Source organism: Armigeres subalbatus, chromosome 1, assembly GCF_024139115.2.
Source record: "Armigeres subalbatus isolate Guangzhou_Male chromosome 1, GZ_Asu_2, whole genome shotgun sequence".
NCBI lineage: Eukaryota > Metazoa > Arthropoda > Insecta > Diptera > Culicidae > Armigeres > Armigeres subalbatus.
Window position 1 is genome coordinate 300504844 of NC_085139.1, and position 72089 is coordinate 300576932.

A 72089-nucleotide genomic window follows, 5' to 3' on the forward strand; every position below is an offset into this window, starting at 1 on the left:
CGTACATGTTCATGATAGAATTAGAGGCGAAAGTATAGAATTGATAGTTCCGTTAGGATACGGCAGGCATGAAGAATGTTTTTATAGAAGTCGATTTGAAAGCGAGCGGAGGGCAATATTTGTGATGGCACATATCACACGACCTTCCTTCTGCCAAGCTCCCGTATGAGGGGGGAGGGAAGAATATCAGTGTGAAAGCTGATATATCTCCACTATAGATAGTAGAATCTATAGATGAGCGAAAGCATGGCTGAGTCAATTTTTTTACCCGTGCACACGCGCATATGACGTCACAGCCCTTAACGTTTCCATTGAAATCGTGACGTCATGCTCGTTTGGAGACACGTTTGACAGTTCGTTTGGAGACAGAGGATTTATCTTCGCTCATCTATATATTCCACTATCTATAATCTCCACTGGCAAAGGAAGGTGGTTTGATTTGCTCATATGCCCAAGATTTTTTTATATACAGGTTATCAGACTTGTAAATATCCCCAACTCAGCCATCTTGGATTTTTGTATGGAATGTATGCTCGTTTGTTTACACTTTGCACTGAAAATGTATGTTTTCCCCCCGCGCTGATTATTCCCATCTACTGACGAAGTCGGATAACCTGTACGTAAAAAATCTAGCATATGCCATCGCGTGCGGAAGGATTTGCTATCGACGAGTACTGTCTCCAAATTTCTAATATGACATCAGCATCTAGTCGAATAGGATTTTTATTGCACAGTTCTGTTTTCTCATTGCGACCGTCTCGTCGCAACCAACTTGGCTGCCTCGGAGAGCACAAAGCAGAGAAAGGCACTGCTGCTGTACCGTAGACCAATAACAGCTGAATTGATGGATGCCTCCACCAAGGGTAGTACACTGAATTAATGATTTTGTGTGTGTTACTTCTACGTGAAGTTAAACGATTTACAATGATATGGAAATGCTAATATCATCTTCCAAACTTGGACGTACATGTTCATTAGACCTCTTCATGTTTTCAAAAAGTATCAAAAATTCAACCGGTCAGCCCAGAATCACAATTCTTATGCTAAAATAAGTCTCCTGTCAAATTTTCAGCTAATTTGGATAAAATTTCGAGGTGGCTCAAGTCGATTTAGTGTTTTTGGGCTATTTTCAATTTTGGAAAAAATCTAACAAGAGATATAAACGTCGAAAACTATCGCAACAACCTCTATACGGAAGCTTTGGGTGTGCTTTACAAGTCTTGTGAACATTGCGATTCGTTCCGTTCACGTTTTGTCCATGTTAAAGTGATTTTCAAGCATAAAAATACTGTTTCCCCCAAAAGTCGTTGTTCTACAAAATTCTTGAGTTTATGACAAATGATTGCTAATTTATTATATTATCATTCCTATATTTTCCCTGGAAATTTGAGTTAAATTCTTAAAATCAGAAGCTAAACATTTGTCATAAATTTGTTTATTATGCCGCATGATGGGATTAGCTCGTTTTCCCAAAATTGACCCTCATACCGGTACTCGCTAAATCTGCTAACCATTTTTGCATTCGTAAATCATGATGCTAACACGATGATACTTTTATGCCCAGGGAAGTCGAGATAATTTCCAATCCTAAAATTGCCTGGACCGGCACCGGAATCGAACCCAACTACCATCAACTACTATAGAATGCTATTACTTTTGAAATCATGAAGTTTGATATGCCGCATGCCACTTCTCTTCAAAATATATAAAATAATCATTTCCGAAGTATGCGTTCTGGCAGATGGCCGAAAGCTAACACCCATTTTAAAACCGGAATAATTCCGTGGCCAGTCCGAAAAATCCATAGAGCCCCTAAAACTTGATCGAATTCCGCTTCTTTTGGTGAAAGTTGGCGTTTTAGTGATAAAACGGCCTACTTTTCCATACCAATGACATGGGTGCTTTAATGAACAATATGCAACTCAAATGGGTTGCATAATAGTAGTTTATGCAACAAGTTGCAAAAAGATGATTTTTTCAGCACGAGTTCTACGTTTATCCAACGAGGTTTGCCGAGTTGGATAAATACTACGAGTGCTCAAAAAATCGAGTTTTGCAACGAGTTGCACACGCTATTTTATGCAATGACGAAAATTGGACTTAAATTCGATAGATCTGTACCAAAATTGTACAATCCACTCCACATGATCATTCTTGCCAATAAATTATATTGCTGCAGAAAACAATCAGATTCCATGTTATCGTGCCATATTGCATAGTTCGATAAGCCTTGAAGCGATAGATGTACTCGTCGCCTGTGGATATTTTTGATGTCATGTCCATCAAACTATTTCATTTATTACGTGATGCAGAGAATACACTATTTGAACACTAACCCAAGCTAATTCAGTATATTATAGTCATGTAACTACTGTCCTTATGTTGGTTTCCCATTATAGCACCCAAATGAGTGCTATAATGAATTTTATGCAACCCATTTGAGTTGCATAATGTTCATTAAAGTACCCATTTCGTTGGTATGGAAAGATAGGCCGTTTTATCACTCAAAGACGAACTGGTTTAGAATTACGATCAGAAATTGCAAAAAATCCATTATAGCACTCATTTGGGTGCTATAATGTAAAACCAGCATTAGAACAATAGTTACATGACCGCATGTAGCTCAATTGGCTTGGGTGAGTGTACAAATAGTGTATTCTCTGTGGCACGTAATAAATGAAATAATGTTATGGGAATGACATCAAATTCTCCAAAGGCAGGTTTATCTATCGCTTTATGGTCTGTCGAGCACATAATGGGACACGATAACATGGAATCTGTTTTCTGCAGCAACATGATTTTTTGGCAAGATTGATCATGTGAATTTAATGAAATTGTATCATTTTGGTACAGATTTATCATATTTAAGCCCATTTTTCGTCATTGCAAAAAATAGCGTGTGCAACTCGTCGATTTTTCAGCACTCGTAGTATTACAGTTGCACAAACTACTATTATTTTGGTTTTCAAAAGGTGGGTTGGTATAGGAAGGGTTAGAATTCACCATCCGAGTTAGCGATTTTTGGATTTTTTAAATTTGCGGTGACTGGCTGTTGGAATAATATTTCAAGACTTTCAGAGACAAGAAATTCGATTTGAACAATAGTCATGTTCAATCAAAGTTAATTGCCTATTTCCGGGGATTAAACCACCCGACTTGGACGTTAATTTACAATGTTATGAAAACTCATATGTGAATATGTACGTTATGTGGAAGATATTGATTTGGGAAATGTATTAAAGGTAGCCATTTTCTCTTCGATGGGACTCGAACCCATGACCCTAACGCTAGACTGGTGCTTTAACCAACTAAGTTACGAAGGACCTCCGTCGGTCTCCGCAACCTATCGGCTACTGAACGTGATTTGACTATGCGTGATTGGACTATTGCGAGTGATTTGACTATGCGTCCAATTTGGGAATCTCGAGCTCGTTCAGTAGCCGTACATATTCACATATGAGTTTTCATAACAATAGTTATGAATAATATTATTCAAAAATTCAAGATAAATAAACCCAATTGAAAAACGCTCACTTTTATGAACATTAAAATTGCTCCGCCTCGCTTTAAGGACATAGTTGGAAGAGTGCCACGATGGCATTCAATATGGCACCGGACCTTCCACGGTCAACCCCACACCTGCCGCACTCCTCACCCACCAACATTCGAATGCATCGAACAGCATCGAACAAAATTTAATATTCAGATTACTAACCTGTTCACAGTAAATTTATGTACTTCCCGTGATAATTAACGAAATATAGCATAAACCAGCAGTTTCGTTCCAATATAACAGCCGTCCGCGGTTTGGTGGGTTTATCACTGCACTTCACTTCACTCAAAGGGCATTGAAAAAATAAAATTTTTACACACTTCTCCGCACATGAGCAGCCCAAAATGTTGATGGAATGCAAATTAAACTTCACTTTTTGGAATAAGTCACTTGTTTGAAGCAAAAACTTAGAGCATCATTAACGGTCGCGAGCATTTTAATCACCCGCGCAGCGCTTTCATTTTAGTTTCGTCACTCGTTTCCGTATCGGTCACTTTTTTCGGCTCTCAATTTGGTTGCTGTATTCCGTACCGGTGACATTTGACAGTTGACAGTTCATCAAATAGCAGCGCCATCATCGCGCTACCAAATCTGGTCACCTGTCAGTCGCGCTACTGTTATAAGCAGCGCATTTAGTAGCGACCGGTAAAGTGCCAAGTAATGATACTGCGCTGCCAAACGGCTTAAACTCACCACCGGTAATCTTGCTCTTAATATAAACTGCAATTTTTGCCCAAAGAAAACAATTAAAATCTGATCGCGGAGCGAATGTAAACACCGGTACCGATAGCAGCAAACTAATAAACAGGGTGGTTCAAAACTGATTTTGCTCCGTCACGCTCAGTCGATTATGTTTCATATTTTCGGTGTCGTTCGCTGGTTTCGGTCGGTTTGAATAAAGGCTTACTGTGCACAGGTCGTTTCAGATTTGTATGGCAGTTGATATGGCGAGGTTGAATTTTACATTATTCTGATTGTGGCACTCCGTGATTGGGCACTGGCGAGGGGAAGACCATATGACTGGATGAAATTCAAGAGCTTTAACTCCTTAGACAAAGCATATTGAATGAACGTTCCAATAGTTGGTAATCGATTTTAATCGAGGTTGCAAATCTTTAGCATGATAATAAAGCCCCAAATACAATGTCGGCGGAACAGAAACGGAAACGGCAAATTTGACAGTTAGCCCATATATTTTCTGTCAAATTTGCCGTTTCCGTTCCGCTGACATTGTGTTTGTGTAATTGTGTAATTCAACAAAATAGCCAGATTTTTTCTGTGATATCTATCGCACCAGGAGCAGATACTTCATACAAAAAGTGTGACATGGGGGTGAGCGGAGTATAAAATGCTATTTCAACGGATCTTTCCTAAGGTGCGTTCAGTGAAGTCTCTGGAATGTTGCTTTCAGCTATGTGGGTTCTCTTTTCGCCAGCGTTTGGAGGGGAGGCGCTGTAGCCAGTGTAATGAAAGGTTTAGTTTCCCATAATAGTTTTCATACAAACTTAAACCTCCTTGTTCTCAATCAGTTTTTGTTCAAATCGGCTTTTGGAGGACAGTCGGAGCATGGGACGGAATCAAGTGAGCGTGGTGGAGCTGCGTCGTTTTTTGAACCACCCTACTAATATTCTTTGTTTTTTCATAAATACGACACCAATACTACTACAGTATATGACAGTTTTTATTATACCAATACTTTCAAAGCTTTGTTTTGGTACTTAACCCACCTTCACCTTAAATATTTTGAGAAATAATCAATTTTATCTCTAGTGTGTTACAGAATTAGAAATATTTCTCGTAACTCATCTGGTCTATGTTTGTGAAATATTTTTGAGAATGTTATTATATCACTAAGAGCACCTCCACGGGAGTCCTCATCGCTATTCTCATAATAGCGCCCCTTCCCGAGTGCTATTTTAGGATAGCGCCCCATCTTCCCACCGGTGGTTTCTATTTTAGGTATAGCGACTTCATAAACATATTGAGTTCTCACCGGGCGTTGCTAAAAGTATAGTCATCTTCTTTTTCAATGACTCTACATTTCAATTGGAACTGGGCCAGCTCCTCAACTTAGTATTTTATTAGCATTTTCTTGGTTATTAATTGAAAGTTTTTCTATGCCCGCTTTTGCATAGAATCAACTGGAATTATTCCTACGCTTTTGCTCGCAAAGCTTACTGAAGACCCGTCATAGTACTTAAATATATTATATCAAGCTTTTTTTAAATTTATTTTACAGTCATTCCTTCTGGATTTCCTTCCTCCTGGAAATTTACCTCGAAACAACTTCCGAAATAATCCGACGAATTCTCTTGCAAAGTTGTTTGAAACCACAAAAGAGATTATAGGGCAATTCCAATAAAAAAATCCAAAAGATTCTGGAAGAATTCTGGGGGAACTGCTAAAGATTCTTAAAAGAACTCAATGATTGCTGGGGAACTCCCGGAGAAATCTTCCAAAGATCCTAGTTAAATTTCCAAAGCAAATCATATAGGGATTTCATCTCATGGCTCCGATGTTCATCCCATCAAAAACAAAGCAATGGAAAGGTATTTGATTTAATTTTCATTTAAAATGTTGTGTTTTTTCGGCAGTGAGCACGCATGTTTAAAAAAAGAAGCTACGAATTTGGTGCCGTATTCCTTTCTTCGCGATTAGATCAATATATTCCGTGTAGAGTAGAGTGGGGCAAGAGTACGCACTTAGTTTTCAATCGATCATGTGGCCCTTATGAAGCAAGCTTCTGCATATCAAATCAGTGTAGATGATTCATGTACTCTTCCTTTATGTTACCCAGTGGAAAAAATATTGAAATTATTGAGATTCGTTTTAGTAGAACCCTTATTGCAAGACAAGTGAAAAACGCACTCTTCCCGATCAGGAATACATAACAAAATTATAACTCAATTCTATCAATGGTTGTTATTTAAAACAACGTGTGTTATAATTAGATAATTCGATAAAAATGTGTCTTCGGCCAGTTTTATTTCATATCAAAATTATAACAACATTAGTTATGTATATTTACACAAAATAATTGCCTACATTTTTTGATATTGGAAAAAAGCGAAGGTAATCACCTCCAGTATAACTTGAATCAATGTTCGATGTTAATAGCTAGTACAAAGTTAATTGCCTACATTACGGATGGAAATCCGGCGTTGTAGCGTACCACATTTTTATACGTGATGTAGGCAATTACCATGAAAGTAGATTTTTGTACCTCATATTCATATCAACGGTTGTTATAATGTTGAAATGAAGGTAACAACCTCTGATATAATTATGTTACGGCTAGAGGGAATTTTGTTATAATTTTTGTTATTTTAACAACTAACTATTTTTCTGAAATAAATAACTCCCCTTGTTATAAATTTGTTATGCATTCTTGATCGGGTTACCCCACCGGTGGGGTAAAAGTGCGCATCGGGTGGGGTAAGAGTACGCATTTATCCAACCATGTGCTTTAAGTATATATTAACACAAATAAGAGTTAATAACATTTAATTGATGTTTAATGAGCATATATTAGGGAATGTTTAAAGATTACGTAACTCTTAAAGAGGGAGGGGGTCCTAAAAATGTGCACTTTCATACGAAAAACCATTGTTATAATATATACAAAAAACTACAGAGGTAAAAATATATATCAGGTTTCGCGTGGCGTATACAAAGGCATTTTCCTTAAAGAAAGTTCACCAATCACGTAACGTAAAATTTGGCTATTTCATCACCCCTCCCCCCTATTTTACACTATTTGTATGAATCCTCTAAAAATGATATAGATCGTCACACATCTCAAAACCCCTCCCAGCTAAACGTTGCGTAATTTATGAATGTTTCTTTTGATTAAATGTAATTATAATTTAGATGAAATTGTGTTTTCGTACTATGTTTAGGTGAGCAACAAGTCCTAATACAATTTCATTATTTCACTTCAGTGCTTTGTTCGCTAAGTCCTTTCTAACACCGAATTACTTCAACTTATCCTAAAAACTTGTGATAATTTCAAATTCTGTCCTTTTTTCTTAGTTGTGGATCTTTACGCTTTGGAAGAAGTCTTATTTCGGCCAGAGACACGGGTTTGACATCATAACTTGAAGATTCATATGCGTACTCTTGCCCCACCGATTCCTGCGTACTTTTACCCCACAAATTATTCAAGTAATGGTTTTGACTTCTTGGAAAACCAACCGGATTGGTGTTCTGTACCATAAAGTACTCTATACAATAGGTTATCGAAATGGTATAATGTTCACCTGATTGAACGTATATATGGTAATGAAATACTAGTTGCGGAAATCCAATTATTTTTAGCAAAATGACCGAAAAGTAATCTAACTCCATATCTCCCTTGTTGTTTATTCAAATCATTTACAATTACACATGATAATAGTTGGCCAGAATACCTGTCAAACTGATGCAGTGCTGTTAGTTTATCTTTTATTATTACTTCAAAAAATCGAAAACGTACTCTTACCCCACACGCACTCTTGCCCCACTCTACTCTATGGTAGAAAATCGAAAATTTGTTTTCAATAAAATGAAATATCTGCAGTTATCAGACGTCGCAACTCATTTCTGATTAGTGCGCATGATAGTACATCTATGCGTGCATGATGCGCACTACTAATGACATAAATCAAATTGTCGCGACTCGCGTCGCAGCGCGAGTGCTCAATCGCGCGGTCCGGTTTGGTGGCGGCCCGACAATATGTTCAGTTAGATGGAGATTGGAACAGTTCCCTTATGATGAACCACAGAAAAACGAAACTTGCGGGAGATTTTCTGGAGGAGCTCACTGAAGAAGATACTAAATAATTATTAAAAGAACCTTCTGAGTTCTCTTCTGAGGGATTCCTGAAAGACCTCCTCCTTGAATAACTTGCAAAAAAAAAAACAGTAGGATTTCCTTTCACGGAAAATCCATGTGGGCTCTAGCGGGCGCCGGTGTGTATCGAGCCGATCTATTACTGTAGTTACTTCTATTTCCCTTCCTATTTGATTGTATACGTCAAATTGTTCTGAAAAAGAAAAACAGATTTTCTCTCGGATTTTCTGCAATTTTTATCAATACTAAAGTGACGTTTTTTTTTTCTTCTTTATTAAAGAGGCTTTCAGCTCTTGACTGGTTCACCTCTGTAATGTGACGTTTCACAAAATAGCAACACTGTATCCAGTTTTCCGCGAGCGGTAATGGCCGCCAGCTTGCCTGCGGGTCAGTCTCTGATTTGACGTTTTTGGAGGTCAACTGCACCCACCGCTCCGAGCATTCTGACCAATGTTGCATATAAGAAGGTGCTGATTCAGTGAATCCAAGCCTTTTCATATACCACATTGATCAAAATGCTCGAATGGTGGGTGCAGTTGACCTCCAGAAACGTCAAATCAGAGACTAACCCGCAGGCAAGCTGGCGGCCATTACCGCTCGCGGAAAACTGGATAGAAATTTAGCAACCCAGTACGGGGCGCTAAATTTGGAAACTCTCGACTAATTTTGAGTTGCGTTCTTATTTTACATTCCCGTTTAGATACTACCGGTGTAGAAGTGGGTCGCTATATAGATAAGATAAATATACAATAATTAAAAAAAGTAGGGTATCTGTTCCCATATTAATAACAGCCCGTATATTAATCCCAACCGTCGATAGTCCAAATAAAAAATCAATTTATTTACAATTTCTCACATCGTATGTACACAATAATGGATGGAACACATTCTTGAATGTTTGGAATATTATTCAAGATTTTGTTTGAGTAATGTTTTAATTCACAAGAATCAAATTATTAAAAGATAAAATTAGAAAGCACTTTTATTTGCATTTTCCTACCTTTGAACTGATGGTTTGATGCACTGCTCGATTGCTACTAGCAGATTCATCTGTTTTCACGCCGTTGTTTTCCACTCAATTTCAAGCTAAAACTATTCTATCCCTTCAAAATTCACTTCACAGCACATAAAGCACATCACATTTTCACTATGAATATAATTATATTTTAAAAATCAACGCGATTTCCTATAGTTTGATATAGGTTTATTTCGGACAACGTCTAAATTATCCTTGTCCGTATTCCAAACTGTTTACATGGCTGGCAGTATCTGCAAGGGTTGCCGACCAACATTTTTATTTAAAAAATGCTTGAATAAACTTTCATTGTGAAATTCAACTCTTATGTTTGTAAAATAAATTATATCGAAAAGATAAATTATGACAAACACAAAATTTAACTGATAAGATGGAAAACTGCAACAAAAACAGCAATTTTGTAATTATATTTCAACTCAAATACAAAATATTGAAGAATTCGGCATCACTGCAATCATATTGTTACGTATACACACATGTAATAGTGTGCGTATTTTATGTTGGAAACAGTATTATTGATATAGGTACAGGCATAGAATTAACTGTTTTTGAATGTTATTGAAATTGGTGCATGGCGGTAATGATGTTTTTTAGCTAAATACTTCTATAATGTGATGAAAATTTCATTTTTGAAGTTACCAAATTGTTCTCAATTAAAAATTACATGAGCCGAGCATAATTATTCACATGTTTCTTGATTATTGGGTGAGAAATCAGTGCATTTATTTTCATATGCGCATTGCCTTATTGTTATTGATATAGGAACAGATACCCTATATTTATGATATATGATCAGATATGCTAATTTAATTTAAGGGATTCGTTAAATACATGACGCATTTTATTCAAACTCCGTTACGGCTTTTAAAATAAATTCTTAATTTATTGTTTCAGATTGAAGGAGCCATAAAGCCAATTCGAATTGTACCGCACATCATAAATGATTTCTGAATATAATGAGCAAAAGGGAGGAAATCACATGGTTTCGTGTTGGATTGTTGAAAATTCCTTATGCAGCTAACGAATTTGCTGTTTCACGGATTGTGGTAAAGCCCACTACAATGTTCGTCCCCTACGTCAAATCCACTCGCTGTTGCTAGAAATAAGTAGGTTCCACCAGGATTTTCAATTGCAATCAATCAGTCCGTTACTGCCAAGCCTAGAATATATTCAAATCTTTAAAGAAATGATAAACACTTATTTCGTAGACAACTGACCCCAACGGAATCTGGAATAATTCTGGAACCATACTGTGGATAGCCTCGAAACTAGAATCGAAAATTGGGGTCCATCCGGATGGAATGCAACTTGTTGCGAAAGAATCGGTCAAGAAATACGATTTTTACAGCAGTTTAGATTTTTGAAAGCCCTTTAAAACAGACGTTGGGGACTTCTTTCTTCTTCTTATTGGCATTACATCCCCACACTGGGACAGAGCCGCCTCGCAGCTTAGTGTTCATTAAGCACTTCCACAGTTAATAACTGCGAGGTTTCTAAGCCAAGTTACCATTTATGCATTCGTATATCATGAGGCTTACACGATGATACTTTTATATCCAGGGAAGTCGAGACAATTTCCAATCCGAAAATTACTTAGACCGGCACCGGGAATCGAACCCAGCCACCCTCAGCATGGTCTTGCTTTGTAGCCGCGCATCTTACCGCACGGCTAAGGAGGGCCCCTGACGTTGGGGACGGAATGGTTAATCCGTTTGATCCATTGCAAGAATTGTTCTGTTCTTCGCAGTGTTGGAAAAAACTCAAAATCTCCAAATTAAATTCATGAACGATTCAAATCAATCGTGAGTTAAAACGCAGCAAACGCATCAACTCAGCTTCTAAAATTCATGGCTGAGTTGAAACATACATTTCAATCATCATAGGTTGTCTTTTGTTCTCTTTCGTTGAAAACAGTGAATTGGTGTTCGTCGCATAGCAAATATACACTCTTGCGTGTGAAAACAATGGACCAATCAATAAGCAAAAACCGCCGCTATGAAATGAACAGATCGCGCCACCGTAGACATGTTCTGTCAAAAGCACACGAATAGAAATATGCGTATACAGTGCCGCCGTTGTTTTGATGCGGTGAGTGCTAAATGAGTTACCTTGATTGATCCATTATTTTACCCCAAATTGATTTTAAACGCTTTTTGGAGCGATGCGGTTTGGCATTAAAAAACCTAGCAGTCATGCAAACCTTCAAATTCGCAAACGAGTCCGCTCGCGCGGGAGGACTCGATGTGGCTCGATGATTGAGATTGGTGAATAAATCTACGAACATCGATTCATCGCATAGATGAATAAACATTTGAATTAAAATGGCAAGTTTTCTCGCTCTTTATGGCTCAATGATTTGAGAATGAGAAATATTTTACCAACACTGCTCAATGGAGTCTTGTCGAGGTTCCCCATTTATTTTTTATCTTTTTGTGATTTAAAAAAATAATGTTTAAGCCTGGATTTTTTTGAGAAATGGTATGTAAAGTCTAGAATAAAAAATCGTGAATAAGACCTCGAAAAAAAGAGAGATTCCTCTCACATGGAAAGGAAGTGATATTTAGGAAAACTGTAAAACCAAAACTGATTAACATATTTACCGTAATGCATAATTCAGCTGTTGCTTGAACTGTTATCGTCAGTTTGGTCGGATTATTCCTACTTGAAAGTGTCTTTTCTATGTTGTCCGAGTATTCGTATCCAATTCAATGCTTCTTTTCATTTGCTTCCTAGTCGTCCCAGGTACGTCGCCACTGGCGTCTCACATAAGGCGGACTGTAGGACGGACTTCTGCTGTAGCTTCTGCTCGTTATAGTGGAGCCTATCGTAAACTGTGGTCTTTCCGGTTCCGCTTTAACCTCTTCTTCTGCCGCCGATTGTGCTCCCGTTGGTCTATGCAGTACTTCTTTTGCTTCGTCGATATCCTCTTCGTCTTCTTCCTCATCCTCCTCTTCTTCCACCTCTTCCTCGACTTCCTCGACCACAATCTCTTCCACGTCTTCCTCTTCTTCACTTACCTGTTCCATGGACGATTTTGTTGGAGAAGGGGCTTTGATTGTGGATTTCGGGGCATCACTGCAAAGCATTTATGATTTATTAAATGAATCTTCCAACAATTTAAAAAATACCTTTCTTCCTGATCGTCCCAGAACCCTTTGGTAGGAGTGGCAGGTTTGGGTTCTGGATCGGGTGTTGATCGCTTCCACGTATGTCTTGGTGAATAGTCATCATCGCGATCATCAAACGGACTAACAAAATCTTCCTCGGCCTTCTTTTCTTCTTCCTTTTTACCTTCCGCATGGCTGCTAGCAGCACTGCCATTTTCCACAGGTTTCTCCACTCCATTTTGACTAGCTTCATCCTGTCCGTCTTCCTTCGGAGTTGTCAATACCACGGAGGTATCTTTCTTTTCCATTCGATCGAAAACACCCGATCGATCAAGCATCGACTTAATGTTCTGAACCGGTAGGTCGTACAACACAGTCAACAGTGTTCCTGCCACAACTAGCAAGCATACCTCGGTGCGGTTCAAATAGCCGGACCAACTGAAGGTCTCACTGCCTCGGGTCGTTCCCGCGAAGTAGAAGAATACCAAAAACTGGATCAGTGACACCGAGTACGAGATTTTGCTAAGGAAAGTCATGATGCGACAGCTGAGCAAGCGGTTCAGCAAACTGTGTTCATGGGTAACGCAAAAATAGATAACCCAGCAGATGGATAACGCCCAGGAGAGCGGTGCCAATGCAGCGTACTGGGCTGCATCGTTAATGTCGTATTGGAACTCCTTCTCCGAAGTGTTCAAAGGGGATATGAAGCACCATCCAAAGGCGATCATCACCCCGATCCAACCGCTTATTCGGATACCGCGGTCAACCTGCTTGCGGATGTTGCCTTCTCGCAAGAAGTAGCCCAGCCCAAATCCGGCAAGATATGGAGTCGCTCGGTGCAGCGTTTCCGAGAAGCTCAGATTGACCGTACGGTAGATTTGGGTTAGGCGAATCCCGTGGTAGATGTAGGGTGAGAGGCGGTCCTCCGTGGTGGATACGAACCGCATCGCCGTGGAAAGCCCGTGCAGCAGGACAAACGTGGCGATGCCGTAGAACGGGTTCGCTGTCAATATGATCAAGAGGAGTGGTGCCAGAATGGCGAGTTGCATCTCAACGGCCAGCTGGAAGGTATGCGGCGCACACTGGAACAAATGGGACGGTCATGGAAGGTGGTCTGAATCGACCGCGAGATACTTACGCTTTCTTCAACGGGGTACCAATTCTGGATGAACAGGACGTTGTTCCAGAAGTTGTGTTTGCACAAGTTGGCATTTTTGACGACGACATCTCCCCACTGTGGTCCACTGCCCAGGTGTTCCCAAACGACGGAGTAGAAGATCAGCACCGGGATCAGCGGCAAAGTGAGTCTGTGGAATATTTGTTCATATTATAGAACAGTTCCATATTAATTCTGGTTTACTAACCTTAGATAGCGCCCAACAATTCTGCGGAACCAAGCGACCTTCTGTTTCTGTTGGTACTCGCCAACCATGTGGTACGCAGCCAGAAATCCGCTGATTACCAGGTACACGTCGGCGTAGAGCATCAACACTCGCAGAGCTACACTCCATGGAGTGTTGAAGCTTTCGGTGAATTCGTTTCGATTTGTGAACGGTTGGAAGCCCATGGGAATCAAACGGAGGGCACAAAACAGGGCGATCGTGGAAAATGCGCGAAGTCCCGACAGGCATCCTACGACGTCTTTGCCAGCGAGGGTTTCATCCTCGCCGCCAAGCACTTGGCGGAGAGTGCGTTTAATCGAGAAGGACATCAGGGTTTGATGGAGCAGATTGATTTCTTCGTTAGGCGGGGACACGTTGGACTCGTTGTTATTTTCGTTAGCTGTAGTCTGCACGGTAGGTGTCTTCGGATGGGGTTCAATCTTGATGACACCAAAGTCGTTCAGGGATGCTACAACGGTGACTACTACGATGAACGTGTAGAAGCCACTGGAAGATTGTTAAAAATGTCAATGAGAAATTCCGTAAGAGATCGCGACACAAAAACTCACAGTGAAGCAACTAAACGCCAGTTCTCCCTAAACAACGTGGTCCATGAGGCATTTTGACGCACATGGCAGTTACCTTCTTCGATTTCCAGGAAAAGTTTTATTCCGGTAGTGTTGTAAGGTTTCACAAAATTTTTCACAATGCTACCGGCGTCTTCATAACTACAGGCGGATGGAAGGCAAATGCCCCAATTGATTGTCGTGAAGCGAGGAAGGAAGTGATCAGGCTGCAATGCAAATGTTTTGGGTGAGATGAGGCATGTTTTTGGCTCAACCTTCAATACTTACATCATTCAGCGTGCTTTTGATGAAGCCTCGTCCCTGCAGCAGGTGGACCGGTAACTTGAGGTCTTCGTCTTCGGCAACCACATCGATGTGAGCCAAACAGTACTTTCCCCTCATCCGGACCTGTTCGTCCTCCTTCACTTTAACTTTCGTGGCAATCCCGGTACACAGATCATAGTCTCCCAACTGATTAGCGTTACCGCGGAGTAGACCGGACGTGACCTTGGCGCTAGCGTCGATCATCTGCAGCGCCCAGAGACGTTTGCCGCGTAGTTGACGCTGGAAGATCTGACCCTGGCGACGACATTCGTTGTTTTTCAACCGTGAATAGTCCGGAACGAAAGAGGGGATGCGGAGCAGGAGAGATTCGAAGTCCTCCGGTGAGATTTCGATGCGCTGCTTGACTACCTTCGACGGTGTATGCTGCAGCTTCTTGATCTTCTTCGGGTCGGTTTTGATTGGGGCTTCCGATGGAAGTTCGTCGGATTTAAACAACGTATTCAAAGGGCTTGCGTTAAGCAGTTGCACAATTTTTGAATCCTTTGGTTTCTTTTGTTTCTGTTTCTCTGATGAGGCGTCTTCATCTTCATCATCCTCCTCACCAACTGGAGACAATTTAATGTCTTCACTGGAATCTTCTTTATCCGTTTGCAGTAGACTACTGACAAAGTTGATCAACGGGTTTTCTTTTTCTCTGTCTTTATCGCTATCTTCATCATCATCATCATCGTCGTCGTCATGTTTCTTGTGGTCGGCATCATCATCATCGTCAATTATGTCCGATAGCTTGTTCAGCCACCCAAATATTCCACTTTTCTCTTGATCATCATCATCGTCTCCGTCAGCTTCGATTTGTTTCGTCTTATCCTCGTCTTCGGAATCCTTAGATGTAAGCTCTTTTAGCCATCCAAGCCATCCTCCACTTTTATTATCTTCTTCTTCATCATCATCATCATCATCATCGTCATCGTCATCCTCGTTATCGTCGTCCTGATCATCATTTTCTACATCATCCTTCTTCGTATGCTCTTTTGATGGCTTTTCCTTTTTATCTTCTTCGTCACTTCCCTTACTTTTCTTCGATCCTAACAATCCATATAGATTAAAAATTGATTTTTCCTCTTCTTCCTCGTCATCATCGTCATCTTCGTCATCCTCATTTTCATCCACTTCTACCGATCTCAACTTTGATTTTCTTGTTTTCACTTCCTCATCCCAACTATACTTCTTGCTCTCTACTTTCAACTTCTGCACTGGAGACAACCTGTAGCTTTTATGCACTCTCTCAAACTTGTATTTGCTCTCAGCGGCTCGCTCTTCATCCTCATCGTCGTCGTCCCCCATCCCGTCCTCGTCATCCCCGTCCTCATCATCATCGTCGTTGTCCTGAACGGCCACCACTCGTTTCTTCACCTCCTCCAAGGCTCCCCGTCTACCCTGAATCTTCCTCTTGGCATACGTCACCGATGCCCTCTGATTATCATCCACCTCGAAGTCACGTAACCGGAATCCTTCCCCGCTAGTAACAAACGTCGCAATCACCAAAACAACGACCGCCAACAGGAACCACGGTCGAAAGAGCACGGCCATCTTTGATCAAACTTCAAACTCTTCTTCCCCCGCCTACTACTGTGCAGAACACCTTATCCAGCCTAATTCATATCGCACTCGCGTCGATCGCCGATCGACACTTAATTAACCAACCGAACACAATCGGAACGCAAAACAAATGCAACAGCTGCAGTGATTAAATATCGAATTACAACACGCGGAAAATGCCACCGTTTCGTGAAAATTTGTCTAAGCCAAGCGGAAAAATTTCCTTAAATAACTAAAAATATGTGCGCGGCGAATTCTCGTTGGACGTTCGGGGCCAGTCCGATTGGCAGCAGTGTGAGGTGTGGAACAGATGAGCGCGCGCGCGATCCTCACACACGAGGTGGACGTCTTTTTCGATCGAGCAACGTACTGCGACAATTTTAAGTCCCCAAACCGAGTAAACCGAGACCATCGTCCATCCGCCTGGTGTTGCAGAGAAATTATGTGTTTTATGAGGGAAAATCGGTATCTCGCGGTCCTCTCCTCGGAGGTTTTTCTTTGGGGTGGAAATATTCTCACCGTTTGGAAAAGGTGGATGCGAATCGGAGAAAGGCAGAATTAGTGTGAGGCTAAATTATGGGTAGTTTGAAGATGTGACACATGTGAAGAAGCATGCAACAGATAGTTTTGTCACAGGCAAAGAGACAACACATAATTACCGAGTTGAAGTGGGAAAGATAGTGGTTTTATCTGAAATGTCCTTCAGCTAAAAAATAAATCATCATGTCGAGTTGGTTCCCATGACTTTTCAAAATATTTTGTTATATGTGTTTGAACTTTAACCATGGACATAAGGGCACTGCAAAGACGAGCTTTCTTTCTTTCTCACTGGAAAAAAATAGAAACAACAAAACCACTTACTGTAAAAATTATCATTTATTGGCCTGGCTGCTTTCTAACTTTTATATAGAGTGAAAGAGAAAGAGATTCGTTTGTGTAGTGCCCTTTACGTTAATCCATTACTTTATTTATATTAACACTTAAACGTTTCGTATTTTTCTAGGCAGCTAAATAAAATTTCCATTTAAAATTAGAAATTTTCCATAAACAATTAGGAAATTGCCAATAAAAAAATCAGGGTATGAGCAATAAATAATTATAAAATTTCCACAAATAAAACAAAATTTCCATAAACTATTAAGAACTTTCCACAAAACAAAAATAAATAAGCACTTTTAAAAGCAAAAATAGCAATTATAAAAGAAGAATTTTCCATAAAGAAATGAAAATGTTCCACGAAAAAAATACAAAATTTCCATAAATAAATCAATATTAGCAATAAACAATTACAAAATTTTCCACAAAATAAATATTTTTTTTTCCATAAAAAAATAAAAAATTTCCACAAAATAATCAATAAAGAGCAATAAAAAAATAAGAAAATTTCCATTTTTTTTTATTTTTATTTTTTTTTGTGTCTTTATTAAAGAGACTTTCAGCCCGAGGCAACAAAATTTCCATTAAAAAATACAAGAAAGCAATAAAGCTGATGAAATTTTACATGAACTTTAAACGCTTTTAAAGAAGGGGTCATCTATGGAAAAAAAAGCACAGTTTGATTGCTTTTTTATATTTCTTTATGGAAATTTTCTTTTTTTTATTGATCATTTTGTGGGAAATTTTTATTTTTTATGGAAAAAATATATTTATTTTGTGGAAAATTTTGTAATTTTTTATTGCTAATATTGATTTATTTATGGAAATTTTGTATTTTTTTTCGTGGAACATTTAATTTTTTTTATGGAAAATTCTTCTTTTATAATTGCAATTTTTGCTTTTAAAAGTGCTTATTTTTGTTTTGTGGAAAATTTTTAATTGTTTATGGAAATTTTGTTTTATTTGTGGAAATTTTATATTTATTTATTGCTCATACCCTGATTTCTTTATTGGCAATTTTCTATTTTCTTATGGGAATTTTCAAATTGTTTAGGGGGAGTATTTATTTTAGTCATTTTTCTATGGATTTCATACAATTCGATAATGGTTTTACATTTACAATTGTTTGTAAATTTGTCTATTTAAAATCACAGAAGATCGGTGGGCTTCATGGTCGTGTGGTTAGCGACGTCAATCGTTTAGCTAGACGCACGTGGTATGTAATGTGCGTTCGATTCCCGTCCCGGTAAGGAGGAAGCTTTTCGTGATCGGAAAATTCTCCACTGGTCCACTGGGTGTTATGCGCCCTGTCCGTTGTCTCATGTTAAGTCTGGGCGACTTCTAGACTAGTCCTGGTGTTGAGTGGGACTTTTTTACGAATTTGACCCGACTGATCAAGCGTCTGTTCACCAAAGAGGTACGGCTCCAACAGTGTCTGTTTTGGCATCCAGCGGCGGAGTACGAAATGCATTTCTCCGGAAGCTATATCTAAGATGGCAGCCCCATCCCGGTGGATAGGGACCTTAGGCCACCAACCTACTGCTCCCGAAACTTAACAAACCGTTCTAGAAACCAACAAAGAAAGATCGAGAACTGATATAATGGCGACGACTTTTGGCATGAAACAAAGGACACGAACTGGACCATGGAATGTTTTAACGTCCTGGTCCTGGTGTTAGGTGGGACGCTAAACAGCCCTGACACGACGGCCCTCCGACGAGACAGGAGGTTTGCGCAGGCCCAATAAGCCGCCTTTAAAACAACTATTACGAACGACATAGAAGATAATACGACTCGATACAATCGGCAACGACCTAGGCGACGAATAAAGGATCACGATTGGAAGCTTGGAACATGGAACTGCAAGTCGCTAGGCTTCGCAGGTTGCGACAGGATAATCTACGATGAATTACATCCCCGCAACTTCGATGTCGTAGCGCTGCAGGAAATCTGCTGGACAGGACAGAAAGTGTGGAAAAGCGGGCATCGAGCGGCTACCTTCTACCAAAGCTGTGGCACCACCAACGAGCTGGGAACCGGCTTCATAGTGCTGGGAAAGATGCGCCAACGCGTGATTGGGTGGCAGCCAATCAACGCAAGGATGTGCAAGCTGAGGATAAAAGGCCGTTTCTTCAACTATAGCATCATCAACGTGCACTGCCCACACGAAGGGAGATCCGACGACGAGAAAGAAGCGTTCTATGCGCAGCTGGAGCAGACATACGATGGATGCCCACTGCGGGACGTCAAAATCGTCATCGGTGACATGAACGCTCAGGTAGGAAGGGAGGAAATGTATAGACCGGTCATCGGACTGCATACCGTATCGAACAACAACGGCCAACGATGCATAAACTTTGCAGCCTCCCGCGGAATGGTAGTCCGAAGCACTTTCTTCCCCCGCAAGAACATCCACAAGGCCACATGGAAATCACCTAATCAAGTAACGGAAAACCAAATCGACCACGTTCTAATCGACGGTAAATTCTTCTCCGACATCACGAACGTACGCACTTACCGCAGTGCGAATATTGAATCCGACCACTACCTCGTTGCAGTATGCCTGCGCTCAAAACTCTCGACGGTGATCTACACGCGTCGGAGTCGTCCGCCGCGGCTAAACATTAGGCGGCTACAAGACGGTAGACTAGCCCAAGACTACGCGCAGCAGCTGGAAGTGGCACTCCCAACGGAAGAGCAGCTAGGCGCAGCATCTCTTGAAGATGGTTGGAGAGATATTCGATCCGCCATTGGAAGCACCGTAACCGCTGCACTAGGCACGGTGGCTCCGGATCAGAGAAATGACTGGTATGACGGCGAATGTGAGCAGTTAGTTGAGGAGAAGAATGCAGCATGGGCGAGATTGCTGCAACACCGCACGAGGGCGAACGAGGCACGATACAAACGGGCGCGGAACAGACAAAACTCGATTTTCCGGAGGAAAAAGCGCCAGCAGGAAGATCGAGACCGTGAAGAGACGGAGGAACTGTACCGCGCTAATAACGCACGAAAGTTCTATGAGAAGTTGAACCGTTCACGTAAGGGTAACGTGCCACAGCCCGATATGTGTAAGGACATAAACGGGAACCTTCTTACAAACGAGTGTGAGGTGATCCAAAGGTGGCGGCAGCACTACGAAGAGCACCTGAATGGTGAGATGGCAGACAACGGTGGCGGTATGGTAATGAACCTAGGAGCACGCGCGCAGGACATGCGACTTCCGGCTCCGAATCTCCAGGAAATCCAGGAGGAGATCGGCCGGCTGAAAAACAACAAAGCCCCTGGAGTTGACCAACTACCAGGAGAGCTGTTTAAACACGGTGGTGAGGCACTGGCTAGAGCGCTGCACTGGGTGATTACCAAGGTTTGGGAGGAGGAAGTTTTGCCGCAGGAGTGGATGGAAGGTGTCGTGTGTCCCATCTACAAAAAGGACGATAAGCTGGATTGTAGCAACTACCGCGCAATCACATTGCTGAACGCCGCCTACAAGGTACTCTCCCAAATTTTATGCCGCCGACTAACACCAATTGCAAGAGAGTTCGTGGGACAGTACCGAGTTTCAGGAGCATTCTCGAGTCCCTTAGAAACGCGCAGAGGGTTACGGCAAGGTGATGGTCTTTCGTGTCTGTTGTTCAACATCGCTTTGAAGGGAGTAATACGAAAAGCAGGTATTGACACGAGTGGTACGATTTTCACGAAGTCTGTCCAGTTATTTGGTTTCGCCGACGACATAGATATCACGGCACGTAACTTTGAGTGGATGGCGGAAGCCTGCATCAGACTGAAAAGCGAAGCTAAATGGATTGGACTAGTCATCGACAGGTCGAAGATTAAGTACATGATAGGAAGAGGCTCAAGAGAGATCAATGTAAGCCACCCACCATGAGTTTCTGTCGGTGGTGACGAAATCGAGGTGGTTGAAGAATTCGTGTACTTGGGCTCACTGGTGACCGCCGATAACGATAACCAGCAAAAAAAAAATCAAAAGGGTTATGTACAAGACACAACCGCCCAACGTAAACTACGTAAGGCAGTTTTGTTCATTAATGATTGTAGTGCCATCATGCATTTGATTACTTATGTCACTGGTTTCGAACAAAACTAGCGTATCTTAAGATATGAAAATTGTTTGATACGACAATTGTTTAAAAAATTTACTATGAAAACCCAAATTTATTCCTCAGTGGTAATGATGCCTTCCTTCGATCCGAATTGCCTACATTTCTCGGGTACTTATTCAAAAGGACGTATGTGATTTTGTAAACAAAGATTCAAACGTCGATTAGTCCGATCTGATAGCCCTCCCACGCAAACCATAACCATAGACAGATAGGGGGAGGCTTCGGCTACCTGTTGATGGTGTTGGTTTGCGTGGGAGTGCCATCAGATCGGACTAATCGGCATTGGAATCTTTGTTTACGAAATCACATACGTCCTTTTGAATAAGTACCCGAGATTTGGGTTTTGAAGCATTTGATGAAAAAATTCAACCCGAGTAGACGAAAATAGCTCAATAATATCAAATGTTGATAAGATAGCAAAATGAGATATGGACATGATTGATATAAGAGATAAAAGATCAGACGACAATATCAATATTTTGCACTGAAATATCATAAGGATGTCAAGATATGTTATTTGTAATATGTGATCGATATCAAGTGCCATTAGTTTGTTCTTATCCATAGCATATCTTGATATTTAAATGATATTTCGGTGCAAATATTTGATATTGTTGCCTGTTCTTTTATCTCTTATATCAATCAAGTCCATATCATGTTTTGATATTCTGATCATGGATTCTGCCCGGGAATAGAAGAAGCCCTGGGGACCATCCTCTTTTCCAATCATAGGCATATCTTGTTTTTCGTGCATCACTAGAAATCATAAAATGTTAATCATGCACCAAAACCCAATTAATTTGTTTGTGATGCGCGCGAGTAGTAAACGTTGCTGACGGGAAAAGAGGGTGTGTGTGAGCGAAGCGATGCGATTCTGGCCGAGAAACTCAAGCGCGATGCTCCCCCTACAGAATCGCAGGCGAGTTAGCTCGTGCATGAAACCCCGATGATTCAGATTTGAGTATGATTCTACCAACACTAAGTGTTACTATGGATAAAATATTTGTGCAACCATTTTATTAATATTATTGCAAGACTTTTGAATCAGGGAGCAAGAAGGTGATAGCTCTATTGTAACTCATATAGCCCGTTTCAAGACCGTATGCGTTCCGAAGCTTTTGTCGTGTACAATAAGTGCCGCATGATTTCACCCACGTATTATAAAAATATCTTTAAGTGCATTCACACTTCCTGAATCAAAGTTTCTGTTTCAGGCGCGCATTTAATTGGACAAAATATTATTAGGCCGATATAAATATTTTTTTAAAAATGTCTCCCCCCCCCCCCTCCCCTTCGGCTTGTTTTGCTCTAAAATAACAACAAAAACATTTTCCGGAAAATTTTGAGAACTTTCAAAACATTCTTTAACAAATCCGAGCAGTTTTTTTAAATTTTTTCTTCATTTTAAAATTTATTTTTTACTAGCAGACCCGACGAACTTTCTTTCGCTCAAAATTGATTTATTCTATGATTAGTTCTCGAGTTATGCAGAAATTTTTGGTTCATTTGTATGGGAGCCCCTCTTTCCAGAAGAGGGAGCGTTGCAAACAATCACAGAAACATATCTTCCCTTCCAAAGCCTCCACACGCCAGATTTGGTTCCATTAGCGTGATCTCGAGTTAAGATGAAATTGGCGTTTCATTTGTATAGGAGCCAGGTTTCAAAGAGGAGAGGGGTCTCGAACCATCTTAAGAACCTTCCCCGGCCCTTCAAATTTTCACGCCGATTCAGTATAAGAAGAAGAAGATTACCCCCTCCCCCTTGACTTTGCAGAGACCATAATTTTTAATAAATATGTGTAACGGCCTTATTAGTTTTCAGTTTGCAAAAACGCTCAACATTTTTCCAAAGTCGTTTTTTAATATATACATGTTTGTACGGGGTTGGACTTCTCTTATACTGTGTATTAAGTCTAATATCTCAAAATAAAGTTTTGAATAGTAATATTGTATTTATCATATAGTACTTATATATAGTACTGCTTGCCGTTTCAAAATAAATTGCTTCTAGAATTTTTGGGAAGAGTTTTAACATTTCTTCGTATGGTTTCCCGTGGAGATATTTTCGATTATCATCTTTCTGCTTCTTCTTCTTCATGCAACATCAAAGCGCCAATTGCATTACTAGCAAGGGCATTGGCATTGATAACAATTGATCGTCTTATGCCAGCACAAACATGCCCCTTGGTCGTTCAAAAATGATGTCACAGGTTTTAGGGGGGGAGGGGGTCTAAGATTTTGTGACAATACATGTACTAGGTATACAAAAAAGCGTGACAGAGGGGGGGAGGGGGTCTAGAAATCCCAAAAAGTAGTGGACGTCATATTCGAATCGCCCCCTATCTGTCTCACTTTTTATCAGGGAATCAATATTCGAGCAACGCCTAACAATATACTCTTTGTCATCAACAGAGTTTGTTACTGACAAACGCACCTAGCGACAAACCTTTATCAGAACCCGACCACAATATGACAAGAATCATTTGCCTTGCATGCTCTAATATTTCCGAAAATACGCTGCTAATTTTGTAATCATTGTTCGATTCTCGAATATTTCCATAAAAGCATAAACTATGATAGCATAAAACCGAAATTTTCACTAAAAATAATGCTAAATAACGGGATGAAAAGTTAGCAACAAGATTGTCTTCTTTTTTGTTGCTGACAAAAAATTTCGGATCTTTGTCATTATTATCTCCGACAAAAACAAAGCTTTGTCGTTAGTTCTCTTTTGTCCACGGGGATGACAAGCTACGCCATCTTTGTCACATCTTTTCTGAATCACCAATACGAGTGCACTTCGAATGCAACATAAACAATTGCGAGGGTGAAAATGATATAAAACGAACAAAGGCATAGGCAGTACCTTGTGCAACTAGAATTCTAAATAATTGAGCAAATAAGTTGAACATTCTTAAGTTTGAAGCATGGAATCGAGTGTAAAATTGTTTTAATTGATAATTCGTTAAATTTTTCTCTATTTTCTCATGATTGTATCATGTGACATTATTGAGTGGTATGGGCGTTTTGCATCATATTCTCCTGTAAAAACGTAACCGTTCAAAATTCACGCACATACTATTGCAAAATAAATCTGTATATATTGGGGTAATTTGACACTGGGGGATAAATTTATCCCCCAAAAAAGAACGAACAGGCAAGCCTGTCAAAATCCATAGTAAAAAAATTGGATGTCGCTCCTCTGCTTTTGTCGCTTGTTTCGCAGGCGCATTCCAAAAATTGATTCCCTGCGCATTTTTGTTACATTTGTTTCGACCGCGGTCACTGGTCCGGCTCCATTGTTCTACTTTTTGTGCGAAACACCGCACAAAAAGCAGAGTCCAAAAGCCAACCGCACTGAACGGCGATGGCCGAAACGAGACTCTTGCGGACAAGAAAAGAGGGTGCTGTCAAAATGATCCGATACCCTATTTTAACGTTCATAATAACTTTTCAATATAATTGACAAATTGGTAGAGAATTTCCGAATCGATTGATATATAAATCTCAAAAATCCATCAGAAGATAAAGGCGCTATTAAAGTTCAAAATCTTACATGATTTCGTGACGGTCTCGAATTTGGAAATTTTCATTTGTCACCCTGTATCCGAGTCTTCCCCTTAGACGTAGTTTACGTCAAAATTGGAGACGCATCATGGCAGGAAATCGTACGTACTTTGGACTCCGCAAAACGCTCCGATCGAATAGAGTTCGCCGCCATACCAAACTGGCAATCTTCTTCTTCTTCTTCTTTGGCATTACATCGCCCACTGGGACATTGCCGCCTTGCAGCTTAGTGTTCATTAAGCACTTCCACAGTTATTAACCGCGAGGTTTCTAAGCCAAGTTACCATTTCTGCATTCGTATATCATGAGGCTAGCACGATGATACTTTTATGCCCAGGGAAGTCGAGACAATTTCGAAAATTAGCTAGACCGGCACCGGGAATCGAACCCAGCCACCCTCAGCATGGTCTTGCTTTGTAGCAGCGCATCTTACCGCACGGCTAAGGAGGGCCCCAAACTGGCAATCTACAAAACGCTTATTAGACCGGTAGTTCTTTACGGGCACGAGACCTGGACGATGCTCGTGGAGGACCAACGTGCACTGGGAGTTTTCGAAAGGAAAGTGCTACGTACCATCTATGGTGGGGTGCAGATGGCGGACGGTACGTGGAGGAGGCGAATGAACCACGAGTTGCATGAGCTGTTGGGAGAACCATCCATCGTTCACACCGAGAAAATCGGAAGACTGCGGAGAGCCGGGCACGTAGCCAAAATGTCGGACAGTAATCCAGTGAAAATGGTTCTCGTACACGATCCAACGGGAATAAGAAGGCGGTGCAGAGCGGGTAAGGTAGATCGATCAGGTGGAGTACGATTTGGGGACCTTTCGCAGACTGCGTGGTTAGCGAAGTGCAACCATGGACCGAGCGGAATGAAGAAGACTTTTATGTATTGCACAGGCCACACCGGCCTCAGTCTGGTAATAAATAAATAAAAAAAATCAAATAAAATGTATGTGTAGTCTCTAATTTGCAGTTATTGAATTTATGTGTAGATACAAACTGCATATACACTGCCGTTCTACGCATAATTGTCCCATGTACATAGGAAATCCCAGCAAACATGGGACAAATATGCGTATGACGGCAGTACAGGGGTTAGACAAAAAGGTTGAGATAGGTAAAATTATGTCGAAATTCAAATCATCATAACTTTGCGTACAATAATCCGATTTTGATAAAATCAGGACCATCAGAACCGGACGCTTTTCTAGTATATTGCCCTCCTGCAAAACCTAAGATTGGTCCTTGGCCACCGTAGATGTTCCGGGTTTTCCGAAGGTATGTTCAAAATGCATTTTTTCCACTGCTTGTCATTTTATGTGACGTTTACTTTCATCATGTTTTATGCTTTCTCCAAAAACTAGAACTAATATGCCGGCCAACGGTGGCTGTAGATCGAGAATCCATCAAAACTACGCAGAGATATGACCATTTCCGTAAAAACGGTTCCGGGAACATGATGAAATGATAACAGATTGGAATAATGCAAATATGGGTATCTATGTTCATGGCTTTGCGAGACGATGATTACAGAAACATTTCCAGAATGATAGTGTCCACCCTTATAGCAGGTTCCATGGGCATTCCAGGAGGGGCCGGTTTTGGCACCGTCTGGAACTATGCACATATGAGTGTCAAAATTCATGTTTTCCCAAGACGATGAATATAGGATCTTTATTAGAGATACATTATGGTGACTGTAAGACTCTCTGGCCAATTTGTAACAGGTTCCGGGTGTTCTGCGAAAGTGACATTTGTTCAGGGTGTATGGCCAATCCCGTGCCAATTTTACGAAAACGGCCATATCTTTGCGTGTACCAAACGAATTTTCGATCTGCAGCTAGCATTGGTCAGCTTATTAGTTCTAGTTTTCAGGGAGAGTATAAAACATGATGGCAGTAAACGTCAGATAAAACGACAAGCAGAAGAAAAAAATGCATTTTTAACATACCCTCGGAAAACCCGGAACATCTCCGGTGGCCAAGGGCCAATCTGAGGTTTTGCATGAGGACAGTATACTAGAAGAGTTTCCGCGTCCGAAGGTCCCGGTTTCATCGAAATCGGATCATTCTACGCAAAGTTATGCTGATTTGAACTTCGACTAAATTTTGCCTATCTTAACCTTTTTGTCTAACCCCTGTATTTAGGTCCTCAAATTGCAAAAAACCACCATATTTCAATTCTTTTGTTGTGGATGAGCGAGATTCTTTCTTTATCAGTAGTATGTTTTCAAATCCGATTGTCCGTCGAGGAATATCCAGGATAAACAGGAAGAATTTGTTTCCTATTGATTGAAGATTGAAAAATACAATCAATTTTTCAATGTACAAACTCAATCATTTCCAGCTTATCACAGATAAGCAAGATAAGTAGTAAAGCTTGTTTTACTATTGTGGGATTAGATGCAGTAAATTGAGCTTTCTGAACGATTCACAGACTTTTTACAAAATGAACAAAAATGCGAGTGTTACGAATATGCGATCATGGGCAGCGCAGCCCTTCGTATATTGCAAGAATTTCGGCCGATACAAATATTAAATTTATTTTATGTCCGACGGCTCTTGGAAGGTACGAGGGGGGGAATAAAAAATAACAAGGAAACGAAAAAAAAGTCCAAAATGCAATTATTCCGTGCAGAATTTTAAATAATAATGGAAAATGATAGCAAAGAACGTTTAGAGCAAACAAAGAATATGAATATTTGTAACATATTTTTATCCAGTAGTGAATTTAATACAAAATTTTATATAAATAAAAAAATACTGAAACTTATTTCTGAAGAAAATTTGTTTTTTTTTTTAGAAAAGTGCAAATTCTTGTAAAGGTTCGAAATTGAAAACTTCCCGGACTACATATACGGAATACATAGGTGAAGTCTTAAGTAGAATCGGTGGAGCACGTCATATTAGAATGCCCACCCGACTAGAAGAGCATAACAGAAACTGAACACAATTTTAACATATTGTGATATTTATAACTTATTTTGATACAATTTTGTTCTTGGCAGCATTATCTTTGGGGCTGTCCACAAACCACGTAGACCGAAATTTCACATTTTCAAACCCCCCCTCCCCCCTTGTAGACTTTCGTAGACTTTACTGAAACCCCTCCCCCACCCCCTTGAAGACTACGTAGACTTTTTCAAATTTTACAAACCATCATATGTGATTGGAAAAATATGGAAATCAATCACGTTTCCAGCAATTCAGCTATTCAAATCCATTTCCATATCCATTGTGAACATTACAGTAAAATTCAAATTTCAAACATAACGAAATCAAACTGAACAAAATCCAACAAAACAAATATTAATCCAAAACGAAATCAACTTTAATCATCTGTCCATAGCTCGTGGTTGAAACTAAATCTCGAAGCCAATTAATTTCATTTCTGTTGAATTTGATAACCTATAATTCTTCGTGCCGGTTCAAATTTGTAGAAAACCGAAGAATTTTCAGAATTTCGAAAAATTCGAGTTGAAATTGCGAGAATGTCAATCATACATTCCAGTTTTCATCCATTCAAGTTTTTCTTGAAAATCCCTTCAAATAATCATCCGTTGAAACACCAAGATTTTTTTTAAATTCCAAAAGTTTTCCTGTTAAAGTGCCGAGTAATTTTCCGTGAAAACTTAAAATTATTTCCCGTGGAATTTCAGAATGGTTACCTACCGTTTTGGCTCAAATTTCGAACATGGCTCATATCCCGAACACTGGCGTTTAGCGCCCTGAAACTTAATTTTTCACTGAAGATCAATATTGCAAAAGAATTCAAGCTTCTATGGAGAAAATTACATAAATAACGCCAAAATAGCTGTTTAAAAGCGAGTGTTTGGGATATGAGCCAAAACGGTACGATATTTTGAAATTTCTCTTGCATAATAGGAGCGATATCCTGCGGAAATTTGAAAAAAAATCCTATGGACATTCCAAAGAGTTTTCCGAATAATTTTCGGTGGAAATTATGGAGAATTTTCAGTTGAATTTTTGAATTCATTGAATTTATCGTAAAAATTTCGAATAAATTTTCATGAAAATTACAAATGCTTTCTTACAAGAATTGCAATATTTTTTTGTGGAAACTTCAATAGTTTTTGGTAGGAAATTCAAATAATTTCTCGTGAAAGTTTTCAACAATTTCTTTGAAAAATGTTGAAGATTTTCTATTGATATTTCCAAAGAATCTGCATGAGAACTGCCGAAGAAATTGCTGAGAAAATTTCTAACAATTTCCCATCGACATCGACAGAATTTCGTTTATATGTAGGGTGAGTGTACCGGTAATAGTGAGTGTACCAGTAATAGTGGTAGTGTAACATTTATTATTCATTCCAAAGATTTTGCGGCTATGTTATATAACGGAACATTTCTCGTAAATATTTAGGAATATATCTATGATTGGACGAATTTTAATATTTTTTAAACCCGTGTATTCGACACATTTGGACCAATTTTTTTTAAGCTTGCCAATTTTTTTTAAGCTCAACTCTTACGAAAATCGTAACGAATCAATGAAATTTCATAAGGCAAAAAATCATACATAAATATATTTTTTACAAGAACTTGATATATAGAATTAATCTAGGGAAAGAAATGAACAAGAATCATGCATAAAACATACAACTAATAGCAAATTGGTCCGTAAAACGCAAACTCCACTATAGGAACCATGAAGGCACTTCTGTTCCTATAACAGTGGCAGTGTTAAAGTTGTATCTTTGAGGTTAGATTTGCATCCTGTCAGATGTAAACAAATTTTAATTCGCAGTGCACCTACAAGTGATTCCGGCTTCGAAGCGAGACAACAGCTGCTGTTACATCCAGTTTTGCACGAAAGTAATTAAAATTAGTTTATGTTGTAGCTGTAATTTGTATTAGTGATTAATTATATTGTAGGATGGAACAACAAAAGAAAATTCGCCGCAGGAACAGAGTGCCTCATTTCTACAGTGAAGATGATGTTCAAAAGTGCCTCGCAAGTATCAGAAATGGAGAAAAAACTATTTATGGTGCGTGTAGACTGCACGGAATACCTGAGTCAACTATCCGCTTTCGCATGAGTGGAAAATGGAGCGAAAAATTGACTAAAGGGCCTCCAACAATTCTTTCTCCGGAAGAGGAACGGGAAATTGTAGCATGGCTTAAAGCGATGGAGCGCAAGGGTTTTCCTGTGGTAAAACAGTCTCTATTAAGTAAAATAAAGTCATTTTTCAATTCCTGTGGTAGACCTAATCATTTTAAAGATAACGTACCAGGTAGGTGTACAAACCCGATTGAAAGAGTATACAATAATATTTATTTTTCGGTAATTTCTAGGAAGAAAATGGTTCACCCGGTTTCTGGCTCGTCACAATGACATCACAGTCAGAACTCCAGAACAAGTAACAGCCGCAAGCTCAAAGGTATCTGAATCGGACATTAGAGGTTGGTTTAAAATGGTTGGGGACTACTTGGTAAGCGAAGGATTATCGGACGCCCTTGAAGATCCTCAGAGAGTATACAATGGGGACGAGACTTCATTTTTCTTGCATCCTACTACCAAGGCAGTGCTGGCTACAACGGGAAACAAAAATGTGTATGAAGTTCAGCATGCCGATGGACATTCAAACGTAACTGTAATGTTCAGTTTTGGAGCTGACGGGAGCGTTGTTCCGCCGGATGTGATTCTACCGGCTCAGAGGATCCGTCCAGAAACCCTTCACCAGTTTCCTGGGGAATGGGGAGTTGGAAAAAGTCCAAATGGTTAGATGAACGTCGAAAATTTTATGTTGTACGTGAGGAAAATTTTCTATCCTTTCCTTCTCAAGAAGAAAGTCAAATTCCCGATCATCTACTTTTTCGACGGACACTCGTCACATACAGCGCAGGAAGTAGCAGTTTTGTGTTTGGATCTTGGAATCGTTTTAGTAGCACTTTATCCGAACACGACACGAATAACTCAACCAGCGGACGTTGCAATATTCAAGCCATTAAAAAGCGCGTGGAAATCAGCTGTCATAGAGTGGCGAATGGATAATGGGGGAGATATATTGTCGTTGCAGCATTTTCCGTCTGTACTTCAGAGAGCAATGGACTCAGGAATTAGACAACCCAGTATCATCAACGGTTTTTACGTGTGGATTGTATCCCTTTGGTCCAGAAAACGTTGACTTCACAAAATGCTTGGCACAGCCTGTCAATGACACTTCTGTAGGTGAACTATCATGCGATGCCACAAACTTGGATCAAACAATAACGGTACCAAATGATCAGTCGCCAACACCCGACTGTGTGGACATCGATATCTCCCAAGATTACGTGTTAATTCCGATCGGTACGATTAAGGAAGCATTAGACGACATAGGTACCGAACGTCTATCAAGGATAAGAACTCATCAAAGCTTGACTGAAGAAGAAGAAATTATTCGTTCTCTGTACGAGAAACTGCTGGCACCACAACTGTCGCTGCTACCTGTAGGTGGCATGAGTGAAACAGATATTAGTGTTTCAGATGGTCAGCCTGTGCCGAATACCGAAGTATCTATTCAAGACAATGCTACTATTGGTGACGAAGTCAGTGGAAATGAGTTATGCGGGGAACAGCATCTGTACTGACGAATAGTAATGTCATTCAGAGTAAAGATAAAAGGAAGGCCACCAACACCAAAACGAAGCAAGCAACATCGAAATTATGCTCGGAAATTTTTCCCGATTCTGACAGCAGAGGAACGTCTAAACGAAATTCGTCGTTTGGAATTGGAAAAAGAAAACTTATTGCAGGATAAAAAGGAGAAAGCTGAGCAAAGAAAAAGAAATAAGGAACTTGCTGAAGCAATGAAAGCAAAAAAGTCTGCAGAGAGGGAGGAAATGAAGAAGCGGACATCGGAGCTCCGCGAACAGAAGCGTCAGGAAGTATTGCACAGAAAAAACGAACGAGAACTCAACAGGAAACATAAGCAGATGAAAGCGGATGAAGTTAAGAAAGATAAACTCGAACTTCTACAAGCTCTGAAGCTTTCTGAGCATCAAATATGAGTAGCGTACTGCCTTCTTCCCAATTCTTATTACATTACATCTTGTTATTCTATACAAACATGAATTGTTGATTTAAATGTTGTTTTTATATTTATGCCATAAACTTCAAGTACGAAATAATCCTAATTGTTTCACATTCACTTTGAAATGTCGTGTCACTTATTCAATGTGCTATGATGCACATAACTAGCATTGAAAGAAAGTTAAACTTGTTCAAACTTGTGGGCTTCGTGGCTGGGCAGTTACTGACGCCAACCGTCTAGTCGCATGTGCTATGGAGTGTGGGTTCGTTTCCTGCCCCGGTAAAAAGAAAACTTTCCGTGATACGAAAAGTTCTTCACCGATCCACTGGATGTTGTGTCCTGTCCATTGTCTCAAACTAGGTGCTAAGTGTTCACTCTGTACGACCTCAGGTCGAAGACGGTGTTCCTGTCTTTTCATAAATTTAATAAAAAGTTTAGATTGGACAAGTTATTTGGTTATCTCAGTTGAATGCAGTTTACTTGCGAAAAGTTGAACGTGTTGTAGACTTTTCACGTCGAAGTAAGTAACTTGATCTATTAACAAATATTTGAAAATTTGATTTCACTATTACTGGAACATCATTCACTATTATTGGAACATTGCCACTATCACTGGAACAAACACCATTTTAAATTTATCAATTTTTCTCATAAATTAGCTGGGAAATACGCTATTTCAGAGTATAACATATATGTTTATATCTCTATGAATGATAATCTCATAAAATTATGTACGACTATGCTAGATAAATATATTTTATTTAGTTTTTAATTTTAGATAGCGCTTAGACTCACTATTACTGGTACAGCCACCCTATGTCTGTTTTTATACGTAATTCCTCATGAGAATTCCGAGAACTTCCGAAATTAAGAAAAAATTCACAGGGACTTTCCAGAAAATCTTTAGCTAAATCTAATTTCCCTTACAAGTTCCAAAGAATGTCTTTTGAAAATTTCAAAGACTTTTTGTTGGATATGCCAAAATGCTTCCTTTGTAAATTCTAAAGAATTTTCCGTTGAAGTGCGACATAATTTTCCGTGGAAATTCTAAAGAATTATTTGTAGTTTCTAAAGAAGTTCCTGTCGAAAATTAAAAGATATTTTAGTAGAATCTGTAATATAATCCAAGTGGAAATTTTGAACATTTTTCGAAAATTTCTATAGAATTTTCAACACAGAAGAATTTGCTGTTCAACTGTAGTTCAGACTATTACTTCAGTGAAATCCATAAGATTTTTCTGGAGAAATTCGAGAGATTATTTCGGTCAAGTCGGCAAAAAAACGGAAAAATCTAAAAAAAAATCAAACAAGTGAACTTTGCACAAAGCTGCTGTGTGAAATGTTTTCAAAAAAATAAAAATAAAATAAGAAAGTCTACGTAGACTTCTAGTTTACCCCCCGTCCCCCTTCGTAGACTAACGTAGACTTTTCCGAAACCCCTCCCTCCCCCTCAAGAGTCTACGTGGTTTATGGACAGCCCCTTTCAAATGTTGTAGCAGGATTTTATCATAATATGATTTGAAATAGGCTCAACACCGAATTGCCCTACAGTAGGCAATTAAAATAGATATAGCAAAGTCCCCCAGCCATAGATATCACAACGCTGATATAATTTGAAAAGGTTGCCTTTATTGCAATGTTTCATGTTCTCGAAAAATATTCTTGTTCAGGCAAAAACAAAAATTTCTGATTGTTGATCAGAACCTGGAGACCTATCACGACCTGTAAACATTTCCCACTGCACTAACAATATATTTTGTTTCTGATTCTGTAATAAATTTCTAACAAAATATGTTATTTTTTTGATAAAATTGTAACAAAATTTGATAGTTTTTCGTTTCTAGTAGTGTAATTTTTTATAGAAATTTAGATATTTTAACAACATCCTGCACCATGTTTCTAACAAATTTTGTTATAGAATTTTAGCATAACATAATAACATAGGTTGATATAATTTTGATATGACCTTCTAGTCGGGCACGTTCCTAAAATTATTGGAATGCCATGCTTGTTAGCGGCATATATACGATTTCGGACAAATTCATAGACAGGATTTAGGACGCTAAATTCACCCATGCAAGAAACATGCACGGGTGTGCTGCGGGGTCATTGTGGCTCATCTGAGGCACGATCTGAGATGTCTGGTTGTAGATTCGCCTTTAAATACCTTACACGGAATACAACCTTGCTTTTTGAGAGTTAAAATTACTCTTGTTTTATGAAAAACTATCAGACCCGACAAACTTCGTTTCGCCTAAAATTAATTAGTTCTCGAGTTATGCAGAAATTTATGCTTCATTTGTATGAGAGCTCCTCTTTCCAGAAGGGGGAGGAGTTTCGAACCACCACTGAAACATATCTTCCCTTCCAAAACCTCCACATGCCAGATTTGGTTCCATTTTCTTGATTCATTCTCGAGCTATGAAGAAATTGGTGTTCCATTTGTATGGGAGCCCCCCTTCTAGACTGGGGAGAGGTCTCGAATCATCTTAAGAACCTTCCCCGGCCTCAAAAAAATCTGCATACAAATTTTTACACTGATCGGTACAGTAGTTTCCCAGTCTATAAGGTTCAGGCAGACAGAAATTCATTTTTATGTATATAGAAGAAGAAGAAAGATAGATAAAACACTCTTCCAAACAAGTTCAAAAATAAGCTCTATTACTTTGTAAACAGAGTGATGGGTATTGTTACATTGGTACATAGGCTATACGGCACTGGGAATGGGTTTCTTCTCTCTCCATCCTTGACTTGGGCCGAAGTCTGATTCCTAACGGCTTCGTTTATTTCTCTGTTAGGTTTTCGTCGCTAGGATATCTCAGGTCTGCCTCTGTTGCGTTATCCTGCCGGATTCCTGTCCAGCGCTTGCTTGTAGATTTCGTCTGCGCTCTTACGTGGTGTGAGGCCGGCCTACGTCCATTCATACTGTGGAGCTGTTATTGATATTGGATTTCGATGGCATTGTCGATGGGGCTACGGTATCCAGTTGTGAGGCTACCAGGCTGTAAATTGTAGACATCGGCTGATGCATACATGCAAATCTATATGAACTCTGCTAATACGCACCAAAGTCTCACTGGCGTATAACATCACAGATTTCACGTTAGGTTGAGTATTCGAGGTTTGGTGTATTGTCTGGGCCGATTGGATCTCCATGTTCTATGTTGAGTTTGGTCCGCCACCCGACGATGGCTGGCTTTGGTTTTCGACCTTCTCCACTGTTTGCCCGGCTACCGTGTAGTTGGAGTTGTTCATATACAGCAATTTGGTCTTGCTGACGTTGATGAGTGGGAGTGTACGGCCAGGTCATTCAGTTTACTATACATGGTAGAGCAGTATTATCTTCTGAGTCGAGGTCGTTCGATTGCTCTATGGTGGTGGGCTGCTAGAGCGGCTCTTGATTTCGTCGATTACGATGAGCAACAACACTTCAGCGACTCAATTGCACAGGACTCTCGATTTTGTCTAGACTTCCTTGGGACGCCCACAGTTTTTTTTTGTGATTCAGACGATCGAAGGATTCTCCGTGGCTAATCAGTGCCAAATGGAGGGACTCTTGAAATTTAATGATCTGCTCCAGGATAATGCGAAGCATGACAATATGATTCTCACATGATCATCCGGGCCGGAATCCTACCGGCTGCCGTCAGAGAATTGTCAACCTTTCCCTATATCTGAATAAGGATAAGTCGTCAGGTCTTGAAGAAGTTGTTCTAAGTGGCCGAGCCAACGTTTAAACTGATCAGTTGGATCGATGAGTGACTGACATGCGTCTTTATCTGGCATCCACCAATTTGTCCTTGCTCTAATCAGACTTCGTGAAATATCGTAGAGGAGGCGATTATCGCCGGTTGTTGCGGCTTTTCTCCCCTTGCATAGTCGGCTGAGGAGTCTACCCGCATCCGCTACTCCCGCCAGCAGCGTTTGATCTACTTCTCAGGAGCTGCTTTTAGTTGGCACGACAAAGATTAATACATCACAAGGTTTCCAATCTGCCAAATTCATGGAAGAGAAAAAGGCGAGGGTCAGTACTAAAATCCAAGATGGCTGAATTGTGAATCTGGCGGATTGGAAAACCTAGTAGTGGGTAGGACTAGTATTTGGTATGTTTCTATGTAAGTGGGAGTCGGGCGCTGCTTCAGACAGGGCATAGGTGGACTTCCTGACCGATGAAGAAAGATGGAAAGCATCCAGAGATTATTGCCTCGTTACTCACTGACTTGGAAAGCTGAAATGTTGGTTCGAGCACTTTGAACAGCTTCTTCAAGTCTCAACCAGTGTTCTTCAATAAGCAGCCATCCGACGCATGAAGTCATAAGAGGCCCTCAAGGTCGATCGGCTTTCGGCGGAGGTGTTCAGGGCTGACCCTATGTTGTCTGCAGGGTCGGATTTAGCCGGAAGGGGGCCCCGGGGCAGACGGTATGTGGGGGCCCCAAAATGTACAAAAAAGGTTGGTTTTAGTACATAAGATTTGTGGGGGCCCGGGGCCAGCCCCTCCCCCCCGGCTTCCATAAATCCGGCCCTGGCTGTGCGAATGTTGAAGCAACTATTATGCAATATCCGATCGGCATCATTCTGAGGCAGGTCAAACAGGTGGAAGTGTCCTTTTATTTGCTAAATATTCATTGACAACGGAAGGGATTTCTATTGTCTGAATCACGAAAATTTATGTGGAGCTCATTGATGCAAGCGATTTTTAGATAGAGTCGTAGCTTCACCGACCCCATTCAAACAGTCGCTGATGTGAAGCAAGGACGCATTTTATCTCCACTGTTACTTCTCATCGTAATCGATAAGATCTTGCTAGGTACGATTGACCGTGTGCCATACCTTGAGCTGTTTGACAGTTTATTTTTGTGGAACACCTAGACGACTCCGATTTGGCTAATGATCACGAAACGCTATATCAGTACTGCAACGCTCTTTTCTGCGAGGTGGGCCCAACGAGCTGACCGTATGCTTATTTGGGACGTCTTGCCATCAACGGCAGCAGGACCATGTTGTTGAGTGTCATCGAGAACAGCCCCTCAAACTTTGAAGTAGCTGAACGATCAAAAGATTTCAATATCTTGACAGTCTGATATCATCAGATTGCAAAATTGGGATGGAAGCATTAGTCATAATGACTACCTTCGAGAGTTTTTGAAATATTTGGAGACCCAACCAGATTGGATTGATACACGCACCAAAATTCGAATGTACTACTCTATCGTGAAACGCAGTTGATGTCTAAAATTTATAATTCCGTCGATAACAGTTGGATATCGTGTGCTGAGCAATCGATAAATACCAAATACCCTTAACAATAGATGTTCGAAATCGTGGATGGAAATGGGTCAGCCACATATTGCAAGGGATCTTAGACGAAATTTGTAAGCAAGTCCCTTTAATATTCGTGACCTGATAGGATATAGAATATTTATGCCAATAGAGATATATACTCGTATTTTCACTTCACTCTTGGTGACAAATGTATGGTATATAAATGACATATTTCGTGCCAAGTAAAAACAGTGATACATAATGCTCAAAATTGAAAAAAATAAAAACCGTAAAACAATTTTTTTTTTGTCCCCTCGATATTTTTGGTGACATAAAATAAATTTAATATTTGTATCGGCCTTATACAGAAATGATAAAAAATTGCATAACAGATATCTCCAAAACATGATCCTCTTTTCTGTTAATTGCTCCCAAATTTGGTGAAGCCGTTTGGGACATTTTTACAATTCAACTGAAGTTCACCTCAAGGCCCTCCTCATTACTTGCAGAAATATCTTTTACTGATTACTGCAAAGATAAACGAAGAACAGTGGAACCAAAACAGAACCGACGACAACTTTCGATTTTCGTGCGCATGTTGTGCCTTGCATCCGAATAAACATCGCGCTAGGTGCGTAAATCCCCTATACGACTTATTGTGATACGTACTGAGGTTTGTGTCACTCGAATCCAACACAGCGCGGCACGGTGTTTTATTTATATCCAGAGCCGGTAGGCATGTGGAAGCAAAACTGACGTTCGGAGCCGGCTATTTTCGCACCGTTCGGTTTGGGTGTTGTAAAAATAGCAGTCGAATGCGGTAACAGATCTAAACTTGTGCCCGCACGCTGTGATCAATACACAATGTTTGCGGTCCTAACCTCCTCCCGGATGATCGGGGAGGTGGCGCCACGCAGGTCAATAGTGGAATTTGCGGTATTTGCCTTGAAGCGGTTGATGCGGGCATGTGTGTGTGGCATTGTCAACTGATTTTGGTCACATTATTGGCGCCCAACCGTTGCGTTGTTATCGGTCAGTTAGAGATCGAGGAGTTTTCTTTTCTGCTCTACTGAAAGTGACTGTCGGAGTCGAAAACGCGTTATTTTTTTTATGAGATTCAAGAAGATTACAGATTTTATTATTCTGTTTATTACTATTTAGGTTTCTTAATTTTTTTCTTTGTCAGTTTATTTGTTTTGCCGGTTTTCTTAGCTCTTATTGTTTATTAAATTTATTAAAGTTACCGTGATGGTTCAGTTTCGTGTTGTTTTTGTGTGAGTGAGATAAAAGAAAAAACGTGACTTATGTTTATTGTTCAATGTTGTGATTTGTTTGTTTATATTTTTTATCCGCAGTATTGATTTGATTTGTCATATTTTTCTCGTTCTTCATACGTTTTATAAATATAGAATCAAATTGTTATAACCAGTTCTTGTTTGTAGAAAGAAAGCACAACAATCGGGTAGTGTTTATTTTTAGAAAACGAAAAGTTGGACGTAAGGTACAAAGTGCACATTTCTAATAAAATCTCTCTTTGGAAATAGAATAAATAGAGCTTGTTTAGGACTTTCTCTTCTATTTGTATTTGTAAGTTTCTCGAAAAAGGCTTCGGTGTGAGTGCTCGTGTGGATGTGTATGTGTAATTTTTAGTTTTGCTGTTTAGTGTACTACAAGACCTAGTTTTAAATAAATTACATCTTCAATTGTCTAAAGCGTGTTTGCTTGTGTGATTTGCCTAACTGGGAAAGGGAAAACCTAAGGGACGGGGAAGTAGTTAAATAACTTATTACTTGTCTAGAATTGATGTAACGCTAAAGAGGCTAAGGCTGGTGTGTGGAATGTGTCTTTCCTTAAGTGTAATCAGTTATAGTTTAGAACTAGAAACATTTTTTATTCCCCGCGGGGAGAAATCTTGTGAGCAGCGCATATTACAGGACTTCAGGGAAGTTCCAGGATATTTTGGGGAAAACAAGTATGAATAATACTCAAGCATCGATAAACTGAGGACCGACTCGTGGTCCTATCAAAAAGCCGCTGTGAAATTCGTTTTAGTATTGAACACTTTTTATATTGATTGTTGTGGATTTACAACGGAAAGTGATAATTTCTCATTCGACTCTGAATATCGATCAGAAGTACTGAAAGTAGACGATTGGAAGTCAAAAATACAGCAAAAATTGGTTAGTTGAATCACTGATTTAATGCCAAGCGAGCTGCATTCAGTTTGATACATAAAACTGTGAATTGTCTGTAAAATAATTTAATATTTAATGACTCGTTAAAAGGCATTTCAATTGAAAATAATGACAACAGAATCGATTCAAATAGGGGCTGTTGCAATACACTAGTTAAGTTAGTATCGTAGAAAAATTAAGCCAAAAAGAACATTAGGAAGGAACTTTATGGCATTTTCAGCTCTGATCATCATAAAGTAAGTGAAACCAACTGCAGATTCTGTATTGATCAACATGTTGCTTGAAAAAAGTAAATACCAATCCACTTATACTAAGTGCTTTGTTTCGCTTATCAAAGATAGTTGTTGCTTTATCTATTGTAGTTGTTTTAGTTAATTCCATTCGATTATACTCCCTCTCTGCTCTCAACTATAGTTGTTTGGACCCTTTATCCTTTATGTGACTTTCTGTACACTCTATTAAGGTATGGTTTGCGTTTATTTTCCGCGCTTTACACTGGAGGCTGTCTCCTACCAGGGATGTCAACAAATTCTATTGTTTATGTTTTTGATTTCTCTTCAATTGATTCAAAAAATTGGTGCTGCTCGACGTTTGCGGTGTTGAATTTTACGGACAAAAACGTGTTTCTGACTTTACGTGAGATAAACTTGCGGAGAGAAGAACTGCCATCCAAAACTTGAGGTGCTTGTAAATTGTTTTACTCTGTATTTTGTAGTAGTTTTAATAACTATTTACATCCCCTGTACGCGATTTACTACGCACTAGTTTATTCTTATTTATTCTTTTCACGCTTAAGAGGAAATTTTGACGTTTATGATCACATTTTACTCCATCAATCGATTCCCGTTTGATCGTTGCCTATTTCGATTTTGACATGTTTTGATTTGTTCGACGAGTGGCATCTGTCAACTGGCTGACGAGGCTTATATAAACAAAGAGAAAAAGTTATTCCGACTTGTGTCGGACTTCGATTGTCATTGGCTTGATTTTATTCGTTCCATGCACAAAAGTGAGAAACTTTTCCACCATCTATTTACTATTTACAGTCACACATCTCATACCTTTTCATAACTTCCTAAGAATGAATTTTTAAATATTTGATCAAAATGACATGATAGCAAATTAAACGATGATTTATACACTTTTAATTTACCGCATGGTCTGCATAACGACATTGATTTCGAAACACTGGAAAAATTTCTATATTTTTGCGAGGATTTCTTGACGTTGGTCCTGGGGCTACAGCAGAGGACGTTCTTCCATTCCCCGAACCAATAAACACCACTGCGGGAAAGAGAAGAAGCCTTTGCTGTAATTGTTTATTGCTTTCCATACAAGCTATCCTAGTCTATGTCTGAATCTCTCAAAACAGAAAAATGAGTCGCCTGCAAAATCTAGGGGCACGAAGATTTCGCATCAAGCCATTTTCCACTGCACTAATTCTAATGGAATTGTTCGCGGGTTCAGAATTTTCGCTGCGAAACGATCCGCCGTATTGCACGTGCTGACAGTTCGGAAATCCGTTCATCCATGGCGCACACGTTCGCGCACTGCCATGGATGTCCGGAGAGCTCGATTTTTGCCGCGTGGAAACAAATATTTACCCAACACGGAACTGTACAACAGGAAACCGAACTGCCGGCGGACGGTCCCAGAGGAAAATTCGACCCACAACTTACGACCTACCAATAGTTTGAGACTATGTACAAAAACGAATCGAGTTTGATATCATATTTTCACAGGACAATCACATTTCAAGTATTTCTTTTTTTCGGTAATGCTTCTCATTGATTTGCGTTATTCCTTAAGTGTTTAGTTTAGTCTTGTATCGCAGTTTGAAAGAAAAAGAAATTCAGAACTATTTACAGTATCCCTTGTTTGCGGACTTTAACCTCGCTTAACATTAAATTTAATAATTGACATCAGTTTTCGTGGTTTTCTTCGACTTTTTTTTTCGACGTTCACTCACTTCAATTTCGAATTTGATTAAAAATAAGAGTATCGATTTCGAATTAACTTCACACAACAACGCACACACGCCTCTGTCCTTGTTTTCCTTTTTAATCCAGTAAACTGACAGCGCAGTCACACTTCGGCGCGGCCTGCTCGGACCGCAACGGGGGGTTATCCATTTCAATTAGTTGATATGAGCCTCCAATAGCACGTTTCGTGCGGAATTTATTCAATCCCAAACGAAACAACTGAGAAAACATCCAATGATTTTGACGCACACAAACACGTACATACACGGTCGCATTTTAGCTTTATATACCACCATATTGAACGATTTTGATGACGTTACACGATTCGAATACAATTTGGAAGAAAAACGAATGATGACGGATTTGTAATGAATATCGAAGTAATGAAGTAACACACCATTATTGGAGTAACTAACTATTTCACAATTCTGAACTGCGTCTATCGGGTTCAACTATTCGGCTTTGATTTTAAAAATTTCAAAATTCTATCTAACTGTATTGTTTTAAGTTTGTCATTGTTGTTTATTTACGATTCTGAAACGTTTGTTTAGTTCTGTTGAAAAGAGATTTATTTGTAAAACTGGTGTCAAGAAACGAATGTTTTGGAAATAGTTCAAATAACAAGAAATGTTTACTCCTGACAGTAGAATTAAAATGTACTTCTCATTTTGTTTTGTGATATGATTTAGGGTTATTCAGGATTATCAAAAGAACTGTTGCAGACGTTTTGCACTGTGAAAAAGATTTAAACATAAACTACAAAAATATTAAATCAAATTTTATTTTTCAACTGTTGCTATCTTGATTTTGATGTTGCAGAGTGAAACGATTATAGCAATATGTCACTCTTCCAACTTTTATGCACCACGGAGGAACGTTTTCATTCTGACTGAATCTAAACTCTGTACTCAACAATTAAGAACCTAAAACCCATTTAAATTTTAGGAAAACGAGAGCGTTACGCTGAAAGGATCGATTTCGAACGTTACTAGCGCCTTTATCTTTCGATGGATTTCGATGATTTATACATCAATCGACTCGGATACTCTTCAGCAATTTGCCAATTTCATTGAAACTTAACATTTTTAACAACAAGCTATTGTAAATTTCAATTCTTGTCAAAGTCAGTTAAAATTTCAGAAGTAACTTATCCCGTTCGTTCATTCCTAACACGGACATCAGAATGATATAAGTCACGGGCATTCGAGTCCACCGCAAGATTTACATTGTGCATAAAAGAAGCAGTGCCCGCCGTGCGCCGCGATTCATAAGAAATGAATGACCTTCTGGGTTAATATCCCTAAAAAAGCTAGCAATGGGCAATGTATTACACAGCGTACACTCGGTCAAGCAGTATGACGAACATTGACTCCATCCCTCGTTTAGTCAAGCATCGACCATGCTCTGTAAACTGCGACACGAACAACTAATTTATTTGACCAACAATATCACACACGAACGACACCAACCATCAAAAAAATATGGTGGGAAAACTCTCCTCCATTCAAACGGAGTAAAATTTTCGATATTCTGAGCTATAAAATTCGCGCACAACAAAATCAGAATAAAAATCCGTCCTTTTCAGGGAATCAATTTTTCTTGGATGCGCATGCGAAACAAGCAACAAAAGAGAACCAATGACAAAGCTTTGTTTTTGTCGGAGATAATAATGACAAAGATCCGAATTTTTTTGTCAGCAACAAAGAAGAAGACAATTTTGTTGCAAACTTTTCATTCCGATATTTTGCATTATCTCTGTGATTTTCGGTTTTTATGCCATTATAGTTTCTGCTTTTATTTAATATTTGAGAATCTAACTCTTATTCAAAAAATAGCATCGTATGCTCGGAAATATCAGAGCATGCAAGGCAAATGATTCTTGTCAAATTGTGTTTGGGTTCTGATAAAGGTTTGTTGAGAGGTGCGTTGGTCAGTAACAAACCCTGTTGACGACAAAGGGTATATTATTAGGCGTTGCCCGAATATTGATTTCCTGATTATTGCAAATGAAAAGTTGGAACCGAACTTTATATTATTTATCAATTTTATAACTGTTCTTGTTAGAAATTTGAATCTCTTGTAAACAATTTATTCCATAAATTCCTATATGTTTTCTAGTTTTTTCCAGTTTTTAATTAATCAGAATATTACAAATCCTCGGAATGCGTGTGACACAAATTAAAGAAACAATAACCTTGAACCCGGAAAAGTACAGCGAACAACTTCTAGAGCAAGAATTAGCATTAGCATTGAGTAATTCGCACAAATTCGTAGGTGGTAGAAGCCAAGACTATTGTATGTTAGTAGCATCACTTTCATCCGATACCACAGATATTGGTTTGGGACTAATCACTATCTCTTGGATCGAAGCAATGCACTATCCAATAGTCGAGATCTGTCCTGGCCACGTCCTTGCGAATGCTGAGGAAGGGGAAGGATGGTTAGACACCTACTTAAGAAAGATGCAGAGAACTCTACGACCTCTCATAGGTGCCACGGGAGGTTTTGGGATTGTATGGAAGGTTATAACAGTAGGAATCGTCTTGGTAGAACGTGAAACACAGAAAGAACTAAGATAGAAATACAAAGTAGGAAAAGGACGAGCCTGGAATTGAACCTACCCAGCTTATAAGGCAGAAGCGGTAGCCATCAGATCACCGAGCTCGTCACAACTTCTAGAGCAAGGAAAAGTGTCCAAAATCTTCCGTTTCGTGAGCTTGTCAGTAGACTACAATTTGTCCCTTAATGTACCATTCGCAATAATCCAGGAGAAGCCCACAAGATAGCAGCCAAAGGTGTCCCTAGGTGCCTGAAAGGAAGTTAGTCTACAGCAACGAGAGCTAGGAACAGTTCTACCAGATTTTTCTCATGCAGACAATGATCCGTGATCAGTGACAGGCTGCGTTTTTAAACATACGGGCGGTGCAGTTGCATGGATCTGCAAAAGAGAACCCACAGTGGTAACGAAAGGAGAGAACAAGACACATCGATCTGCGTCATAATTTCATCGAGAAGCAGCTAAGCCCTTCTTAGTTCTTAGAATCCATAATATTGCTTGGGGATCTTCACATTCAGTTCGATCAACCTATTCTGCAATATCTGGAACAGCGCGACTTTTCCGGCCGACAGGATCAAAATAAACTATAAAGTCCTTATGAGCACTCTTGGAAGACCAGAAGGAACAGTCCACAATAGAAATTATGAGCCATAAGATTTCACGACATTCATGAGATTTTTGTATCTTAATTTTTTTCCTGGAAATCTCTTAGAACACTAGGAAATCATTGAAGAGTATGGATTTTTTGGCACACGGATCGTTTTTACCCGCAAGCAAGCCTAGCCTTAGTTTTCGTCAGTGATTCTGATCGAATTGAACTGTTTGAATCACCTGCTGCCATTTTGAAAGTCGATCCTTACCACAACCCGAGCAAAGTCTGAAAACATAAAGACAGCATATAGAGAACATATTTTGATATAGATATCAAATTGAAATCATATTTTGTTTTCAAATATGAAGCATCATGACTGATTACATATTTTGATCTCATTTTGCTGTTGATTTCTAAATTGTATGATCTGACATCAAACTGTTTACTTATTTTGTTATCGGAACCAATATCAAAATCAGTTTTCAATTTGCTCTCATCGATAGCAGGAATAGTTTTCGTTTTGATGTCACAGTAAGATTTTTCTGCTGTAGATTTTGATCTTTTAACCGTTAAAACGACCAAAAGGATATCAACCTGAGTTATCAAAAATAGGCGATTTCACAAGAACAAAATTAGTTATCGATTTGCTCTCAAGCTTTGCTCGGGAAGCCATTTGTTTTGACGCTCGATTGTTCCTCTGAAGACTTGCAACTCCCGCAGTCAAATTCAGCTGCACGGAACGAATATAACTTCGCACAATGTGACTTTTATGTAATCAACGCTAGATTAACCGCATTGGACTGGACGTGTTTATCAGACCTCGAAACGGTGGATGATGCTGTGACTGTTTTTTATGACAATGTTTACCAGGTAATTCGTGACAATGTCCTGCTGAAAACCCGAATAATGTCTACAAAATGCCAACAACTATGGTGGAACCCGCAGCTGCGCATACTACGGAACCGTCTATGCAAGGCCCATAAACGTTATTTTCGTTCCAGGAAAACTGAGAATAAGTATGCTGTTCAACTTGCGGAAGCTGAGTTTAACAGCTTGCATGAAGTTCGTTTCCGTGAGTAGTACATTGAACAAATGCAACGGAACCTCAAAAAGAACGCTTCATCGTTCTGGTCTTTTGTGAATACTCGCAAAAGGTCAGCTGGCATTCCGAATAACGTCTTCTATGGTAATCATACAAGAAAATGCGGCACAGTTCGCTGATAATATATCGATTATTTCCTCCTAATAAGTGTTTCCCATCAAAATGGCAAGTGGGTGTCAGATAGAACGGGAATGTCTGTGATGTAGAGTGATGAAGTTTAGTCAGATGCTGGAGCATGGCCGGTAGTCATCGGTGTAGACTTCAATAGCTTGGCTGAATATAATATATCCTACACTCAAACAGCGTAGGGGCCCTCCTTAGCCGTGTGGTGAGACGCGCGGCTACAAAGCAAGACCATGCTGAGGGTGGCTGGGTTCGATTCCCGGTGCCAGTCTAGGCAATTTTCGGTTTGGAAATTGTCTCGACTTTTCTGAGCATAAAAAGTATCACCGTGTTAGCCTCATGACATACGAATGCAAGAATGGTAACTTGGTTCAGAAACCTCGCAGTTAATAACTGTGGAATTGCTTTATGAACACTAAGCTGCGAGACGGCTCTGTCCCAGTGTGGGGATGTAATGCCAATAAGAAGAAGAAGAAGAAGAACTCAACCAGCGATTGTTAGATTTTCTAACAATCCTGTATGAAAACCTATTAAAACCTGTATAAGAACTGGGCATATGTGAAATTGTTAGATTCGTATAAAAAAAAAGTAAGCTCACAAACAAACAGAGATGGATTTTTCGGCATGTAGTCTTTGAAAGTAAACTGAATGATTTCTATTTAAAGACAGGAACACCGTCTTCGACCAGAGGTCGTACAGACTGAACACTCAACACCTAGCATTAGACAACGGACACATAACACCCAGTGGACCAGTGTAGAATTTTTCGATCACGAATAATTTCCTCTTTACCGGGGCGGGAATCGAACCCACACTCCATACCACATTCGTCTAGACGATTGACGTCGTTGACCGCACGGCCACGTAGCCCACTTTTTAATCATCATTCTTCAGGACTTGAAGATGTAAATTCAACACTGAAACGTCGGCAATGATTAAAAAGAAATTATTCAACTTATTTTCAAAGACTGCATTCCGAAAAATCCATTTCTGCTTAAACAAAAACCAGTCGATTACAATCATGACTCACAAACAAGTATTGTGAGAAAAGCTTGCGAAATTGCAAGCTCTCATACAATCTTTTTATAAGAATCTAGCATTTTCACATTTGGCGAGTTCTTATAAGGGTTTTAGTAGAGGTTGGATAAAGAGAGCCATAGTAAAAACATTTCAATTGTTAAGAATGGAATAATGGCGCTTCTGTAAGACACCTTGACACAATTCAGATAAGGAGGGGCTATGACGGTCTCAAGCTTGTTCTTATTCAGAGTGTCTCCACAGCTAAAAGAATCGTTTTTCATTTTTTTAAAGTTGTTTCCTTTGTCATAAGACGAGTTTGTACCATCCCATTTAATACCACCACTTCAGTTGTTTCAACAAATTGGCCTTCCAAATAAATATTAGTTTTATCTCAAGATCTACTCCGATAATTCATTCGAGTGCTCCTGTGTTTTTTTTCTCCTGGTTTCGACCTTCGAGAGTGTTGCACGGTGAAGATCTCTAATGTTCAACACTGCCCACCCTAACCGGAAAAGAATGCCAGTTCGAAAGAATAACATCATTCAATTGAAAGTCGACAGTAGTTGGTAGTGGATGGGTAGGGCAAGAAACTAGATCAACTGGGCTACACCAATTATTCTAACTCCAAGGTTCTACGAAGAAATTCTAGACTGACATGGCAGTCTATTTTGATGCATATCTTTCGGAATCTTTTGAAAATACCGAACTTTGTGCGGAGAATCATTGAAGCAGAACCAAGTCTGATTGTCACATTGTTCAATTTTTACGCATACAGTCGACTGTCTACATCTCGATGTTCTACATCTCTATATCTCTTATGTCGATGGTTATTTATCTGTGTGGTTACAATATCTGTATTGAAAACTTACAGAATTGTATATGCCAAGATTTAATACAATAAATGTCAGATTTGTTTTTTGATGTATATCCAGGCACTTTAATACAAATTAGTAGGCTACTAGACCATCTTTGGACAAGTACAAACACTTCAAAAACAACAATTGACATTTGTTTCGTTGTCGTTTTTACAACAACAAGCTTTTTGAGAATTAGTAATCATTTTATTCACTCCACGATCTCTCATTATCTCGTTGGACCTAACGAGGCTGGATTAATAACAAAAGAGAACATTGTCAAAATTGGAGCAGCGTTTGCTGTCAAATTGGTTGTTTCAAGCGACCACAACATTCTTAAAGGTACGAGTATTATGCCACTTGTATAACGCAGGCACTTTAGTTGGCCCCTTAAAATTTCGAGATGAAAGATTCGCCAGGATTTTTTTGTAATGAATCATCATCATCACCATCATCAAGTCCTGAACGATATATCCGTGCATCGACAACCCGGCATGATCATTAAGCCGATTGGATCTCGCTTATTACTTTTACAAGGTACTACAAACCTTCTTGGTTTTCCAAAACGTTCTGGAGGTCAATAGAAATGACCTACCCGATCAACCAAGTCCTGAACGATAAATCCATTCTACGTAAAATATCCCAGCATTACTTTTAGAAGCTAATATTGATTTGCTGATTCTACAAAACGCCCTGGACTTCAAAACCAGCTATAACAGACCCATTTTGGTTTTTCCAAAACGCCATGGAGTTCAGAACATACGATTCACTCGATCAGCCACCCGAGCAACACACTTGTTGCACAAAAGTTTATGTGGCCCATATGCAACCGAATATAGTTACATTTGTCCAGCTAGGTTTGAAAAAAAAAACGATGTTTAACACAAACACCTCCTTAGTCATTGAGCATCTGGCAGTAGATACTTTGATCTTGACTCAAGATCATTTTGGAGGACCTAGGACATCTCATGTTCATGGAGATTATAATCATATTCTTGAGCTTGAACTATGAACTGGATTGAAAAAGCCTTGGTTGATACGGTAGATATCTTGGGATGATCTCGAGAAAATTCTGAAGTACCCAGAGCCAGTGGCGTAGCACCTAAAGGGGGCGGAGGGTGGCGTAAAAATCCTACTCAGAGCCACAGTTTTAAGGTAAAACTGTCCAGAATCCAAATAAATTTTGTCTCGCATTTTCAGAGGTACCAGCCAGTACCAGGTATCAGCAAAATTACTTACTTATGCGTCGCAGCAAGTAGGGAATAAAAAGATGACAGCATTAAGGGCAAGCATCACGGAATCCAAATTTAAAAGTATTCGCGTTTTCGAATGAACACCACCCAATAAGGAAGCAAAGCACAACTGTAATTTTTATTATTTCAGCTTTGCTATGTCGCAGCATGCGTGAAATAATAAAAATGATAGTTGTGACTTGCTTCTCAAATTTATCAAAGCTTCATTGCAATCATCCATCATTAAATCAAATTTTTAAACTTTCGGAAAACTACCGTAATTCGCTACATTGAGAAAAAAAAAAGAAGTCTACCAATGCAGTTACTAAAAACTATTATTAATATTTATTTTTGATCTACCTTTGATCATGTGAATTTGATTTTCTGGAACACGCATGACATTGAGTATCGTATGCTGACCCATGCACAACAAACGTGCTTCTTCCGATGATTCAGATAGTTTGATTCAAAATATCAGCGTAAGCTTGATTTGATTTTGTCTTTATTTTTATTTTCCGAATATTTTATTTGGCCGATGAAATCAAAATCGTTTAAGTCATCTAGTTTTCCCCGAGTTATTGTAAACATTTTATAAATGGGCTACTCAAATAAATAATTCAATACTGAAATGATTTTTTCCCATATTCTAAACTGGAAGGAGAACATCGGAAATGATCCATTTGAGAACGAACTTTTCGGGATCCAATTTTATTCCACTTCGCGTTTTCAAGGGCACCACTTTTAATAATGAAGCAACGAATAACTGTCGTCTTTTTATTCTGCGTTTGTTGAGACGCAGCAAAGCTAAAATAAAAAGATGACAGTTATGTGTTGCTTCTTTGATTGGTGCCTCTGAAAATGCGAGGTAAAAATTATTTGGATTCTGGACAGTTTCACCTTAAAGCATTCTAATAAATCAGCGATAATCGTGCACTATAACGGTTGTTGCTCTATAACTGATTGTAAACTTATCTTAGACCATTTTTCTGGCTACGTCACTGCCTTGAGCATCTCGTTTTCAAGGAAATCTATTCCAGACTTGATGTTGGGAATGACTAAACTTTATTGAATGTTCAGAATTATCAAACCATGTGGTATAGGATTCAAACATTTCAGATTCATTTGCATGTTCTCAGAAGCGCAATCTTTGTAAGGTGTCCGATACCTGGTTCTTCAGAGTATAGTAAAACTTGACCTCGTTTATTTTCTCTGTAAAGCCAACATCCTGATGAACAATTTTGCTAAGGAAAGTGGGGACCTTGCTCTCTTTTGTGATTTTCAACAGCCAAAATCTAAAACGCTGGGCGCATATGACCTATCCGTCCCGAAAGGTTCAAGGACAAGCCTCTCGGAATCTAAATTTTACTCGCGTTTTTAAGGGCACATTACTGATTACGGAAGCAACACACAACTGTAATCCTTTTATTTCAGTTTTGCCGCGTCGCAACATTCGTGGAATAATAAAAACAAAATTGTGCGTTACTTTTTCGAAGCACTTATTTATTGAAGCTGGGTATCGTTGAGAAATCCTACGCTTTTTTTTGCTGGGATTCCGGTCATGTTTAGTATTTTATCGATTAGCACGTAGCCGATCTCAAGGAAAACAAACATTTGCTATAACAATACTTGGTACCATCAGTGACTAGAATGCAATAAATAGTTTTTTGAAACTCTGCTAAGAAGCTCATTTATGCAAAGCTACAGAAAGAAAAAAAAATATGAGTAGGGTTGCTCATACTCATAGATGCGAGTAGAATGAGGGGCGTCCGTTTGGTACGAGCCAACAGTAAATAAACAAGAAAAACACGAAGCAAGAAAACCAGACGTTCTTCTTTGAGGAACTCTTGAAGATTTCTGTGGTTTTTTTTCAATGACGACCCGCACAACCGCCACGAAGATTTTTCTCGATGAATACTTATTGTAAGAAAAACTGGACCAAATTACTTAAGAAACCCATGGATGCCTTTTGGAGAAATCTCCGAATAGAGGTGTGCGTTGGTCCATAAATCGTCGCCGGCGGCGTTTGTCGTGATTTTGTTTGGCGGCGGCGTTTTCGTCGTCACGCCGGTAGTCACTTCAGCCAGCGGGGGCGGCGGCGTGACTCGACGTGGCAATATTTTATTGCCTTTGATTGTCGGACAATTTTCACACAGGTGAGTGTGTTTGTTGCCGCTTTATTTTGCAGTACAACAGTTATTATTTTGCAGTAGACGGAAAGAGACAAAAACACACCGTTGATGGTTCCTTCTATCGGAAACCCCTTTCCATCGGCTAATTTTTTTCTTTATTTATTTGTTTAGGCACGCTGTGGTAATTAATCGCTACTGTGCCGAGATCTACTGTGGTATTCTGCTGTGCAGAATCCACACAGAATCTATTTTTATATTTCCGTTATCATTATTGTTGTCGTTGTGAGTCCATCTTATCGTGAGTCCATTGTGTCTGTTTGTCCACGTCGTGCATCCAATGATCGTTGCATTGTTCGGTTGCCATTTTATCCGGGTACGTTGGAGGATTGCCTAAAAAAAAACCAGTCATCAGTCGTCATTAGGCAGCAATGACGATAGGCGCGTCTCCCAATACGCCACCGCATGGCTGCGCATCCGACGACTGACGAGGGTTTGGTGGAAGGGCTGGGAATCGAACTCATGGACATTCGCTTATAAGGCGAACGTGTAGCCAACTACGCTACGGGACCCCCGTATCGGCTAATTTTTATTAAATCTTAATATATAAAACTTATCTCAATTTTTTTAGGCAATTTCTTCAGAATTCCTTCGGGGACTTATTCAGAAGTGTTTCTGCAATTTCTTGTCAAACTCTTCGACTCTTCGGCCTAATATCGTCGCAGTTCGCTTGGAAAATTTTTCAGAAGTTCCTCGGTACAATCATTGACATTTCTTCGAAAAATCTTCGAAACTTCCTCGAAAAAATCTTTCTAATTCCTTCGGCAAACTCTTCACAATTTCCTCGGTTTATCAAATCCTTTGCCATTCTTTAAGGATTTTATTTAGACACTCCTCTAGAAATTCTTCGGGATTCCCTCGCCGAATTCTTCAAAATATCCTCGGAACATTCTTCAGAACTTTCTCGTCAAATTCTTTGGGTTTTCCTTGGCAAATTATTCGCAATTTTCTCGGCAATTCCTCCGAAAGATTGAATATTTGTTCGGGAAATTCTTCGGAACTCTAACGGTGGGATATTGTTCGGATTTTTTTCTGTGGAGTATCCACGCGATATTCTTTGAAAATTCTTCGGCTGATTTTTTAAAATTCTTCGGATTTTCACTACAAATCTGTAGTGTTCCGTGTATTCCGATTTATGTGTGTATTCAAACCATCCAAGCTACGATTGTCATGCTTCTGTTGTTTGATTTCCATTCAGAGTGTAATCCGTTACGATTTAGCGTTTTGTTCAGTGTGTGGAAAAAAGTCCTTTTTGAAAAGACCTTGGATCATTAGGCTTTCAGCGATCGCGTACGTACACGCACGTTTCACTCACACTTTTACTCGGTTTGTTTGCAACCACGAGCAGCTGTCACGGCAAAATCAAATGGGATTGTTTGCAACCACAAACCTGCGTTCGTGTTGGTGAGAAATGTCGGCGAGACCCTAATTAGACTCTGAAATGTTAAACTGGAAAACCGCGTGTGCTGAAGAAAAGAATAAAAATCCATCCGAAAAATAATCTGGTTGTTTAATTCGCTTATTACAACTCAGAAGTGGGATTTTTCATCACGCGAAAGTCGAAATGAGTCGTTTGAACCGCGAAGATTTAATCGAGTGGCTGCAGCAACATGAAGTGGAGTTTCCGCCGTCGGCCACCGTGCGCCATTTGCGAGCTCTTTACGAAAGTACGAGTGGGGCCCGGGGCGGAGTACCCGAAGAAAATGATTCGCAGAGTGAGCAAGATTTGGACCTGGAATTGCGCACCTTGGAAAAACGGAGAAAGATTCTGGATTTACGCCGACAGCTAGAAGAGGAGGAGGCGCGCATACAAGTAAGGCAGCCGGAAGTAAAGGACGTCACGGGTTCCATTATACGGTTTTCCGGAGGAGACACTTGTGACGCAAACCGATGGATTGCCGAGTTTGAGGCTACTTGCAACACATTTGGAGGGAATGATGCATTCAAGCTCCGATGTATACGTCAGCTGATGGAACCGGGAACTGAGGCCGAGTGGTTCCTCAGAGTGGACAATTCTTTGAACTATGGTGACTTTCGTGCAAGTTTTTTGGAGAATTTCGGCTATCGTTTTTCGGTCGCAGAGATCGTCGATAAACTGCGGAAGACTACATTCGAAAAATCGAAGATGACTGTGACGGGTTACATTCTTCGAATGCAGGAGATAGCATCAAGAGCTAACATCGACGAAACTCAAGTCGTTCAGTTAATCATCGATGGATTCCAAGACCGTTCGGCAAATATTGCCGTCCTCTACCCAGCACGGAATCTGGCACAATTGAAGCAACTCTCTCGTCGGTACGTTCAACTACGAGAACTGTACGCCAACCCTACAACGCAACGGTCAACAACTTCGAAATCAAGATCCGAAGGAAGAGTGGACATAGTGAGATGCTACAATTGCTCGGGTGTTGGACACTTGTCGGCGGATTGCAAGGAGCCACGACGTGTTAAAGGGTCATGTTTCCGTTGCGGATCTACCCAACATCGATTGAAGGAGTGTTCAAAGCCACCGCCACGAAATGGAAATCAGGTGGCTCTGATTGATGACTTCCGGCGAGATGCCGGTGGTAATTCATCTGCCGATGAAGCAGCAGCAACACTATCTGAACTCAATATCGTAAGTATTGCTTTCTTAATTGACAACAAGCAACAATGTAACACTGTTATTTCTTTATTTGACACTGGCAGTCCAATTAATTTCGTCCGTAAATCGATGATTCCCTTGTATGCGATCCAAGAGACCGCATAGATTCTGGATACAAGAGTATTGGTAACCAACCTCTGTGCACCTACGGAATAGTTAGTGCAGTTGTAACATTCCGCGATCGGAAAGCATCGATTAAGGTACACGTCGTACCAGATAATTTCTAGAACAACACTTGAAGAGGGCGTAACAGCCAAAATTTATTCCTTCTGATTCTTCGTCCACATATACAGCTATATATGTAGACAAAGAATCAGAAAGAATAAAATTTGGCTGTTACGCCCTTTTCAAATGTTGGTCTAGATTTCATTTGCGTCCCTCTACTACTGGGACGAAGTTTTCTAGAGAAAGTTGGTGTCACTTTGTATGACACTAAATTTGTTAAGTTTTGCAGTGCTAAGACTAATGTTGAATTTGGACCACATGAAAATCAAATAAAAATTGACGGAACAGTGTTACATTGCGCATTTGATCTTTCAACTGACATTGCTCGATTACCTGTAAAACACTCCAAATACGACGATACGTCTCGCCTCATCCCTATACCTTCTGAACATCGTATCACAGTGTTGCCCAAGCATAGTTTTCCGATTTTTACGTCACCTGGTTCCGTTCCATTCCGTTCCGAGAGTTGTCCCATTCCGAAAATTGATTTAGAAAACTGTGTTTCACCTGTCCAGGTATGTTCCGTGCCTGAAGTGTTCAATATTGATACGGTTGACGATGAACAAAATTACAATATAAACTTTGAGCTAGATCGTCGTACGCGGGATGTTATTTGCCAAATCATTGAGCGAGATTATGTAGATTGGGAATCCATTCCGGCTGTCGAGCACAATTACGAAATGAAACTCCGATTAACTTCTGATATTCCGATCAGTTATGCCCCTCGTCGATTATCGTATTCTGACAAAAAGGAAGAAGGAGAATATTGTTCGCCCAAGTGATTCGCCTTACTCATTTCCGATAGTATTGAGAACCAAGAAATCTGGTGAAAAGCGGTTGTGTATCGATTACAGGTCATTAAATAAAATAACTGTACGTGACAGTTTTCCGATTCCACTAATCGACGACTGCTTGGAACGGTTAGAGGGCAAGAAGTATTTTACGGTACTGGATTTGAAGCATGGGTTTCATCAGGTCAATGTTTCTGAAGAGACAATTCCGTTCACCTCTTTTGTAACTCCGAGCGGGCAGTACGAGTATGTTAAAATGCCGTTTGGGCTGCGGAATGCTCCAGCCGTGTTCCAGCGATTTATTAACAGAGTGCTTGAGCCATTTCTGAAAGAAGGGTCCGTTACGGTATATTTGGATGATGTTACGTTGGCGACAAATACTATTGATGAACACATGCACCTATTGAGCCGTGTTATGCGACGTCTGGCAGAGTATAGACTTGAAATCAAATTCAAGAAGTGTTTATTTTGTTACACTGAAATCGAGCTGTTGGGTTTTACAGTCAATAAGAATGGGATTCGCCCTAATAATACGCATTTGGAGGCTATTAAGGGTTTGCCATACCCGTCCGATGCCAAAGAGTTGAGCAAATGCCTTGGTCTGTTTTCGTATTTCCGTCGTTTTGTTCCGTCTTTCTCGTGTATGTCGCAACCACTACGTGATTTGGTCAAACCTGATGTAAAATTTGTCTTTGATGAAAAATGTAAAAGTGTTTGCGAGTCTCTCCGAGACAAACTGATGTCCTCTCCGGTGTTGGCTTTGTACTGTCCTAATAGAGAAACTGAGTTGCACTGTGATGCTAGCTCCGAAGGTTTCGGTGGAGTATTGTTGCAAAAACAGGCAGATGGAAAGTGGCATCCAGTTGCATATTTCTCGCGCCGTACAAGTGCCGCCGAATCACGCTACCATAGTTTTGAATTGGAAACTCTGGCAATTATCTACTCTCTTCGTAAGTTCCGCATATATCTTGAAGGCATTCCATTCAGAATAATAACTGACTGCAATTCTTTGACTATGACTCTAAATCGAAAGAGTCTCAATGCGAGGATAGCTCGATGGGCTTTGGAATTGGAAAACTACCACTACACGATCCACCACCGAAGTGGTAAACTGATGACTCATGTCGATGCTTTAAGTCGTTATCCCATTGCTTCCGTTCAAACTTCTGAGAATTCTGATCAAATAATTTCAGCTGTAAGCCCAGATGATGTCTTCTTTCAGTTGCAGATTACTCAAAACAGATACAATAATATTGTCAAGTTACGTGGTGAATTAGAGATGGGTCCAGTTAAGAACTTTGCGTTGGAGGATGGACTGGTTTATAGAAAGTGTGATAATGTCGATAAGCTTTTACTGTATGTTCCAAGTGAAATGGAGAACAATATCATACGCCTAGCACATGAGAAGGTCTGCCACCTGGGAGTTTCTAAATGTCTAGATCAGATAAAGATGCATTACTGGTTTCCGAACATGAAGGATAAAGTTTCTCGATTTATCCAAAACTGCGTACGTTGTGTTATGCATTCTACTCCATCTGGTACTTGTTCCCGTAACTTACATAACATTCCCAAGAAGCCAATTCCTTTCGACACTCTGCACGTCGATCATTTCGGTCCTCTTCCGTCGATTGTCTCCAAAAGGAAGCATATATTTGCTGTTGTAGATGCATTCACGAAGCATGTCAAATTATATGCCGTTAATTCTACAAGTACAAAGGAAGTGTGTGCATGCCTCGATAAATACTTCGAGCATTACAGTCGCCCAAAACGTATTATCAGTGATCGTGGCACGTGTTTTACGTCTATAGAATTCAGTTCATATTTACTCAATAATAATATTGAGCATGTTAAGGTTGCCACTGCTTCCGCCCAAGCGAACGGACAAGTTGAAAGGGTTAACAGAGTGATAAAGTCGATGCTTGCTAAACAGTCCGAACCTATTCAGCACTCTGATTGGTCTAAATTGTTGGTTAAAGCAGAGTACGCTATCAATAATTCTGTCCATTCTTCTACTCGTGACACACTCAGTATGTTACTGTTTGGTGTGCACCAAAGAGGTCGTGAGATAGATGTTCTATCAGAATTCCGCACAATTTGAGAAGACCCACAGACCACCGTTGACATACACTGAGGGAGAATTTGTTGTTATTCGAAATGTTGACACTACAATTGGTACTAATAAGAAGTTCATTCCGAAATTCAAAGGTCCTTATCGTGTACACAAAGTTCTCCCCAACGACAGCCCGGATAAAATGTACTATTGGTTCAATAGTGTAAACAATTGAATTACCATACCATGTACGGTATACAATAGGATACATTGTTTCTTGATGGTTGCACAGATTGTATCAACACTGAGGATACAATACATCAACATATTTCTCTAATGTAACAATACTTGCAATTGTTTTTGAAACGTTTTCGTACATAAGATTCATACATTGATAACTTTTGAAACATTTCTTTACATTGCATATAAACTATATAACAATATTTGCCTTATAGCGCCAAATATGCATTTTTCCCTTTAAATTGCATTGTTGAACAGTAAAGCTGTCACAAGTGAGAAATCAAAAATCGTATTGTTTTGCTATACAAATACAATACAATCTATTGTATTTTGAACAGATTTATTCGGATATTTCAACAATATATTAACCATACACTCTATTGTGTGACGAAAAAAATGTATGGAAAAATCTCAGATTTTGTATAGTTACGATACTTAACAACCCGTACATTCTATTGCGAAAACTTCATTTACATTTGAATAAATGGTTCATAACAATGCATTCAAATGTATTTCTATGGTTTCATTTACAATATAATCTATCGCCAATTCAATGTTATTAATAGTAGTGTTACAATAAATTGTACTGTTATTCTACTGTATTTTTTATTCGGGAGGTACGTTATTAGAGACATAGAAAACGGGCAGATATCGCAGTTGCCTTATGATGGCATAATTGAAGCATCTCGGATGAAGCGATGGGTCGACTGGCGAAGTCCTAAAAATGACAAATGTGAGCAATCATGTCAGCTGGAAGATTTGAATAATTACGAATAAGAAAGCAATACTATTGCTGTATATGTGTGCTTTATGTACTTCTCTTTTATGTGTGTGTATAACCTACCCGAGTCGACCGCGGGGAAATTCGGTCGCCCTTTCCTTGTGTGTTTGTGTATTAATTGTATATGTGTATGTTATATGATCGAGACGATCTAATGTCAGGTATGGCCGAGTTGTAGTGTTCCGTGTATTCCGATTTATGTGTGTATTCAAACCATCCAAGCTACGATTGTCGTGCTTCTGTTGTTTGATTTCCATTCAGAGTGTAATCCGTTACGATTTAGCGTGTTGTTCAGTGTGTGGAAAAAAGTCCTTTTTGAAAAGACCTTGGATCATTAAACTCTGAAATGTTAAACTGAAAAACCGCGTGTGCTGAAGAAAAGAATAAAAATCCATCTGAAAAAATAATCTGTTTGTTAAATTCGTTTATTACAAATCCTTCAGAATTTTCTCTGTTTTTTTTAACTGCAATTACCGGGAAATTTTAAGTCCATGGATGTAAAAAACGCATAATGTAGACTACTTAAAATTTTAACCGGTATGAAAAATTGTTGATGGCTACAGCTTGACCATGATCGCATATTTGTAACACTCGCATTTTTGTTCATTTTGTGAAAAGCCTGTGAATCGTTCAGAAAGCTCAATTTACTGCATCTAATCCCAAAAATGATTAAGCTTGTGGGGAGGATTGACAAACGATTTACAAAATCAAACAAAATGCAAATGTTACATTCATGCGATCATGGGCAGTCAATGGAAAAAAGTGAGCAAAGTCCTTTCATTTTCCCTTAAATTTAACGAATTCCGAATTATTCACCTCACCCGGTTGTGCAATTTCGGTACGTTAAAATGCATTAGAAATTCACAAAAGCCTTATTGTTATGAATAGGAGATCATTGTTAAATATAGCTAGTTTTTCAATTTTAAATCTACACGTTCAAATGGTTCGATACTCTTGATATTGCTGAAAACGTCGAAAAAGCTTAAGGGGTGCATGTTGGACTGTTATCCTCTACATAAAACATTGAGTATGTATATGATATTGTTTTTTCCAAATGAAGTAATTAAATTTCCAAGCGGTTTGTTGCTCGATTAGCTTGGATGAATGGATATCGACGCAACCCAATTCGGAGCATATTATGCTGGGGTACCTGGGGTCGTAAACTACTCTTGACGGCGTGCGGTAGGAAGCAAAGTGCTAGTATCATGCGATTGCTCTTTGGTAGTTTAGGTTTAGCAAACGCTACATTACCAATAAAATAAGTAAAAAATAGGAATTGGGAGAGCTGTACCTACTGGCAGATATAACAGCCAGTAACCTACTCAGAGTGAAATAAACGAACTCTGAAGTTCAACAAATCAGACAAAAGACGGTTCCTGGTCATGTATGAGGTCCATCGATTGTCAGCGTTCATCGTTGATAAGGGAAGATCCATTAATTACGTAACGCAAAAATTGGGCATTTTCAACCCCCCCTCCCCCCTATGTCACACTTTTTGTATGAAACGTCTGCAAATTTTGTATGGATCGTCACACTTTGACCAACCCCCCCTCCCCCCTCAAAGCGTTACGTAATTTGTGGACGCTCCCTAACTAACCAGATTGCTAGCTGATCCGGATGTGTTTCAGACCACAGACCATCAGCAGGAGTTAGGAATACCGGGAGAATATGTTGGACTGCTTCTAAATCCCACTGATGCATTGAGTAACCGCGTTTAATCTGACCACAATTATAATTAAGATAATGCTGTATTATTCCAGATACTTCGACTTGAGGGCATGTTGACCTTATTATTTTGTTGAATTAAATCTCTTTCACCGTGCAAAAGCTGTTAGTTCTATGGATAATAACGTTGAAGTACTGACTATGCTGATATTGATGATTCCGATAATAACAATGATGAAGTAAACACCTAAAGTAAATTATAAACGCTTGGAAACGTAAAACAATAATACCCTAAACAGCCAGCTGACAAATCCCACATCGTCTAATACCATTCTACCAGTGCATAGCACTTTACCATTGTTTGCGCCGCCTCTCGGACAAATCCTTCACCGCTCCAATAATCCTCCACTACGACGGGTTAATTACCACCGGTTCGCTGGGTCTGGGTTTTAATCAATCCACGATATCTTAATTCGCGTTTGTTCATCAATCAAATTTTGCCATTGTTTCGATTTCAACTGCGCTCCGGCGCTGCCTTCCTGTCGGATTCTCTATCCCAATTGATTGACTCAAATCGGAACGTCTTCCCCCCTTGTCTATTTCATAATAATTTCTCACAGCTGCGGCTTCCGCATCCCGTCACCGCTCAACCATTACCCAATTAGTCAATTTCTGAGTGCCTCAAGAAGATAGTGTTGCTGCCTGCATAGTAATAGTAGTAGGTGGTGTAGTGATTAATGTAACCCATCACTTATCCGCGCGAAATGGCGAAACAAAATACTCCTTCCTTTCATGACTAGAGAAAGTGCCATTCCCTCGCGGGAGGCATTACAGATTGCGTGTAATAAATTATACAGAGTTTCCTATCAGCTTTCTTTAGAGTTTCGTTTTTTTGTAAATCAATAACAAGAAGGAAATTTTCCTCGCAGTATTTGTAGTTTTTTGTTTGTTTCCTACTCCCTTATAGCAAATATAGTAAGTGTATAACAATGTTTTCTTTTCATCTCTCAGTGTAGTGTGTTGTAGTGTCGATGATTTAGGCGCTGCGCGAATGCTAAACTATGTAACTAATTCACCTTACAGTTACGATAATCCCGAAAACTTCGTGAAAACCTAAACCCCTCTTCTAAACGCCCAAAATATGTGGGTGTGTAGTGGTGCTTTCTTCAGTAAGAATAAGATAAAGACGCTAATAATAAATAACAATGAACAATCACTTGCGGCGGGACGAACACTGGTTCGCCCGCGCCTTACTTTCACTTCCCGCGAAACCGCGGTGTCTAACTTACGCATCTCATTCGGTAGGAGGAAGGGACACCCTTTTCCGCTATGTAAGCCTAGAAGAACCCATTCACAGGCGTGTCGATGTCTCAGTCAGTGTATTTGATTGGAATTTGTCTTTTTCTTCTCTCTTCGGCTGCTGCGTGTCGTAATCTAAACGGATCTCGCTCTCCCGCTTTAGGAAAAGGAACACTGGCGGCAACAGGCAGCAGCGGCTTGCGAGCGACGGTGATGGCTGACGGCGGCGGCGGCGTTGTTTCACACACTCGCGTGGTAATCAGCGAGCTGGAACTGTTCTTGGTCTGCGGAAGGATTTCCAGGTGTTAGATGGGAGGGACTTTTTTGCAGAGAGGTACAACATACAAAGATACTCACTTTCCAGGTAGGAGGCCAACTCCCGGTCCTCCGCTTCTAGGGCGAGAAGACGAGGCGTCCGGCCGTTGTTGTCTTGGATGATTAGGCTGGCTCCGGCCGCCACCAACATGTAGCATATGCTGCGTCGTTTACCGTTGGCCGCCTTGTGGAGTGCCGTTTGGCCGCTGTTGAGAAAAAAAATCATTGAATGGATTTTTCAAGCAATTATTTTCAGAATGATTGAATTTACAATTAGGGGGTCAGAGACAAGAATTCATTTTCTAGAAAACAGGCTGCGAAGTTTGTTTTGCTTTTACAGTATACATTCGCTAATTGGATATTCATTCGTATTTGACGGGATCGATACATTTTGGCCTGTCAAGTTATCCTTTGAAAATAATCTACATGAATGCTGGAGCGTTTTGATTCTAAATAGCAAACGATAATTGTATATGAATTATATGAAAGTTAAAAAAATACCGATTCCCTTGCTTGGCTTCTCTCTTAAGTCTGATGTAGGCTTCCTGGATCTTCTCAAAGTTACGTGCCATAATATCAATGTCGTCGGCGAAGCCAAATAGCTGGACGGACTTATTGAAAATTATACCACTCGTGTTAAACCCTGCTCTTCGTTTACCCCTTCCAAAGCGATGTTGGATAGCACACATGAAAGAGCATCACCTTGCCGTAACCCTCTGCGCGTTTCGAAGGGACTCGAGAATTACCCCGAAACTCGAACTACGCACATCACCCGATCCATCGTCGCTTTGATCAACCGTGTCAGTTTATCCGGAAATCCGTTTTCGTGCATTAGCTGCCATAGCTGGTCCCGATCGATTGTATCATATGCGGCTTTGAAGTTGATAAATAGATGATGTGTGGGCACGTTGTATTCGCGACATTTCTGCAGTACTTGGTGAATGGCGAACACCTGGTCCTTGGTGGAGCGTTCGCCCATAAAACCCACCTGGTACTGACCCACGAACTCCCTTGCAGTCGACGGTGCTAGTCGACGGCATAAAACTTGGGAGAGTACCTTGTAGGCGGCGTTCAGCAATGTGATTGCGCAGTAGTTGCTGCAATCCAGCTTATCGCCCTTTTTTGTAGATGGGACACACGACATCTTCCATCCACTCCTGCGGCAAAACTTCCTCCTCCCAAATCTTGGTAATGACCCAGTGCACCGCTGTAGCCAGTGCATCACCACCGTGTTTAAATAGCTCTTCTGGTAGTTGGTCAACCCCAAGAAATTTGTTGTTTTTCAGTCGGATAATCTCCTCCTGAATTTCCTGGAGATCCGGAGCCGGTAGAATTATGTCCTGCGCGCGTTTTCCCAGGTCCATCACCATACCGCCATCTTCGTCTGCCACATCGCCATTCAGGTGTTCTTCGTAGTGCTGCCGCCACCTTTGGATCACCTCACGCTCGTTCGTAAGAAGGTTCCCGTTTATGTCCTTACACATATCAGGCTGTGGCACGTGGCCATTACGTGAACGGTTCAACTTCTCATACAACTTTCGTGTGTTATTAGCGCGGTACAGTTGCTCCGTCTTTTCAGGGTCTCGATCTTCCTGCTGGCGCTCTTTCCTCCGAAAAAGCGAGTTTTGTCTGTTCCGCCCCCGCTTATATCGTGCCTCGTTCGCCCTCGTGCGGTGCAATCTCGCCTATGCTGCATCCTTCTCTTCTACTAACTGCTCACATTCGCTGGCAAACCAGTCGTTTCTCTGATCCGGGGGCACCGTGCCAAGTGCAGCGGTTGCGGTGCTACCAATGGCGGATCGAATATCTCTCCAGCCATCTTCAAGAGACGCTGCGCCTAGCTGCTCTTCCGTTGGGAGTGCCACTTCCAGCTGCTGCGCGTATTCTTGGGCTAATCTACCGTCTTGTAGCCGCCCAATGTTAAGCCGCGGCGTCCGACTTCGACGCGTGTTGTACACCGTCGAGAGTTTTGAGCGCAGGCATACTGCAACGAGGTAGTGGTCGGATTCAATATTCGCACTGCGGTAAGTGCGGACGTTCGTGATGTCGGAGAAGAATTTACCGTCGATTAGAACGTGGTCGTTTTGGTTTTCCGTTACTTGATTAGGTGATCTCCATGTAGCCTTGTGTATATAAACAACTGTTGGCATTGAGTCGAATGAAAATAATACGACTCAGACTGAACTAGGGTGGTCTAACCGATAGTACCGAAACCGGTATTACCGGCCAATTTTGGGTAACGCAAATAACGGTATTAATCACGGAAAATACCGGTATTTTCGGTTTTCTGACTTTTGCTGTCAGATAGATCTCGAATAGTTTTCACCTAGATATATCTGCATGAAATTGCAGATCTGCTCCATATAAATAGGAAATCCAGCATAGATGGGACAAATATTCGGTTACAAGCAGTAAAGCATCGTGCAAAAAACAATTAAATGCGCGCAAGAGTAACTTTGCCCAAGTACGCATCATTGACGACGTTCACGATACAACAAAATCGATCATCATCATCATTAATAATACGTGTCAAACTGCTTTTTTTTTCCATGAACATTGTTGACATCGTCGAAAATTTTCCCGTAATATATGAAATTGTGAATTAGATACGTGCCGTAATAGTTCTTTCCGTAGATCATCTGTAAAAACAATTTATTGCAAAAATATGTCCGTTCTGAATTCGGAAAAGAATTTAAATTTGTGGCTGATGCCAAGGCACGCTCGAATAGCATGTTATCCATGCTCAAATGGATCTATGAGTTGCAGCTTTAGTCCAAATTCAACTACAGTGATGATTGTTTGGCGGATGGTGAAATAATTCATGCCCTCGAACCTGTTGAAGCTCTGCTGTAAAATCTGCACTCTATATGAAGCCGACGTGGCGCTCCAATTTATGTTGGAATAATTATCAAATTAAGCTAAAGAAATTTTCGCCACTTATTCTATGCTTTGAAGGAATAAATCCAAGAGAGCGGATCATTCTGCCGTGAAGAAATTGGTCATAAACGATTTTGTCATTTTCTTCAAGACATCCAGAGCTTCTTTGAATAAACAAGCGGACGCGATCTTGAAGCGTCTAATAATTTCTGATGCGATCGTTGAAACTGAGACAACGACCATACCTGACGATCGGTACGAAGAGATGCCTCTATGAATATTTTTTCTGGTTCATCGATTAAAGAACAACTTGTGAAGGATCCTTGCATACAATCCGTAAGGCGTTTTTCAACTATGAATCTGGAGGAAAATGGAAGTACTTGACACTGATTTTTGACGGTCTTGGAACCATTCGTCCAACTTCGGTTGAACCAGAGAGGGAATTTTCAGTGCCAACAAAATCCTATCCGGATTGGGAGATGAGTCGCTCAGTATGTTATGTCTACTTCAGTTTCATTTTGCCAAGCTCAACAAGCAATGATTTTAACATTTGAAGTTTGTCAACAAATGTTGTTTTTCATCCAAAAGTCCAAATCAAAAGTCTTTCATTTAATACCTGAAATTTTCACAAAAACCGGTATTCTACCGGTATTACCGGTATTGACTCTACCAAATACCGAATACCGGTATTTGTTAAAAATGGCCAATACCGACCACCCTAGTAGGGTGGTCTAACCGGTAGTACCGAAACCGGTAATACCGGTATTACCGGCCAATTTTTAGTACCGAAAATACCGGTATTAGAGACGGGAAATACCGGTATTTTCGGTATTACAAATTTTTGCTGTTTGTATAAAAAATCTCGAATAGCTTTCACCTACATATACCAGCTAAAGACTCACCAACATACACGAATGTATTTTTGCACAAGTCAGCATCATTAACGATGTTTACGCTACAGCAATAATTGATCATTATCTCATTAATCATACGCTTCATTCTCTTAGCCATTTGTCAAATTGTCAACGACTTTTATCTTCAATGAACATTGCTTTCATCGTTGATAATTTTCAGATCACCTATGAAAAATGATTTCCTGCAAAATGATGCTAATTCTGAATTCGGAGAACAACTTGTATTGGTGGCGGATACCAAGACACGCTGGAATAGCATGTTATCTACGCCTAAACGGTTCTATGAGTTGAAGGGCCTGTTCAAACTCTGATCGATTTGAAGCTTCAATGAAGCTGCTGTGGAACTACTCTGTCGTGACTTCTGCACTCTTCATGAAGCCGACGTTGCGCTCCAATTTATATTGAAACAGTTATTGTACCTTGCAACGAAATGACAACTTTCGTGATCATTTTCCAAGGCTCTCATAGATGTGAAAAATTTATCCGTAGTACAAATAGCATGTGCTATCAAAGCATTCATGCCACAATCCACCACGTGTCGACCGAATTTTCAAAAATATCATAGTATCTTTTTTTCTGGCGGTATGTTATTCTCTAGGCTTTTCTTAGACGTCTATCTGGCGCTCATTTTCTGTTGCGATTGATAAAAGTAGGGGGAGTAGATTTTTTATGAGCGGTGCAGTATCAAATAAACCACAGAATTTGCCGCCAACTTATTCGATGCTCTCAAAGAATGAATCCAAGGGAGATTATCAGAATACGCCGACCTTGCTTTTCTGATTAATGCCGCCGTAAAACAATTGATCAGAAATAATTTTGGTATTTTCTTCAAGAAATCCAGATTAAGCAAGCGGACGAGATCTTGAAGCATCTAATCATTCCTGATCCGATCGTTGAAGCTGAGACAACGACCACAACTGACGATCGGTACGAAGAAAATGCCATCCATAGGATGATTTTTTGGGTGATTGGTTAAAAAAACATCTCCTGAAGAGACTGCAAAAGTTGACGCCAGGATCCTTGACACTGATTTTCGACGCTCTTGGAACCAATCATCCAATTTCGGTTGAATTAGAGATGGCATTCTCAGCAACTAGCAACATTGCCGTTAAAATCCAATGCGAATTGGAAGATGAATCGATCAGTAGGTTATGTCTACTTAAGTTACACTTTGCCCAGCTCAACAAGCAATGATTTTTAACTATTGAAGTTTGTCAATAAATACATATTGTTGTTATATTGTTTTTTTTTACTCAGAAGTTCAAATCAAAAGTTTATTCTTATTTTTGAAATTTTTCACAAATACCGGTATTTTATCGGTATTACCGGTATTGACTCCACCAAATACCGAATACCGGTATTAATCAAAAATGACCAATACCGACCACCCTAATCCTAACCCAACGAATACCTTCCCGATATCCAACTCCGTGATACTTATGAGAGTTTCGCTGAGTCGTGATCCTCTCTTTAAGTATTTCATCAACATTTCCTTTCCCTCTCCTAGGTACAGTACAGATGAACGTAGTCAGGAATAGTAATCCTCACACGTTTGTAATTTTTGTCTTAGATTGAAATCAAGGACTACACCTACCTTGATCTCTGATAGCAATCTAGACAGATATTTCAAAAGAAACACGAGTATTACTAGTCCAATTTAAGATGTATAACTTATAATGCTTCACCTAAATTTTTTAATATATTTGTATTTGAATAGTTTCAAAGTTTCGTATATTTGATTCCTCGCTATTCTATATTTATTTATTTTATGCTTACCTAATTTGTCATTGTTGCGGCCAGAGATTGGGCCCTACGTTGTGTGGAGATGGTTGGATCGACGACGACGAATAAACAACACTTTTTAACTTTTAAATTTGAATCTAATTTATTGCCACCGAGAGGCAGCGTGCCTACTCGGTGGGGAACGATAAACACTATATAAAAAGTACGGACAAGATTTGCCTTTTATAGGCAATAGAACAATTAAAACAGCACAGACAATTAACAATTAAATTCGGGCGCGCGCTCGTTTGGCGCGCAAACCATGGATGCAGCATTTGCGCGCGTAGCTGTCTATCGAAGCAGGGATGATGGGATGAATGGCTACAAAGCAATATTGTTTCCTTTCTGCGCGCGCTGCAGCTCGATGACGCCGTTCGTTGGTGCGAGCGCAAACAGTCATATATATTCATGTTTTATGATTTTTTTACATCTATAGACCATTTTTCAGCGATCGTCTAGACGCACTTGGTGATTTTCAAACCACAATCCATTTTCTAGCGGTCTTACAGACGAGCTTTGTGATTTTCCAAACCACAATCCGTGTTCCAGCGGCCTTCCAGACGCGCTTTCTGATTTTGCTAACCACCAGCAATTCCGTAGCAATACAAACCACCTTGCCTTGTGATTTTTGAAAACAATCAAATATTTTATTCTTCGTACATTGACCACTTGAATTCAACTCACCTATTGAAATCAGCGTCAGGGTCTGAAAAATTATCTGGCAGGATTGCCTAAATGAAATGCGATGACTGCAGCTCTCCGAGGGTGCCTGTGCACGCCGCGGAGATCTGACAACAAAAGGCCGAGTCATGGCTTGCTGCTCACCGATTGACACGTTGAGGTCGTAATGTATAACCATTAGGGTGGTTCAAAAAATCGATTTTGCTCCACAGTGCTCATCTGATTCTTTACCATGTTCTGAGTGTCCTACGAAAATTTGAGCTCATTTGGATTAAAACTGAGCACAAGCCGTTTCAAGTTTGCATGCAAATCAGTATGGGGAAATTTATTTATTCATTATACTGATAATGACGTTTCCCCATTAGGCGCAGGTTAAAAGAAAACCTACATAGCTAAAAGGGATACTCAACAGCTTTCACCCAACGAAAACCGCATGTTGATTAATCGTCCCAATAATTAGTAATCGATTTTAAAACATGTTGCGAATCTTTAGTCATGATCGTTAAACTTCTTTGAGGGCATCACTGAAATGTGCAGTGCAACATAGTAGCAATGTTGCCTGTTGATGATTTATGCAATTAGCTTCTGAAAACCATGGTATAGATTAAATTCGATTACTAATTATTGGAACGATTAATTGAGATGCGGTTTTCACTGAGTGAAAGCTGTTGAGTATTCCTTTTAGCTATGTAGGTTTTCTTTCAACCTGCACTTGATGGGGAAGCATCATTAACAGTATAATGAAAAAATAAATTTCCCCATACTAATTTACATGCAAACTTGAAACTGCTTGTGCTGAATCAGTTTTAATCCAAATGAGCTCAAATTTTCAGAGGACACTCAGAACATGGTAAAGAATCAGATGAGCACTGTGGAGCAAAATCGATTTTTTGAACCACCCTAATAACCATACGCTGATGGTAACTTACTCAAACCCCACGCACAGACTTAGCATACGACATCCACCATTTCATCCATGATGCATTGTTTCTGCGCTGCCGAGTTCAATATTGACACCTCTAGTGGAACTCGCCAACGTTTTAAGGCTCCCCCAGATCCAAGCGATTCCATCGCCGCGACGGCGTCAACTAGTCGCCGCACAGTGGCGGGCCCTCATACAAATCTCCCGGACAAAACATGAGATTGCGTTCGAAACTTCACCACAGAGTAATTTTGAAACGTTGAATTCGTTTAAAATGGTTATCCGACATACTTTATGTTATCCAAGGGCCAAGCCGTAGGATCTAGAACAAAGACAGCGTCCTCGTTCTAACATTGCACTAGTCAATTTTCCGTTTTGGTGCAGCTATGCGCAATTCACCACACTAACCACCGGAAAAAATAGATTTTAATACATAGTACCAGATCTTTTCGAATCTTTCGCCAAATTTCATTTTCCCATACGGGATCACGCCGCAGAGTTTTTTTTCCACGCGTCATGCAGCTGCAGCTGTTGAACGGCTGTTTTGAGGGACGGGCTTGTGTTTGGGCTCAAGTACTCAAGTCGTTGTCAGTCGTCAGTGTAGGGTTTCATACGATAAATAAATATATGTACGTTTGTTGAAGTCACATTGAAAGTTTATTCGAGCATATAGAAATAACAAAGTAACCATAGAGAACTTTGAATACGGGACTGTCAGAAGTGTGAAAGTGAGTACGGTGCACGCAAGGCAGAAACCGGATTGCAGGATACTGGCTTACGGAAACCGTGGTGTACAAACGGAGAAATAGGTTATGGACACTGTGCTGCTCCGCTCCCCTACATCTGGCGACGGTAGATAAAGCGAAAAAAGTTTTCAAACGTTAAATTAGCTTTAATTTCAGACAACCGAAAAGTAAGAGGAAAAGCGTAATCGGAAAAAAACCAGGACTACTTGATCGTTTTCTCGTTTTTTGAAATTTCGATATGAAGTTCAAATGATTTGTAACTACGGTTGCTGTATCACATTTCAGAATTTGAAGTTACGGAAGTTACGGAAATGACTAGCGAAATTCTTGTGCGCGAGGGCCTGGAATTTAAATAATAGAATTATTTTGGAGGTGTCGTGTTACGTGATGACCGTAAGCTATTTCTAACATTAGATTTTATCTCGTGACCAGATTCTAGACTGTTGTTGCCTAAATTAAGAGTACACATCATGCAAGGCATTTCAATCCAAAAGAACTTGAAATGTGTGATGGTAATTGATCATTGTATAATGACCTAGTGCGCGAGGGCCTAGGGTGAATCTAGAGCGCGAGGGCCTAGATTGAAAAAAAGGAGTGAAGTACAAAATCTCAATGCGCGAGGGCTGGAGATACTTTCTTATATTATTAGTAACAATTATATGGGGTAGTTCCTAGTGCGCGAGGGCTTAGGACGACTGTAGAGCGCGAGGGCCTAGAATAAGCATTTACGAATCCTAAGTGCAATAGATTTAAACAGTTTCGACCCTTCTTCAACCAGCTGTGAACAATGCCATGTTCCGAAAAAAAAGGAATGGTTATATTCTTTGTGCATAATATATTTGATATTTTTCATATTAAATACAGACATCAAAAAGGGTGCTGACTGATCACAGCAAGTATAATCACTGCTTACTGTGTATAATGTCGTAATATATAAAATATACACCCAACAATCAATTATGACACTGCACATCGAATATGATCTAATACGCCTAAAAAAAAAAGTTAGGTCTGCCTTTGGAATAGTAATGAAAAATTTGACTTATTTATGATTACAGAAGGATGAGAGTCGTCCCATTCCTATGTTCCGTTGTGAACAAATCGAAGGAGGAAGGTTAGCCAAAGAATGGCAGGATTGGAAAGGTTCACTCCAATACTATTTCGATTCGTATCAAATCACCGACCAACAACTAATGAGGGCAAAAATGCTACACTTCGGTTGCCCACAGCTACAGAAGGTGTACCGCACCCTTGATGGAACTGAAGATTTTCCTTTAGTGGTATTGCAGAAACCCTATTATGACGTGGCAATTGATCGATTGGACCAGTACTTCAAGCCTCGCAAACAAGATGTACTGGAACGCCATAAGCTTCGTAATATAAGACAATCGTTGAATGAACGCTTTGCCCATTACGTGCTACGTTTGAGACAACAGCTTATGGAATGTGGTCTTGAAAAGTACGAAACCGATGTCAGAACCAGCATTGAGGAGATGATGTTAATCGACGTCATCGTCGAAGGATGCGCATCCCAAGAGTTGCGTCGAAGGATTCTGGAAAAGGACAAATCACTAGCTGACATTGAAGCGTTAGGAGCATCACTGGAAAGCATTCGAGATCAGGAGAGGGAAATGAACGTCGGTGAGCAGCGCGACCGTCCAGCAGAGGTGTACAAAGTCTATGCAGCTGACAGGGTAAAAACGGATCACAAACCCGAACACACTGTAAACCTTTTCCCCAACAAGCAGATGAAAACGGACAAAGAAATGTCTACAAGATGCTTTGCATGCGGCTTAGTTGGCCATGTGTCCAAAAGTCCAACCTGTCCTGCTAAAGGCAAAATTTGTCGTCGATGTAAAACTGTTGGGCATTTTGAAAAAGTATGTCGCAAGCGTCCAACTCCTGTACGTTCTTTCGCGCCAACGAAGAAAGTAAACTTGATAGATCATGCAGTTGAGCCGGAACAAACGCCTAAACTGGTGCCAGAAGATGCAGAGAAGAAGGTCTATTATACGTTCCACGTCGGCAACAACACAAACGTATTCGTGTGCAAGGTCGGAGGTGTTTCGGTTGAAATGTTAATTGACTCTGGATCAGATGTTAATCTAATAACAGCAAACACTTGGAATGACCTCAAGCGGCGACAAGTACAAATAACCAAATGTGAAAAAGGCAGCACGAAAATTTTGAAATCGTATGGGAACGACAAACCCCTTGAGATTTTGGGTACATTCCAGGCACAGGTGGAATTTGGCAATTGACTTATTAATGCCGATTTTTTTGTTATGGCTAATGGTCAACGTAACTTACTGGTGAATGTGTCATCGAAACAGCTTGGCATTCTAAGGATCGGCATGGAGGTAGATCAGGTTGCTGAAAATAAGGCTATCCGTTGTGCGTCATTTTTTGCTATGATTATTCACTCTTTAATCATATCACTAAATCACAAGTACACTATACGATCATGTTAAATTCCGAGTCTGACAACGGGATGTAAGCGCGGCGATATCGCGAGGAATTTTTCTATTTGTGTGAATGCCTAACTGAAGATTTCCAGCAGGGTCACAAGAGAATACACTTGTTTTAAAGTAGTCGAATGCTTAGCTAGAGTCAACTAGTAAGGTCGAGCTTCAAAATCAGAATCGTTTATTTCTCGTAACTGTGGGCATATTTATACCCGTTCGGGTTCAATGTTATAACAATTATTGTATTGTATAAAGAAGACGACTGGAGTGACAAATATCCAAAATAGCATGGCCTTGCATTATCAGTGTGTTTGGTTAACTTGGTTTGAATGCCCTTGTTTGATATTTGACTCCTTCGAACTGCATTGTATCGACCCTCGCGTCCCGCAGTAGGTAGAGAGAGAGACGAGAGAACGATGCAGTTCGACGGTGAATGACTTCAGATGTACTGTTTACAATTACATAATCCTGCGTTGCACTTTGCGTTCGTTCGTTACATTGGTGCTAGGTTGGTTGGTATGCTATATTAGTTTACTGTGGTTCGATTGATTTTAATTACGCTTTCGTATAAAGGAATGCCACAATTTCCCATAATTGCAGGAGTCAAAGTTCACATCGAAATGAAT

General features: G+C 40.0%; 3 protein-coding genes across 4 annotated transcripts in view; 1 reads left to right on the top strand and 2 right to left on the bottom strand.

Annotated features, from left to right (window-relative positions):
* Window positions 1-12007: 12007 nt before the first annotated feature.
* Window positions 12008-16744, bottom strand: LOC134207813 (uncharacterized). Its single transcript, XM_062683747.1, has 6 exons — window positions 14764-16744; window positions 14479-14702; window positions 13892-14416; window positions 13666-13834; window positions 12549-13609; window positions 12008-12495 (listed from the first exon to the last, which is right to left on the bottom strand). Exons 1-6 carry the CDS (start codon window positions 16348-16350, stop codon window positions 12150-12152), a joined length of 3912 nt encoding a protein of 1303 aa, XP_062539731.1. The 5' UTR covers window positions 16351-16744; the 3' UTR covers window positions 12008-12149.
* Window positions 16745-29821: 13077 nt separating this feature from the next.
* Window positions 29822-31518, top strand: LOC134207517 (uncharacterized). Its single transcript, XM_062683222.1, is given in 3 exon segments — window positions 29822-30179; window positions 30241-31029; window positions 31118-31518. Coding segments are annotated over 3 exon segments (1548 nt in total).
* A 28893-nt stretch (window positions 31519-60411) lies between these two features.
* The window catches only part of LOC134207814 (eye-specific diacylglycerol kinase), a 312235-nt gene continuing 300557 nt past the window's right edge, over window positions 60412-72089 (bottom strand). For both annotated transcript variants that reach the window (XM_062683748.1, XM_062683749.1), the window contains 2 exons: window positions 61119-61282; window positions 60412-61045 (listed from right to left, as the gene is read on the bottom strand). In XM_062683748.1, the coding sequence (XP_062539732.1) occupies window positions 61002-61045; window positions 61119-61282 (208 nt within the window). In that variant the 3' untranslated portion in view covers window positions 60412-61001. The remainder of the gene's footprint in view (window positions 61046-61118; window positions 61283-72089) is intronic.

Excerpts from the sequence above, each read along its gene's own strand:
- LOC134207813 (XM_062683747.1), bottom strand. The coding sequence starts at position 16,350 with ATGGCCGTGCTCTTTCGACCGTGGTTCCTGTTGGCGGTCGTTGTTTTG. Across the intron at positions 14,417-14,478 it reads TGGCGTTTAGTTGCTTCACT|TGGCTTCTACACGTTCATCG; the intron begins GTGAGTTTTTGT and ends ACAATCTTCCAG. Across the intron at positions 13,610-13,665 it reads GGTACCCCGTTGAAGAAAGC|TGTGCGCCGCATACCTTCCA; the intron begins GTAAGTATCTCG and ends CATTTGTTCCAG.